Source organism: Trichosurus vulpecula, chromosome 2 (assembly GCF_011100635.1).
Source record: "Trichosurus vulpecula isolate mTriVul1 chromosome 2, mTriVul1.pri, whole genome shotgun sequence".
NCBI lineage: Eukaryota > Metazoa > Chordata > Mammalia > Diprotodontia > Phalangeridae > Trichosurus > Trichosurus vulpecula.
Window position 1 is genome coordinate 187,518,620 of NC_050574.1, and position 72,089 is coordinate 187,590,708.

Here is a 72,089-nt window from a genome sequence, read left to right on the forward strand (position 1 = left end):
AATATATAACTATGATTACCCCAAATGCCCCATATTGAACCTGGAGATAGGAAAGAATCCTGGAGCCATATAGGACCCTATGGTACATTATAAATACTTCAATGAAAAAATTAAATGTGGTTCATGTGAAATGTCTTCTAGATCAATGAACACTGGACTGAAAAAACATAATGAATAATGATGTCTTTGTAATTTCTGCTGGCTAATGGTGGCTTATGTAGTTTAAAAGAATTTTTTTGAGGGGGGAGTAAGGAATTCATAATTTAAGGTGATCAAAGACACTATTTAGAAAGTAAGCAAGACTCCAATGCGCTGCCACAAACCTCTTCAATGACTCCATGAAGAGAGTTTTTATCATAAGAAATCATCAGGCACATAAAACTTCCAGTACTGAAATGCTGTGCACATTCAAATCTCTGACCCTCTGAGTAATCAGGCAGCAATTAGTAAAAATCAGACGCTGCTCACTAGATGGATTCTGGCTCTTCAAGACTAAAATGGACTTAAAGTGGATATGAGGTGATTAAACACAGTCCTGCAGCTTTCCCCAGGGGAGGGATGGAACAACAGTAGGTAAAAATGTGATGATTCAATGAAGTGAGAAGGGCTAATTAGAGAAATGAAGTATAAACTGCTTGATGAGCTGACAACCAAGCAGGAAATGTACTATTTTAAAACAATGCAGGTTTTTTTCTCTAAGGGAGAGAGTGAGCCATACAGGTCAAATTCTGAATCTAAGAACACAGGAAAGAGAAAGAAGGTTTAGTATAAATATTATTGAACAAGCAATTTTAATTTTCAAAGATTTATTGATTACAAACCTTCATCTACCCTGACTCATAGGTATACGTATAAATATATACAAATACACATATAAACATGTACACATATATATTGGAACTATATATTTGATATTTAATAAACTATATATACATACATATGTATGTATGTGTATGTGTGTATGTGTGTATATATATATATATATATATATATTACGTACATATATATACACACACACCTTCATGCACACACAGTCACTGTGAATAATTGTTAGTGGAGACCAACCCTTGAGGAAGCAGAGATAGTCAGAAGACATCTGTGGCTTTATCCTTTGTTTCAATGCAAAGTTCCTCAAAGGATGGTCAAGTATATGCCACTGGCATCAGTAGTCAGATCAAGAAGTCAGTCCATTAGTAAATAAACACTTATTAAGAGCCTACTATGAGGCAAAAGACGGACCCTGCTGTCAAGGAGCTCACATTCTAATTGGGGAGATAACAACTATGTACAAACAAGAAACATACAGGATAAATTGGAAATAATCAACAGAAGGAAGGCGTTAGAACTAAGGGGAATTGGGAAAGGCTTCCTGTAGAAGATGGAACTTGAAGGAATTCAAGGAAGCCAGCAGGCAGAGATAAGGAGGGGGAATGGGGTCAGCCAGAGAAAATGACTCCCCAGGAGTTTGGGAGACACAGTAACTTGAAAGTCAGTGTCATTGGATGAAACGGTAGGGGAGGAGGGTGGTATAAGTTGTAAGAGGACTGGAAAGGTAGGAGTGGGGTGGGGAGCAGGTTATAAAGGGCTTTAAATGACAGATTATTTTAAAATTTATTTATTTTATTTTTAATTTATGAAATAAACATTTCCAGAATATAGTAGAACTTTAAAATAAAGATGATTGCACACGAAGCTACTAATCTATTATGTTTAATATTTAATATTATATAAGTATTTTATATTTAATCTGGGAGGTGATAGAGAGCAACTGGAGTTTATTGAGTAGTGGGTGAAGGAATGGACATGGTTAGATGTTGCCTGGGTGTATATTCCTTACTAACTGGTACCAGATTGAAACCTGAAGTAGGCAAGTGACCCTGATCTCTCTTGGTCTCAGTTTCTTCATTGCTAAAAATGAAGAATTTGGACTAGATCAGGGGTTCTTACCTTCTTGTGTTTATGTGTCACAGACCCCTTTGTTAGTCTGACAGAGCCTATAGACCCCTTCTCAGAATAACATTTATAAATCCATAAAGTACGTCAAATTCCAAAGGGCACCAATTATATCGAAATATGGTTATCGAAAAATTCATTTTTGAAGTTCAGAGATCTTAGGTTAAGAAACCCTGGTCTATGTAATATTTATTAGTTAGATGATTCCAACTAAAATCTATGAATTAATACATAAGCAAAGCCCATGAATTTTGTGTCATGTTCACTAGTGCTATTCCTTTCACTTGTTCAAGAATAAATTTTATAAACAGTATCCTGTTCACAGAATCACAGAATTTTAGAATTGGAAGGGACCTAGTTGAAACCATAACCCAAAAGAAAACCTCACTGTAACACACTTGGTGAGTGGTCATACAGAGTTTGATTAAAGACCTTCAGTGATAGGGAGCTCATTACCTTCAAGGTTGCTCATTCCACTTTTGGATGTCTTTCACTGTTAAGAGGCTTCTACTGACAGTGAGCCTAAATTTACTCTTTGCAACTTCCAGTAATTTCCACTGGTACTGCCTTCTGGAGTCAAACAAAACAAGTCCGATCTCTCTTCCACATACATGGCAGCCCTTTAAATACTTGACAACACTTATCATGTCTCCTCTGAATCTTTTCCTGTTGAAACATCCTCAGTTCCTTTAAACTATCCTCATGTGGCAGGCACTCAAGACCCTTCACCATACTGATTGCTCTCCTCTGCACATCCTCTAGCTTATCAATGTCCTTCCTGAACTATATTTCCCAATTGATCAATCAATCAACCAACCAACTTTTATTTAGTGCCTATTATGGCCAGGCATTGTGCTAAGAGCTGGGGACACAAAAAGAGGCAACAGACAATCCTTGCCCTCAAGAAGTTTACAATCTGAGAACTAACACAATACTCCAAACCAGTGCAGAAACATGAACTCCTTATTTCCAATCTTCAATGCAGCCTAACATAACGTTAAATTTTTTGATTCCCATATCACACTACTGATTCATGTTGAGTTTGCAATCCACTAAAACCCCCAGCATTTCATATTACTGTGTAACCATGCCTGCTCTGTCTTACATTTATGAAACTTACTTTTCAACCCGAGTGTAAGATTTTACATTAATCACCCCTGAGTTTCATCTAATTAGATTCCTAGCAATGTTCATTTGGATCCTGACTTTGCTATTCGGTATGTTAGCTCTCCCTCCCAGCTTGGTTTCATCCTCAAATTTGATGAGCATGCCATGCCATCTATACCTTTGCCGGTGTTGCTGATGAAAGCACAGATCTCTGGGGAGTCCCTCTGGAGGTATTGTGCCAAGTTAACATTGAACTATTTAGGGCTACTCTTTCAGGAATATTCTAATCCCCCCTTGTGGCATGGAAGTGACCCTGAGTTCCCCAGAGCTGTACTAATGAAGAGTAAGCTCGATCAGGCTCCGTACATCATGCTGGAAAAACTTTGAACATAGTCTTAGCAGACTATCTGCTTAGAAAACCTGGATAATCCTCAGAATACAAAGATCAGAATGAAAATCCACAGTGGCAAAGCAAATCTTTGTCTCTCCCGACTCCAACTCTGAATTCTTTCTGCTGTGCCACGCTGCTTCCTAAGTGAAACACATGATAGATGCTTTTAAACTATGATTATCTTCATTATAATGTAATATTGCTATTAGGTAGGGTGATTAAAATAGTCACAGGATAGTAATATTTAAACTGGTGATTGATACAATTGGGCTTAAAAAAAAAAGAGGAACAGAAGGCCAAAAAGACACATAATAAATGAGTACATAGTTAAGCAAATAGCTAGATAGTGTGGTGGATAGAACACTGGGCCTGAGTCAGGAAGACCCTGGGCAAGTCACTTAACCCTGTTTGCCTCAGTTTCCTCATCTGTAAAATGAGCTGCAGAAAGAAATGGCAAACCACTCCAGTATCTTTGCCAAGAAATCCCCAAATGGGATCATAAAGAATAATCATATATGACTGAAACAAATGAATAACAGTAGCAACACATAATTAAAAGGTAGATGAACATTGTTAATAATTATAGGTATAGTCATACGGTTTGTTTCTGGGTATATACTTGAAGCCTTTCCAAGTTGGTAGGACCTTTTAGAATTTACACAATAGTAGTATAACATATTGAAAAAGAGTACTGCATTTGGATTTAGAAAAGACTTAGGTGTGAATCTCACCTCTGACTTTATCTGTGTGATTTTAGGGAAGTCACTAAGCCTCAGGTTATTTAGCTATAAAATAAGGATAATAATACCCTCTTTCCAATAAGGACCATCGATTGAGATGATGCATGTAAAGTGCTTTGTAAAACTTGAAGCACTAAATGTCAACTATTATTATTGTGCATACCAGCGCTGATGTTGAGAGCCCAAGGTCACCTCAATGCCACAACAAAGAGTAAGACTTTGGTGGAGGACAGTACTTTTTGTTTAATCGTAATCATCAAGAAAGGTTCTCAACTTTGCTGAGATTTTTGTATTTTATCCCAAAAGCTATAGGAGCCACTGAAGAACTTTAAATGGGGGAAGAGATCTGGGTCTTAAAACTATTAATTTAGCAGTTGGGTAGAGAGAACAAAGAAAAACAAAACACCACAATTCTGATTAGGGAAAATGGAATTTGTCTGAAGAAACCAATATTGATGCACAGAGAACTCACCAACCAACTTAGATTTTTTTTAAAAGTTAAGTTTAAAAGCTGTATGCATGGGCAGATTACAGAGGATGGGTACAAAAAAAGTGGCAAGGTACTATAAGAATAATGTCCAGAATAAGCTGAGGCTAGTAAGGAAAGCTAAAGACAAAAAAAAAAATGGGGGAGGGGGGGTATATTCGTTTAGATTAAAATTGGAAAAAGAGGAAGCCCAAAGAAGGGGCAGTACAATAGCTCAGAGTGGTTGGAATGATGACAGAGGGGACAGAGAGAAGGAATTGCCACCCAAATTTTACTTTGTTTCTGTTTCTCTGTAAAGGAGCATGACAAGGAAGGACAGAACAAAAGTGATTCCTGAGATAAATAAGGAAATAGTAAGAAAACACTTAGCTGCCCCAGATGGATTCAAGTCACTCCAGATGAACTACATCCTTGAGCAGTTAAAGAAATGGTTGTTGTAACTGCTGAATCACTGTCAGTAATATTAGAAAGATCAGGGAGAATAGAAGAGGAATTATGTGACAGAAGAAGGGAAAATATCCTGATTAAAAAAAAGGGAGAGAATAAATTGAATAAATTCTGTAACTTGTAGGCCAATGCACTTGACTTTGATTTCTGGGAAAATCCTGGAATATATTATTAAAGACATCATTAGGGAACATCTTTGGCTTATGATGTAATTGCTTTTGGGAACTTTCACTGATCCCAAATTTCCCATGAAAGCAAGGACCTAGCTCTGCAATACTAACATTTTTAGCAGAATTGTTACAAAAATGAGCATTGTGAAGAGTGCAATGGAGAGGCACACGATGGGTATAAGTAGGCTGCAACAGATAACCAACAAGGAACTCTGAAGGGATAAAGGAATTATAAGAGAAGGTGGGCTGGTCAAGTGGCAAGAGAAAGGGAAGAAGAGGAAGGATTAGTGCTATGCTAGTAACTTCCTAATGTCACAAAAAAGTAAAGAATTCCAGTGTGTTGGGTGGACTCTCCTGTGAGAAATTTTGGAAGGAAGTTGAAAAATGTTTAATAAGATTGACAGGCATAGATTGATTTCAATCTATATCATTGAGAGGAACTCCTGAATTAATGAGATCACAGATCTCTTTGAATATTTAAGTAGTAAAATTCTAGAAAAGGAATATGCGGACAGCTAGGTGGTGCAGTGGATAAAGCAGCAGCCATGGAGGCCTCAGGAGGACCTGAGTTCAAAACTGACCTCAGACCCTAACTAGCTGTGTGACTCTGAGAAAGTCACTTAACCCTGGTTGCCTTAAAAAAAAAGGAATCATAAAGAGCCAACCTTAGCCTTAACAATAAGTAGTCACATCAGATTAAATATATTTCCTGGTCTGATGGAGACTACACTGGTGGGTCAGAAGGATGCTATTGATTTAATTAACCTACATGTTAACAAATCTTTTTTGATAAAATATATCATGTTATTGCTGTAGAAAAGATGTAGAGATATAGGTTAAATGATCCTATAATTGAGAACAAGGGAAAGGAGCACACATTTCTTAAGCACCTACTATGTGCTAGGCACTATGCTAAGTGCTTTAGTTATTATCCTTAAATAACACCTCAATATTATTTCAATTATTATCTTTAAATTTTTTTCATTTGATCTTCGCAACAACCCTGTGAAGTAGGTGCTACAATTATCACCATTTTTCGAAACTGAGACAAGCAGGGGAGAGACAGAATTTGGAACCCAGGAGGCGGAGCCAAGATGGCAGCTGGAAAGCAGGGACTTGCCTAGGGCTCTCCGCCAGGACCCTCCAAACACTGATAAAAATGGCTCTGAAAAAATTCTATAACTGCAGAATTCATGGAATAACAGAGGGAAGAAGGGCTCCAGCCCAGGATAGCCTGGATGGTCACTAGGTAAGGTCTATTGTACAGAGCTGGGAGCAGAGGGGAGCAGAGCCCAGCATGGGCTGCTCCTGGACCAACCAGACCAGGAGGTAGGCAGAACAGGCCCTAGCACCCTGAATCAGTGAGCTGTGGCAGTTACCAGACTTCTCAACCCACAAACACCAAAGACAACAGAGAAGGTTAGTGGGAAAAACTGCAGGGGACAGAGTGAAAGGAGTTGAAAGGAGTTTGAGATTCGGCCACCACCCTGGGGGCAGCAGAGGAGAACTACAGCTGCAGTTGCTTCCGGCCCCAGGCCCCTGTGGGAGGAATTAAGTGGCAGATCAGAGCAGGAGTTCAGAGCCTGCTTAGATCTGAGTCTAGTCCGGGTTGGCAGTTCTTGGGGGAGGAGGAGCGCTGGTGTGGCAGAGCTTGCTGTGTAGAAATAGCTCTGAAAACAACAGCACAACCCCTCAAGCTTGGGACAAAGTACTCTCTACTCTACAAGCAGTCATACCCCAATTAAAAACTCAAGGGTCAAGTAGTTGGCTGAGAACATGGCCAGGCAGCGAAAACAGACTCAGATTCAGACTCAGACTTTGGAATCTTTCTTTGGTGACAAAGAATACCAAAACATACAGCCAGAAGAAGTCAACAAAATCAAAGAACCTACATTAAAAGCCTCCAAGAAAAACATGAACTGGTCTCCGGCCATGGAAGGACTCAAAAAGGATTTGGAAAAGCAAGTTAGAGAAGTAGAGGAAAAATTGGGAAAAGAAATGAAAGTGATGAGAGAAAACCATGAAAAACAAGTCAATGACTTGATAAAGGAGACCCAAAAAAATACTCAAGAAAATAACACCTTAAAAAATAGACTAACTCAAATGGCAAAAGAGCTCCAAAAAGCCAATGAGAAGAAGAACGTCTTGAAAGGCAGAATTAGCCAAATGGAAAAGGAGGTCCAAAAGACCACTGAAGAAAATACTACCTTAAAAATTAGATTGGAGCAACTGGAAGCTAGTGACTTGATGAGAAATCAAGATATTATAAAACAGAACCAAAGGAATGAAAAAATGGAAGACAATGTGAAATATCTCATTGGAAAAACCGCTGACCTAGAAAATAAATTCAGGAGAGATAATTTAAAAATTATTGGACTACCTGAAAGCCATGATCAAAAAAAGAGCCTAGATATCATCTTTCAAGAAATTATCAAGGAGAACTGCCCTGAGATTCTAGAGTCAGAGGGTAAAATAGAAATGGAAAGAATCCACAGATCGCCTCCCCAAAGAGATCCCAAAAAGAAAACTCCTAGGAATATTGTCACCAAATTCCAGAGCTCCCAGTTCAAGGAGAAAATACTGCAAGCAGCCAGAAAGAAACAATTTGAGTATCGTGGAAACACAATCAGGGTAATACAAGATCTAGCAGCTTCTACATTAAGGCATCGAAGGGCTTGGAATACGATATTCCAGAGGTCAGTGAAGCTAGGATTAACACCAAGAATCACCTACCCAGCAAAACTGAGTATCATGCTCCAAGGTAAAATATGGATTTTCAATAAAATAGAGGACTTTCAAGCTCTCTCAGTGAAAAGACCAGAGCTGAATAGAAAATTTGACTTTCAAACATAAGAATCAAGAGAAGCATGTAAAGGTAAACAAGTGGGGGGGGGGGTTAGAAATGAGGAGAAAAATTGTAATTCAAATTCTTGTGAAAATCTATTCTGAAAACTAAAAATATTAAATAAATAAATAAATAAGTAAATAGGCAAATAAATAAATAAAAGAGAAAAAAAAGAAACTGAGACAAGCAGATGTCAAGTAAGTTACCCAGTGTCACACAGCTAGCAAGTATCTGAGGCCAAATTTGAACTCAGGTCTTCATTCATTACTTCAGACCCAGTGCTCTATCTACTGTACCACCTAACTCTTTTCAATTGGATGAATTAAGAACTGGATTTGCAGTTAGATTCAAAGAGTCAACTTACTTACTGAACATCACTGTGAAAAGTCTCCAGTGGAATGTCCCAGGAGTCTGTGCTTGGCATTATACTGTTTAGCATTGCCCCAGGTTCACAGTGCTGATTTCAAGAAAGGTGATCAGACTGTCTTGCCTATTCTTCAACATTTCGTAGTAAATGCTCTCTGAATGAATAGTTATGTGGAAAACATGCCGTATGTAAACTACCCATGCACGACTAAAAACATGACAGCAAAAAATCAACGTGCAACTCAGATATGTTCTGGAGAGTTTTATTGAAGGACATCAGTTATTACAGGAGATGAATTACAACCATCTGGATTTCAAAGGAATAACAAGTGCAGAGAACTTGAATGTAACCAAGACCCTCTCCAAAGGGACTTCCACATTGAAGGGCATATTCCTTTAGGCCTGTAGAGTTTCTGTTCCTCTGCCAGTTGTCTCCATGCCAGTGTCAGCAGCAGCAACCACATGAGGTTTGAAAAACAAATATTCAGCAGCAGTGCAATTGCAGATGGATTATTTTTGCCTATATAGAAAAAAAAACCTCCATTTCTAACATGAGTCCTTATTAGCAAGACCTCCCATTCTTCAGATACTCTTGAAGATTTATGAACACCAATTACCCAGGCAGCAAGAGCTGACCACATGGACAGTCTCTTTCCACATTGATGATTAGCTTTTCAGGCAATGTGGCCTTGACCCACATTCAAGCCCTTTGGCAGCCTTAGATATAGGGGTGTGTGTGCATATGTGTGTGTGTGTGTGTGTGTGTGTGTCTGTGTGTCTTGTGTTTAGGGTGGGGAGGGGGAAGGTCAGAGGGGAACCTGGGATGAGTTAGTGCTCATAATTAACTTAACGATGATACCTAGTTGGTGACATTGGGAGGTTCTCTCAGAATGAGGTCTTCTCAGCTTGGTTAATAATAAATAAATGTCCTTTACAAAATGATCTTGATAAAAACTATTATCTTGGGGAACAAAACCTTTTTCAGAAATTATAAGGAAAAAACATCTGCTGCACTTTTTTTTAATCAATTCTTTTTTTTCTTAATAGTACTTTATTTTTACCAATTACATATAAAGATAGTTTTCAACATTCATTTTTGTAAGATTTTGAGTTCCAAATTTTTCTTCCTTCCTCCCTCCCCTCCCTTCCCCCCTCAAGAAGATAGCAAGCAATCTGTTGTAGGTATACATGTATAATCACATTAAACATATTTCTATATTAGTTATGTTGTGAAAGAAGAACCAGAACCAAAGGAAGAAAGAAAAAAAGTCAAAAGAGTATGCTTCAATCTTTATTCAGACTCCATAGTTATTTCTCTGGATGTGGATAGCATTTTCCATCATGAGGCTTTTAGAATTATCTTAGATCATTGTGTTGCTGAGAAGAGCTAAGTCTAGCATAGTTGATCATCATACAATGTTGTGGTTACTGTATACAGTGTTCTCCTGGTTCTGCTCCCTTCACTCGGTATCAGTTCATGTAAGTCTTTCTAGATTTTTCTGAAATCTTCCTGCTCATCATTTCTTATAAAACAATAATATTCCCTTACATTCATATACCACAGCTTGTTCATCCATTCTCCAGCTAATGAGCATCCCCCCCAATTTCCAATTCTTTGCCACCACAAAAAGTCTGCTGCACTTTTAACAAACGAATCTGAGGTCACAAGTGGATATGCTTCAAAGAAAACTCTTAACTCTTAACATGCAAGCAAAATAGATTACAGTTAGCCATATTTAATGCCAAAGTTTCTTCCACTTGGGAAAGGAGTCCCTCAAAATGTGAGTTGCATTTTCAGTTTCCATATACAATATATAGCAATCATAATGATTAAAACAATAATATTAGTATCTTGATTCATCATGTAATCTCACTACTACAGGTAGAAATGCATGTCAGGAGCACCTTGAATCAGCAGCCAAAGGCAATGGATCATGAATAAAAGCCATTCAGGATAATTATTTATAACTTAGATAAGGGCACAGGTGGCACACTTGTCAAATTTGTAGATAACACAAGGGAGAGCTAGGTGGCACAATGGATAGTGCTAGGCCTGGAGCCAGAAAGACCTGGGTTTAAATATGGACTCAGACACTAACTAGCTGTGTGACCTGGGCAAGTCATGTAACTCTGCTAGCCTTAGTTTCCTCAGCTTTAAAATGAGGTGAAGGAAAAAAAATGGCAAACCACTCCAGGACCTTGGCCAAGAAAATCCCAAACAGGGTCATGAAGAGTAGGACGTGATTAAATGTCTAAACAACAAGATAACACAAAGTTGGGAGAGAGAATTAACTTTCTGGTTGAGAGTCAAGATCCAATAAGATCTTGAAAGGCTAGAACATTGTGTTGAATCTAATAGGATAAAATCCAGCAGTGATAAATGTGATGTCTTATATTTATGTTCAAAAAAATTAACTTTGTCAGTACAAGATGGAAAGGCATAGTTAGGTAGAAGCTCGCCTGCAAAAATCTGTGGGCATGAGTATACTGAAAGTTCAATACAAATCAACAGTGCAACAAATCAGACAAAAAAGCTGTGGTCTAGGAATACATAGATGATAGTTCCATATTATTCTGCCCTGTTCAAACCACACCTAGAGCACTGTGTTCAGTTTTGAGAACCAGAATTTAGGAAGGACATGGCAGTGGATAGAGTGCTGGTTCTGCAGTCAAAAAGACTCTTCTTTCTGAGTTCAAATCTTACTAGCTGTGTGACCCTAGGCAAGACACTTAACCCTGTTTGCCTCAGTTTCCTCATTTGTAAAATCAAAACAAAACTCCAATATATTTGCCAAGAAAACCCCAAATGGGGTTATAGAGAGTCAGACACAAGTGAACATAACAACAAATTGATAGTTTGAGCATCCAGAAGAGAACCACAAGAAAATGGAGGGCTTTGAGTCGATGCATTATGAATATTGGCAGAAGAAACTAGGGAGTCATGAGAGTGTAGTCTTTGAGTTTTCAAAGGGCCATCAAAAGGAAAAGGAAATACATTGGCTCCAGAGGACAGAACCAAGAGTAATAATGAGAGGTTGTAAAGAGGCAGATTTGGGCTTGAGGTCAGTAAAAACTCCCAAACAGAGTAAACCTAAAAAGATCTGGACTGCCTGAGGAGGTGGTGGGTTTGCCCTCATCGGAGGTGTTCAAGGAGAACCTGAATGGACACTTGCTGGGCAGAGACAGAACCAGGGCCAGGATAACAGGGTTTTGCCAGGAGGTGGCATTTCTGCCTCAACTCAGAAACCTTGTCTTTTCCCCATAATTTTGCCCTCTGACTTTACCAAAGCTTAGAGGCCCAGGACAATTGCCCCTAAGGGCAATACTTTACTGCTTATGAGATAAGGGAGGGCTGCTATGAAGAGGCACCCTGCTGCAAGAGCCATGGCTTGGGAGACAACTTTGTTTGAGTCACCCTGCTGGATCACTAACTCTGGTACTCTGTTTCCACCTTTAAAATGAGGGAGTTGTGCAAGGTGGTTTCTAACATCTTTTCTAGCCCTGGCAGTTTGAGTTTATGAGATTCAGGGTCCATCAACTCCATCTCAGCTCAGCCTAAACTTCATTAAGAGTTGAATGAATCATTGTGACCTTAGACAAGTCACTTCCTCAGATTAATTTGAAATGAATGATGTGTCCTGTGTGGAGGAAACCTAATCAATGTTCAGGGATCAAGAAATCTTTAGTTTCTTACTCTAGTGAGTGAGAAAGTGAGAGAACAAAGTGTGAAGACCTCACAGGGAATACTATACATATATATATCTATATCTAAAATGTTTGAGAATCAATATTCAGAGGAAGGGGAAATGGGATAAGTTTGAGTCTATGAGAACTTGATTACTCAGCCCTTAGGAATGTCTTTCTTCCCTGAAGTTCCTGTTCTTTCTTCTGGTTCAGGTCTAAGGATTTACTAAATGAGGATGGGGTCACTGTGACCTGCTTTCCTTTTACTGTAAGAGGAAGGAGAGGGTCTCCCCCTCCCCTTACTTTATTCTCTTTTTTTGGATTTATAGACAGCACCTCAGCAATAATCATTAACCAGGGAAGTGGGGGTTGGATTGTCTGTGCCTGATTTCCCAGTTCTTTGTTTAGCTTTTCCCGTTCAGATTGTAAGCCCGCCTCCCAGCCAATGGTGAGAAGGGAAAGGGATGGGAGGGATTTTCTCGAGTTAGGGTATATTTATTGGTGCTTTGCTTCTTGTGCCCTGCCTCCTCCTGCTAGTCCCATTCTGGCAGAGGATGCCCTTTTCTAGCGAGAACTGAATAAAATTTTATCTGTGTTCCTACTTTGAGTTGACCCTTCATTAAAAATTAATTTTTTTTCATAGTTGGTAAGAGTCATTCACCCCACACACTAGTGTTTTTTTTTTCAGATTTTTCCCCCTTTTCTTTTTCTGAGACACTGAGTCTCAAAATTATGTTGCCCAGGCTGGAAGTGCAGCAGACACTCACAGGCTGAACCCAATGCTAATAGGTGTGGAAGCCTTTATTTGCTTTGGTTTTCCAAGCTGGACTGGTTACACTGTCTTTGGGCAGCCAGGTGGCCTTCCATTCCTAGGGGCTCACCATATTAGTGCCAGACTTGGCCCTGCTATAGATCAGACTCCTGAACTCACGTGATCCAAGTCTTAACCTCCCTCGGTAATGAGACTACAGGTGTACACAACTGTGCCTGGCCACCTTCCTTCTAGACACAGTGACAGCAATCAGCACAACTAATGAAACTATGTTTATACACCTGGTCTGATCTATGGCAAATGGGGAAGTAAGGGATCTTTTGAGGAATGCTTTCATTTGATTGTTAGTTGACAACATGGCAGTGATTGAATAAGGTTGTCTTTTTCCTCATAGCTTTTGATGCCCCTCATCTTATTTACTTAAAACTAAACATTTACTTTAATTTTGAGAAAGATATCTAATTGTTCCTGTGGGTTCCCATATCTTTAAATCTTATTCTAAATGTGTAGCTGCTTTTAAAATAGGGCTGTCCTCTTCCTGGGCTTTCTCCACAATGCTTCATAATCCTCTTTACCCTGGAAACTCACTCTATCGCTGGACTTCACATGCTGGAAGAACCCTCCACCTCTTCAGTCTTATCCTCCAATTGGCTGGTTCTTTCCAGGACCTCCTTTTTTTTTTTTTTAGGACACTCAGGCCAGCCACGTCTAATCTCCCGTTATTTCTCGATAATGGTCCCATACCAGGTACCTTCCTCTCGTCCCTGTGTTGTCTTCCCCCATTAGAATGCAAGGACTGTCTTTTCTTTTTGCTTGTATTTGTTTTCCTTGTCTCCAGAGCTTAGGTTGGTGCCCAACACATAATAAGGCTTCATAAATATTTTACTTAACTTGCTTATTTACTTCGATTGTGATAAGAGTAAAAGAAAGGTCCAAAAGAAGCAGTAATTAAATCTGAGGGAGAGAGAACATTTTTAGCTGAGAAGAGTAAGAAATGTTTCCCTTAGGAACCAACACCCACGCTGAGCTTTGGAGGGGGATCCTGGAAGGGCTGAGAAGGAAGTTCATCCCAGGGAGTTCTAGGCATGGGAAATGTCAAGAAACAGCTAGAAATTCAGGTTGGCTGCAATGTAGGGTGCATGAAGAGCAGTAATGTGAAATGAGGCTGGAGAACAGGTTAGAGCCCAAGTTGTAAAAACCTTTAAATGCTAAGCTAATGAATTTGTAGTCTATCCTAATGCGGAAAAGAACCCACTGAGATTTTTTAGTGGAGGAAAGCAACAAGGTCAGACCTATACACTAGGGAGATGATTTTGGCCGCCACGTGAAGGATTAATTGGAAATGAATTGCAGGCAGAATGCCCAGAAGGAAATAAACAACCCTTACCTATGAGCCTTAGGAGCTCACATTATAAGGAGACCGAAAACATCACAGGTGTTTTAGGATTAATCTGGCATTGGCTTGCAGGATCTATGACTTTGGGTGAGGAGCAAGACTTATAAATCATCACTGTAGTTAAGAAGTGCTGCAGTAATGGCATGAAAGGATCCTGGACTAGAGTGGTAGCAGGGTAAGGCTGGGCAGAACATTGATGAAAACCATTAAAATCAACAGAACTTCAGTGCTAAAAGTTGTAGGGGGTGGGGGAGGGTTGGAAGGCGGGGAAGAAGGAGACAAAAAATAATCGTGAGGTTTTAAGGCTGGAGAACTGGAAGACTGGTAACATCTGTGACAGAAAAGGGAACATGAGAAAGTATACTTAGTTTGGAGAAGATAAGATGATTCTGTTTTATACATGTTGCTTTTGCCATGGTGGCAAATGGAAATGTTGACTAGCCAGCTGCAGATACAAAACCGGCCTTCACCAACAGCTGGAGGTAATACATCATTAATCACCTGCACAAGTGTGGCTGGACCAAGACGCTGGTTGAACTGGAGATACAAAATTGGACTTCACCAACAGGCAGAGGTGGAGTTAATGTATTAGTCATCTGCATAGGGATGGCTGAAGCAAGGAGGGTGGGAAGGATTCACTAAAGGAGAAAGCACGTTGGTAGGTGAATAGAAAGCTGAGAACTGAGCTGGAGGGGCCGCAGGTGAAGGGGGCTGATGGGCAGGAGTCAGAGATAGGAGTAAAACTAGGATGATAAAGTACCACGAACACCAAGGGAGTTTCATGGAAGCGGTTTGTTTGCCAAGAAAAATAGAAGTCTTTCCCTATAAGGCGAACTTAAGTAATAATAATACTTAACATTTATGCAGTACCAGTGCTAAGTGCTTTACAATTCTCATCTCATTTGCCCCTCACAACAATCCTGGGAGGTAAGTGCTATTGTTATCCGTATTTTACAGATGAGGAAACTGAGGCAAACAGAGGTTAAGTGATCTGTCCAGGGTGACACAGGTAGTAAGGTCTGAGGCTTCATTTGAACTCAGGTCTTCCTAAGTCCACCACCTAACTGCCTCTTCATTCACATTCCCTTTTATTCTGGCAAGGAAATGTAGACATGTGCTCTTCTCAGTGCAACCGCACCGATCATAAGGAGGTTTCCTGCTTTTTGCCTCCACAGCAGGGGATCTTCATCCAGGGCAGTGTCACGGACCCTTTCCAAGTCCAATGAAATCTACTGACCATTCCTCAGAATCACTTTTGTAAATGCATAAAATAAAATTCATAGGACTACAAAGAAAACTACTGGTAAGTGAAAATGAGTATGCAGTTTATTTCCCATCCAGTTCACGGACCCTCTGAAATCATCCACAGACTCCTTGGGGTTTGGTGAACTCAAGGCCAGGAAAAGACCAGACGTGGAAGCAAGTAGAGGCCCGATCTTCTCTGCGCCTGCGCACTTGGAAGGTGCCAGACGGTGGAATTAAAAACTCGCTTTCCCAGCATGCTCGGGCCACCTAACGCTGCCTACGTCAGGCTACATGTCAAGCGGCCATCCCGGAACTTTCTTGGGCTTGCTTTGCAAGTCCGGACTTGTGCTCGGGCGAGAAGCGCTAAGGTTCCGCTGGGAAGCATGGTAGGGGGCGAGGAGGCCGGCGGGCCCCCGGCTGCCCCAGCCTCAGCCTCGTCGTCCTCTCCGCCCATTGTCCGTAAGAAGTACTTCTGCTCGTTTCCTGACTGCAGCGCCACCTACAACAAGGCCTGGAAGCTGGACGCGCACCTGTGCAAGCACACGGGGGAGGTAAAGGCACCGCGGGACTGCTAACGGGGGCGCCCGGCCGGACTTGTCCCGCCCCCCCCCCCCGCGGGAGGCGGGCCGAGCGGAGTGGGCGTGACGAAGGTCGTCCGCCGCGCGGGGATTGGCGCCTTGAGGCTAGTCTTGTGACTTTAGCGCGCCGTGCCTCGCCGCCGCGGGCTGGAGTGGGCTGGCCCCACCTTTGGGACTTGGTTCAACTCGTGCTTTCGGTGCTTGGTGGAAAGTGCTTTCCAGAGTGGGTGGGGGCGCTTGCTCCGCAGGGGGAGGGAACGTGTGGACGACTAGAGGACCGGTTGTAGTATCGTTTGTACCCGGAGCTTTGTGTCTGTCATTTAGCATAGTGCTTGGTGCATGTTAAACACTGAATAAAAGCTTCACTATCTGTCAGTGCCTTCCAAGCTGGAAGTGAACACGGAGTGACTAAATGTCGGTTTAGCAGACTTTCAGGAGATGTCCAGGGAATTCTAGGCAGAGGCGAGGTGCTGTGGTGGATACACAGTGGGTCTAGGAGCCAGGACCTGAGTTCAGGTGCTACCTCTGGTACATAACTTAGCACTCAACCTTCCTGTTCCCCCCTCTCCCCACCTCCTCAGGAGCCCTATAGGACCCCAAGTTGAAATAGAGCTAGCGAGATGCGCTGGTAGTGTTTCCTGTCCTCCCAGAGCTCTCGGTCTAAGAAACCTGTCTCCACCTCTTCCTCCAGCATCTCCCCCTCCTTCAATAAAAGTGTCAGGCGCTAAGCCAGGACTTGACACACGTAATTATTTGTCCCTTCTGAAATTCAGACTGGCCCAGGAGAAGGATGTTGTGGCCGTGGGAGGCAGTAGCGTCCTGCAATGTTGCTTTCTTTGCCCCCCATTTTTGCTCTAATATATCTAAATTTTGCCCGGGGATTTTCAGAGGTGCATTGAAATCTCCGGGAAATTCTAGTTCCTAAGGGAGAGCTGTGTGTTATTATTGCTACCAGAATGCGGTCCAGGGCTCTGTTCCCTGACTTCGCTTCCACTTGCATCCTCTTCTCTCCTCTCCTCCCCAAAGCTCCCAAGGAATAGTCATAATTTCGGTGTCGGGTCATAGGAGCCCAGGTCCAGAGCGGGAGGAGACCGAGGTAGGCATCTCAATCCAACCCCCTTGTTTTTACCGGTTGAAGCAGTGTGGTAAAGTGATAGGTTTGGAGCCAAAGCACTAAATTGGCCATTTGGATCTTGGGCAAGTCACTCCCTGCTCAGGGCTTCATTTCCTCTTCCCTACTAGGGGGAAGTTGGGCTAAACTATCTCTGTGAGTCCTTCCAACTCTATGTCCAGGATCCTATAAAACCGAGGCCCAGAGGTGGCACGGTTAAATTTTCAGTGTGAGCATTTACACCTCAGAAATGGGCAAAAGCTGTCAATCAGGGCTTAATTTATTGTTTGGTTGATTGTCTAGACTTAAGTGATAGAGAATATATTAATAATGCAGATTAAGCCTAAAAGTGTATTGCCTGTACATTTATTTTTGGAGAACCATTTGTTAACCATATATACTATGCCTTACTTTGAACCCTGGTGTTTCTTTTGCCCCAGTTCTGAGCCCTAACCAGTTGGTGAAGTAAATTGGTAAGCATTTATTTTTTTTTTAATTTAAATTTATTTATTTAACATATTTAGTTTTCAGCATTGATTTTCACAACAGTTTGAATTACAAATTTTCTCCCCTTTTCTACCCTCCCCCCCACTCCAAGATGGCATATATTCTGGTTGCCCTGTTCCCCAGTCAGCCCTCCCCTCTATCACCCCCCCTCCCCTCTCATCCCCTTTTCCCTTCCTTTCTTGTAGGGCAAGATAAATTTCTACGCCCCATTGCCTGTGTATCTTATTTTTTAGTTGCATGCAAAAACTTTTTTTTTTGTTTTTGAACATCTGTTTTTAAAACTTTGAGTTCCAAATTCTCTCCCCTCTTCCCTTCCCACCCACCCTCCCTAAGAAGTCGAGCAATTCAACCTAGGCCACATGTGTATCATTATGTATAACCCTTCCACACTACTCATGTTGTGAAAGACTAACTTCATTTTGCTCCATCCCAACCCATCCCGCTTTATTGAATTTTCTCCCTTGACCCTGTCCCCCTTCCAAAGTGTTTGTTTTTGATTACCTCCACCCCCATCTGCCCTCCCCTCCATAATGCCCCCCCTTTTATTTTATTTTTTTTATCTTCCTCCCTCTTCTTTCCTGTGGGGTAAGATACCCAACAGAGTATGTATGGTATTCCCTCCTCAGGCCCAATCTGATGAGAGCAAGGTTCACTCATTCCCCCCTCACCTGCCCTCTCCCCTCCTCCCACAGAACTGCTTCCTCTTGCCACCTTTATGCGAGATAATCCATCCCATTCTGTCTCTCCCTATCTCCCTCTCTCAGTATGTTGCTCTCTCATCCCTTAATTTCATTTTATTTCTTTTAGATATCTTCCCTTCATCTTCAACTCACCCTGTGTCTGCTTTCTCTCTTTTACATATATATATACATACATACATACATATACACACATATATATACATACATACATATACACATAGATATATACATACATACACATTCACTTATATATATACATAAACATATATATATGCATATTCCCTTCAGCTACCCTAATACTGAGGTCTCATGAATCATACATGTCATCTTTCCATGTAGGAATGTAAACAAAACAGTTCAACTTTAGTAAGTCCCTTGCAATTTCTGTTTCTTGATTACCTTTTCATGCTTCTCTTGATTCTTGTGTTTGAAAGTCAAATTTTCTATTCAGTTCTGGTCTTTTCACTGAGAAAGCTTAAAAGTCCTCTATTTTATTGAAAGTCCATATTTTACCTCGGAGCATGATACTCAGTTTTGCTGGGTAGGTGATTCTAGGTTTTAATCCTAGCTCCATTGACCTCCGGAATATCGCATTCCAAGCCCTTCGATCTCTTAATGTAGAAGGTACCAGATCTTAGGTTATTCTCATTGGGTTTCCACAATACTCAAATTGTTTCTTTCTGGCTGCTTGCAGTATTTTCTCCTTGATCTGGGAGCTCTGGAATTTGGCGACAATATTCCTAGGAGATTTCTTTTTGGGATCTATTTGAGGAGGTGATCGATGGATTCTTTCAATTTCTATTTTGCCCTGTGGCTCTAGAATATCAGGGCAGTTCTCCTTGATAATTTCTTGAAAGATGGTATCTAGGTTCTTTTTTTGATCATGGCTTTCAGGTAGTCCAATAATTTTTAAATTATCTCTCCTGGATCTATTTTCCAGGTCAGTGGTTTTTCCAATGAGATATTTCACATTGTCTTCCATTTTTTCATTCCTTTGGTTCTGTTTTATAATATCCTGATTTCTCATAAAGTCACTAGCTTCCACTTGCTCCAGTCTAATTTTTAAAGTAGTATTTTCTTCAGTGGTCTTTTGGACCTCCTTTTCCATTTGGCTAATTCTTCCTTTCAAGGCATTCTTCTCCTCATTGGCTTTTTGGAGCTCTTTTGCCATTTGAGTTAGTCTATTTTTTAAGGTGTTGTTTTCTTCAGTGTATTTTTCAGTATTTTTTTGGGTCTCCTTTAGCAAGTCATTGACTTGTTTTTCATGGTTTTCTCGCATCCTTCTCATTTCTCTTCCCAATTTTTCCTCTACTTCTCTAACTTGCTTTTCCAAATCCTTTTTGAGCTCTTCCATGGCCTGGGACCAGTTCATGTTTTTCTTGGAGGCTTTTGGTGTAGGCTCTTTGACTTTGTTGTCTTCTTTAGGCTGTACGTTTTGGTCTTCTTTGTCACCAAAGAAAGAATCCAAAGTCTGAGACTGAATCTGAGTGTGCTTTTGCTGCCTGGCCATATTCCCAACCAACTAACTTGACCCTTGAGTTTTTCAGTGGGGTATGATTGCTTGTAGACTAACGAGTTCTACGTTCCACGTTTGGGGGGGAGGTGCCAGCTCTGCCATACCAGCACTACTCCTTCCCCAAGAACCCCCAGCCCGGGCAGGGCTTAGATCTTCAGCAGGCTGTGCACTCCTGCTCTGATTCGCCACTTAATTCCTCCCACCAGGTGGGCCTGGGGCCAGAAGCAGCAGCAACTGTAGCTGCCCCACCTCTGCTGCCCCTGGGGCTGGAAGCCTAACCTCGAACTCCTTCCACTTCCGCAGCTTTTCCCACTAACCTTCTCTGCAGTCTTTGGTGTTTGTGGGTTGAGGAGTCTGGTAACTGCCGCAGCTCCCATATTCAGGGCGCTAGGGGCCCCATCCGCCCGACTCCAAGTTTGGTTGTTCCACGCCGCTCAGGCTGGGCTCTGCTCCACTCCGTTCCCAGCTCCCAGCTCTGTGTGCGATAGACCTCACCCAGAGACCATCCAGGCTGTCCTGGGCTGGAGCCCTGCTTCCCTCTGCTGTTTTGTGGGTTCTACCATTCTAGAATTGGTTCAGAGCCATTTTTTATAGGTTTTTGGAGGGACTCGGTACAAAGCTCACACTAGTCCCTGCTTACCAGCCGCCATCTTCTTGGTAAGCATTTATTAAGCACCTGTAATGTGCCAGGCTCTGTGGAATTCCCTGGGAATATAAAAAAGGCAAAAGACAGCCGCTGCCCTCAAGGAGCTCACTATCTAATGGGGAAGACAGAATGCAAACAACTACGTTCAAACAAGCTATATACAGAATAAATAGGAAAATCAACAGTGGGATTGGCACTAGAACTAAGGGAGATTGGGAAAGGTTTCCTGAGATTTCAGCTGGGTTTTGAAGGAAGCCGGGTGGCAGAAGTGAAGGAGAGCTTTCCAAGGGTAGGGGACAGCCAGTGAAAATTCATGGAGGCAAGAGATAGTGTGTCTTGTTTGAGGATAGGTACACTTTATAAAAGTAACAGCTGGCATTTATGTAGCACTAATTTGCTTTTTCACTAGCTAGGTGGCCAATTGGATAGAGTGCTGGGCATTGAGTCAGGCAGACTCCTTTTCCTGAGTTCAAATTCAGCTTCAGACACTTAGCAGCTGTGTGACCCTGGGTGAGTCACTTAACCCTGTTTGCCTCAGTTTCCTCATCTGTAAAATGAGCTGGAGAAGGAAATGGCAAACTATTCCAGTATCTTTTTCAGGAAAACCCCCAAATTATGGGCAGGTAAAGATAGAGGGCTGGGCCTGGAGTCAGGAAGACTCATCTTTGTGAATTCAAATCTGGCCTCAGACACTAGCTGTATGACCCTGGGTAAGTCACTTAACCCTGTTTGCTTCAGGTTCCTCATCTATGAAATGAGCTGGAGAAGGAGATGGCAAACCACTCTAGTATCTTTGCCAAGAAAACCCTAATGGGGTCACAGAGAGTTAGATATGACTAAATAACTGAACAGCAACAAAAATTAGTTTTATATGTTACATCATTTAATACTTGTAACCACCCCATTTTACAGATGAGAAAGCTGAGACCAGGAGTAGATCAACGATATGCCAAAGGTCACACAAGCATTTGATCCCATATCTTCCTTACTCCAAGTCCAGGGCTCTTATCTCCTAGGCCAAGTTTACTACTCTAGTTATGATCTCCCATTCTACACCTGACTATTCACTGAAGATTCATTTAAGTTGTAACATTAAATCCTGTCTAGGGGAGTTGCCCACCCCTTCTGCCGTGATTTAGAGCTGGAAGGGGCATTAGAGGTAACTGGTCCAACCCCCTTCTTGAACTGGGGAGGAAACTTAGACCTAAAGAAATTGCATAACTTCTCCAAGGTCAGGAATAGACATGAAGTTCTTCCTTCTCCAAAGGTGCTCTAGTCTCATTTGTTGCTCGGGTCAATTAAACACACACCTTGGTTATGAACGCTCTTGGTACTTTCTAGGGGTAGTAGGTGGGTGCTGGTGCTGGACAGGACCCCAGGTTTCAGCTTTTACCCCTTTCATATACTAGGTGGTAATCAGTTAACTGCTCATACCCACAGTTTCCTCAGTGGTGATAATTATAATAATAGCTGACATTTATATAGTAGATTAAGGTTTGCAAAGTATTTTTATACACATTTATCTCATTTAAACACTCACCACTCATTTCTCAGGGTTGTTGTGGAGATAAGGCTTTGCAAGACTTAAAATACCAGATAAGTAGGCATTTTTAGTAGAAATAATAGATGGAAATTATGTTCCTCAACAGGGTTCAATAATATCAAATTGCTCAGTGGGTGAATGGTACAGAACAGTATTGGGACTTGTCAACCTAAGAAAGGATTGTGTTCCAAAAAGTTCATTTGTAAGTAAATTGGACTTAGAAAAAGATTCCTCGTATCCTAAGAATCTATTCTCTGATGCCAGGTAGTGTGCCACAGTGGATAGGGCAGTGGAAATAGAGTCAGGAAAACCCACGTTCAGATCACACCAGAGACCTTTAACTAGTCTTGTGCCTTTGGGCAGTTTATTTGACCTTTTGGACCTTTAGTTTTCTCATCTGTATAATGAGAATAATATTCATCTGCCTCAGAGAGTTGTTTTCAGGAACAAATGGGGTAATATATGTAAAATATTTTGCTCATATGTAGCTTTAAGGTATGCAGTTTTCAAAACAAGGTTAAATCCAAGATTAGCCCATAAAAGCCTTATGTTTTAGCCATAATGTCATTTAATTGTAGCATCATAGGGTCTATTGCATTTTCTTACACGTAATGGGTATTTAACAAACATTTGATTAGTGAGTAATAGAACCAGTCTTAGTTCTTACTGTTGGGAGTAGGAAGCCTTGCAGCATCTGAGAAAGAAGTGAGAGGAACTATTGTTCCCACGTCATTTGGGTGCAGAGATGCCGTAGGCAAAATTTGAAATAAGGGAAGTTTACTTTTTGGCACTTCTTTGCTTTCTGCATCAGATGAACTGGATCCCATTTGGGAACTCTCAAAGCATCCTTCTCCCCAGGTCCTTAGTGCCCTCTTCTGAACGTGAGAGAGCTATGACTCATCACTGTGGGCACTATGACGCCTTTCTGCTCATCTGCATGGGCATTCCTGCACTTACACGCATCACTACCTCTCCGTTCCTCCTTGCTGTCTGCGTGTCTTTCCTCTGTCTTTCCATTAGTCCTCCAAATGGGGACTTTTGTTTGGAGGTCTTCCTCTCATTTCGTTTCGTATCTAGGCAGTTCCAGTATGCCACTTAGAGTTTCTCCCTCTTGATAGAGCACACACCCTATGTTGTTCACACACATTCTTAATGCCTGTTGAGCTACTTCTCTGGTGCAAGGCATCATTGGTAGTGTGCTTATACATCCACCATGCATCTTTCCATTAACCTTTAAATTATTTATAATTTTGGTTCTTCTTAGCTCATGGTATTCTGATTCACAGGCATATAGCAACAGTTGTAAGACATTGGCATTGATAAACAGGCAGCAAGATAGGAATTCATGGTTTCTTGATTGCTTTTTTTTCCCCTTAATGAAAAAACTGTTATCTTCTTGCATCATTGTGGTATTTTCCCTTCATTGAAATAATAGAACTTCCAACTTACAAGGGCCTTGGAAATCGTATAGTTCTTTCTGTGGCTGATCCAGACTTTCCCACAGTTGCTGATCCAGACTTTCCCTCTCTCTTTTCATTCTCCGAAATACTGAAAAGCCTGTGCTCTACTGTTAGAGAGAAACAGTGTGGGAGAGTGGAAGGAATTCTCAATTTGGATTTGGGAGAGATGTGGATACTAAAATCATCTGTGTGATGGTGGGAAACTCATTTAACAGCTGAGCTTTAGTTTTCTCAGCAGCGAAATTGGGATAGTGATAGGTAGCATGTCTGACTTACAAAGTTCTTCTAAGTTCTTAGAATTTAGAGCTAGAAGACACCTTAAAGCTCATCTACTTACCCCTATGTTTATAGAAGAAGGTAGAATGACCAGATAACTTAGGAAGTCATGTTTTCTTGTTGCTGGTAGGTAAATGATAAACCAGCTCTCTCTCTCCAAGAAAAACTGTGAGTTGTCCTTCCATCTAGCTGTAATTTATTCATGTCTTTTAGTTTCATTGATCATGAGAGTGTCAGTGGGGATATGGTTCAATGCCTCTAGTAGTATCCTCATCTCCATTGCTCTTTGAACAGAGGTGAAAATTTAACAACTATCGACAAATGCCATTTTAGCCGTCTACACATTATATGGTTTTAGCACCATCTGCTTTCTCTGCGCTCTCCCACTCTCACTGGAAGGAGGCCGCTGCATAGGACTGAGGACTATTTTAGTTTGGGTATTTGTCCATTTCATAGCTTGCCATAGCCAAAATGCATTGGCCCTTTATGGTCAACTGTCTGGTGATAAACTTTTCAAAATGAATTTAAGCTGGCCTTCAGATAGTATACATACACCGTCCAGTGCCCTCAGACTTGTAAACCTATCACTACCACGTTCTATCCATGTCTGCCCGTTTATGAACGTTCCAAGTCTCACAATTTATTTTTCCGTCCTTTTCCTTCTAGTCCAAGCTGCTATTTCCTTTCTGCAAATGATCCCAGTGGAAGTCTTAGATGTCTGATGAAAACAATAAGATTCTAGGGTTCCACAGTAATATGTAAATGTCCATATCTTCTTAACTCTCCCACTCTTGGGTATTTATATATCTTTTTTTAAGTTGCTTGCCAACCCAATTGAACCTCCATTTGTTGTACTGTCACAAGGGTTATATGGGACCTCATCTTAAGCTCCTTCCAACTCTAGATCTGAATGTAACATTCTATCATTTAGTCCAACTCTCATTTTACAGATAAGAAAGCTGAATCCTGGAAAAGTAGATTTACTTCTCCAGAGTCACACAGGCCTATATAAGAAAGCACAGCCAGGATTTGAACCAGTTCTTCTGACTAAATCCAGTGCTTTCAGCAAAGTGAAGTAAACATTCAGATAGTGTTAGAGCATATTTTTGAATATGTGGATAATAATTCGCAGGTAAAGCACTTGCCAGGGGGTTGACCTCGAGATCATTTTCCAAGCAAATGGCTACTCAGAATGGAGCTTGTTGGGGGCCTAGAGGTGATGCACCAGGCAAGATTGGCAGTTTCTGTATGTGGAGGTTGTAGGCTGGATCAGTTGCTATGTTGGTGATAGTGTGCAGTGGTGACAGAGGGCATTCCTTTGCCGGTATAGAAAGAACTAGATGATTTCAAAGGCCCTTCCAACTTGAAAATTCTATGATCTCAATGAGGTGAAAATGACAAAAGAAAGGAAGAAAATACTGGAAGACTCTTATAGTAAGAAAAAAAAGGCAGCCAAGAAACCATCAACACATATTCTTGTTGCTTGTTTTATTAACACCAATATTCTCCAGGTGTTGCTGTATGACTATGAATCATGGAACACCATGAACTCAGAAGAACCAAAATTATAAATAATTGGTAGATTTATAGGTATATTACCAGTGATTTCTTACACCAAAGAAGTGGCCCAGAAGGCATTAACGAAAACATGTATGAACAGAATAGGAAGCATGCTCCTAAGTGGTCATGCACGAATGAGAGACAACCTGGTGAACCATGAAACCCCATAGATACGAAAAAAAATTAAAATGTTTGTAAATTCGGGACTGACTGTTCTATATAAGAGAAGTAGCAGAAGTGTTCATTCAACATGTAGTGGGAGTAAATGGGAAAGGGTTAACAATGGTTAGACCAGTAAATTACTTTTTGTCTCCTGAAACTACTTATTTATATCTATGTTGTTTACGTATGGCCAAAGAGAATAGTTGACAGCAAATATTTTTAAAAATATGCCTTGAGAAAACCAGCAGTCAAGAAACAGTTTATATTATGATGATGGTTGAGTTTAAATATACATTATTACCCATGGGTGTAGTACATTCCTAACCATTGTTGACTTCCTGATATCTGCATTATTAAATTTTCCATGGATGTCCACCCTGAGTAATAACTTATTTTATCTTGATCTGATGCCAGGGGTCTAATGAGTGTCTTTAGGGACCTAGTTGTAAATTATCATTCATACTATGTTGCCATTTTTCAAGTGGTGTTTTCCATGCTTTAGTAGTACTTCTGTGTGCATTCTCAGGTGTGGTATGTATGAGGTTTCATTTTAGTGTGGTCATTGGGCTTGTCTGGGATGAAGTAGGACTTGCATGTTTACCACAGGTTCTGTCATTACAGATTAAATCATGCCGTGGGGCGGAGATCTGGCACACCAAGAGCAGACAGGGAGACTCTCGATCGAGGAGGCTGCTATATTTGGTTGCAGTATAATCTTATGTTGAAAAAAATCTCAACATTTAATGTAACGTAACTCCATTATTAATGTGTCCTCATCTTTTGAATGTGAAGGACTGTGTTTTTACAAGTAAGCTTTCCTACAGATTAGTGCCAACACCCTGAAAGTCTGGCCAAAAGATGGCCTGCTTCCCACTAATATTTCACTTATTTCAAGCAGTATTTCATAGGACCACATTTCATTTCTGTAGGAGGTTTGTAGTAGTGCCTTGGAGCTTGTGATAAGATTTGACTGGCATATTTAAAGCGAAGAGAGCGGCGGCATTTATGTGATCTGTTATGGCTAATAATTAAGAATTGCACAGAATTCTAGGCTTGCACATAGTAGGTGTTCAATAAATGTTTGTTGATTGAATAAGAACTGTACATCTCTCAATATAAGAAAGCATTTACTAGCTTTCTTTCCTTAATTTGTATTAAGGCTCTTAAATGATGCCAAAGTTTACTGCATAAGTATCTTGATTACAACAGTCAACTAGGGCATGATTAAAATAATGATTTTTTTTCCTCCTTGTTAGAGACCATTTGTTTGTCATTATGAAGGCTGTGGCAAAGCATTTATCAGAGACTACCATCTGAGTCGCCATGTGCTGATACATACTGGAGAGAAGCCATTCATGTAAGTCTAAGACTGTTATCTCTCAGAGGCTTTGGAAGGAGGTTGGTGACTTGTGAGTGGCCAGGTAGAAGAAAATCTTGCCATTACTTCACATGTCCAAGAACACACATTTTCCCAATATTTTCATCTTCTGATATGAATTGATAATGACCACACACACACACACATACACACTCACACACACGTGTGTGTGTATGTGTGTGTGTGTGTGTTTAATGGATGGGGGAAGGGTTTCGTAGGTCAGTATTTTTGGGGGGGTAGATCACCATGTCCCCAGGCCTATATTTAAAGCCTTTCCTGCTTGATGAGACCTGTCAGACCTTGTACTTCATTGGTGCAGTCTTGATGGATATAGGGTTACCTCCATGCCGTGATGAGGCATATCAGGATCGCTTGACAGCCAAGAAGTGGTATAGGCTAAAAATGCTTATATGGATTTGTGATCTCATCAGTCGAGATATTTCCTCCAAAGATGCCAATCTCAGCTAGTCCATGTCTGCACATCCTGTCTGATTCTTGTCCGTACCCTTCTTTAAATTCACCCCCGGGAGTCTGCCTTCTGTTTGATAAACCTTCTTCACTTTCTTCTGATGTCACATGTCCCTATGCAATACTCGATCTGACTGCCTGTCATCCTTTACCATTATGACCAGCCCATCTTCTGTCTTCTCTTTCTATCATACATTGCCTGAATGGCATCTTTTACTTCTACTCTTTAAAATTCTCCATTGGTTATATATTAGAGCCTGCTCACAACCTCAGTGCCTTTTCTACCTCCTTACTGCCATCTTTGTGATACCCATTTTCATTTCTTTGGAGTCACTTGTGTTCTGTGTCTCAGAGCCATATGACACCAATAGAATATTGATGTTAAAAAGATGAGCCTTTATTTCTGCAAGAATCTTGGCATCATTAAAGGAGCTTTACAGTTTCTCAAAGGTGTTGTAGCCTCCATCTTTGTTTTTAAATCTGGGCCCACTGTGCTATGCATTTGAACTCTCTGTCCCAAATGCATATTCTGATAGTCTATAAACTGTCCATTCTATGTGTCATAATCTGGTTAATAGACATTCTTTATCCTTTTAGTCTTTCCTGTGTGAATGGTCAGACCAAACTCTTTTGAGTGGTTTAGATCTCTTGTGGAGGGTTCTGCAGTGTTTAGGAGCCCAATGTCATCTACAAACAGGAGCATCTGGTGTTTCTCACCATCTACAAGAAATCCCTCTTCAACTTCACATCTGTACTAGAAATCTTATATTACAGTGGCAAAAACTTTCCTTAAGTACCTGATGTTCACAATCAGAGGGTCATCAAACAGTTTTGTTTCTGTTCTGTTACCATATCTTTCAAGGCGTATTGAATGATTTTGATGTATGAGTGGGAAACACCTTTAAGGTGGTATTTTGCTCTACTGAATCAAATGCTTTGCCACAATCAGCAGATAAATAAGTATGTTCACTACATTTTTCAGTTAAATGTGAGGTGGTAAAGATGAGGTCTGCTGATTGAACAAATGAATAAATGAAAAAGCATTTATTAAACTCTTACTGCTAAGCATTGTCAAATATTGCTTACCTGACCCCTACTAATGTATTCTTTGAGGATATCCTCAATTTCTGTATAGCTTAGTTCAGTGCAGCTCTTGGCAGCGTCTTGATTTCAGGGATTATTCTGTTTTTATCTTTGTATCTCTGGCATCTGTTATAGTGCCTGGCACATAGTAACTGCATATTGATAGAATAGGTAGTTTTTTAAGGAAAATATGAGGGTGGACAGATGTAAAGTAAAACTGCTTTTTTTCCTTTTTGACTTTCTTTAATGATTTCTTACAGTTGTACAGCTAGTGGCTGTGATCAGAAATTCAACACAAAATCGAACTTGAAGAAACATGTTGATCGCAAACATGAAAATCAACAAAAACAATATGTAGTAAGTATTTGTTATGTACGACTGGCTTTGTAGAACTTTTAAAAATTCTTTAAAAGTTTCTGACCTCTTTAAAACCCAGAAACAAGAATTTAATACTTACTAAATGGAGAAAGTAGCAATTATGGCCTCAGTTATATATTACTCACTAGAGGGAATTACGTTGTAGGCTATGGTTTTGGGGTTTGGTTTTTTTTTTGTAATAGATATTCGCTCTAAAATTTTAACAAATCTTTCTTAACAGTGTGACTTTGAAGGTTGTAGCAAGTCTTTTAAGAAACATCAGCAGCTGAAAGTCCATCAGTGCCAACATACTAATGAACCACTATTCAAGTAGGTATTTTAAAGTACTTGTAATCCATTAAAGATTGTTTTATTCTCTCTCATCAGTTATATTTCAAAGGATTTTGAATGACCTAAGTTTGTCCAAATGAAAAATGAATTAGGGGATTAAATAGCTTATTGGAACATTAGTGGAACTGTGGTTTAGCCTGAAGAAGAAAAGAAGGCTTGACTGCTTCAAATTGGACCTTAAGTATACGAAGGAGAATGTGAAAAAGATGTTGGTGAATTGTCCTCCCTCTACACTCCGCATACTACCAGAACAAAAGGAAATTATTTTAAGGTGTCATCAAAGAAGAGTTGGTAGACCCATAGAATGATGATTGCACACTGGAATAGGCTTGCAAGGAAAGTTTCTTCCTTGGAGACGATGACACATAACATAGTTTAAAACTTTGTTGATGGTGATTCCCATCCATGAGCAGGTGTGGCTGGAAAGACTGACACTCTGCCAGCTCTCCTTTGCACACTGCACATGCAGAGAGGGTCCTTTGGCTTGTGGCTGCACCTCTTGTTACTGCACCTTGTCCCTGCTTGCCGAGCTGCCTCTTTGACTCATGTTTTTCTTGATGCCTTTGCTTAAGCAGCTCCACCCTGTTTTCTTTTTTTCTTATGGCTTCACCTCAGACTGAAGTGTCTGCTGACCTTGTTTCCCACAGAAATAACTCTGTGGTATCATTTTAAGTAGACTAGGGCTGTCCTAAGTGACATGTACATCTGGGAGAAGGAATAACCTCTGGGGGGCCTTACCAAGTCCTGTGGTTCCATGAATGCACTAAGCAGTCCACCTCTCCTTTAGCCATGTATGCTTTTCACTTATATGCAGGAAGCAGAAATACAGTAACATTTCAGGGTCATATGTAATCACAAAGTCAGCTGAGAATGGAACATAAGATAAATTATGTCCATCCCCCCCCCAATAATAGGCTTGCATTAGTCTGGTCAAGGTTGTTCAGCTTGGTAATTTGAATTTACCTGTGATTTGGACTTCACTATGTTTTGCAAATTCAGTTTTTCAAGTTCGGTATGTCTAGGGATTAGAGGGATGTACTGTTGGGGAGTCAAGTACAACAAGCATTTATTAAGCACTTACTGTGTGCCAGGTTCTGTGGTAAGTGCTGGGGATATAAACAAAGGCGAAGACAGCCCCTGGAGGCAACATCTACTAAATCAGTATATAAAAGATAAATGCGTAGTAGAAGATAATCTCAGAGGAACCAGGGAAGGCCTCCTGCAGAAGGTGAGATTTGAGCAGAGTTTTGAAGTCAGGGAAACTAAGGAGGGAGAGAGGAGGACAGCATTCCACGCATTGGAAAAATCAGTGCTAAGAAATGGAGAGAGGAGATGGAGTATTGAGTGAGGAACAGCAAGTGGGCCAATGTAACTAGATCATAGCCTCATATGATCTATGACATAGAGTGTGTAGGGGGAAGCAAAATGTAAGAAGACTGGGAAAGTAGGAAGGGGCCATGGCGTGAAAAGCCAAATGGAGGACTGGGTGTCTAGATGGTATTGTGGATGGAGTAGTGGACTTGAAGACTGGCTGTGTAACCCAGGGTAACCCAACCTCTCTCATCTTTGGTTTCCTCATCTACCTCCCAAGGTTACTGTGAGGAACAAATGAGATTACATGTAAAGTACTTAGCACACTTTAAAGTGCTATGTAAATTTGCTAGTTATTACTGTTATAATTGATGTTGGAGGTAATGAGCCTCTCAGCTCATGGAAGCAGTAGGAATATGGGCAGACCTGTTAGGAAAATTATTTTGGTAGGTGAGTAGAGGATAGATTGGAGTTGAGGCAGGAAGATCATTCAGAAGGCGATTACAGGAGAGAAGCAAACACAGAAGAGAGATGGGAAGGTAGAAGTGACAAGATTTCACAACCGTCTGGATATATGGAGACAGTAAAAATGAGGAGTTGAGGATGACATGAGGTTTCAAGCTTGGGGTAGATGGTGATAGCTGGGGCAGTAACAGGAAGTTCAGAAGAGGGTAAGGTTTGGGAGAAAGGGCACTAAACTCTGATTTGGACATGTTAAGTTTGAGGAAGATCAAGACAAACTAATCTGTGCGTCATCTTTAAATTTTGAGCTGTGTACTCAATGTGACTGGAGATTTGGCCTGGCTAATACCCAATATGTCGATTATATAGATGTAACAATGAAGGCTGTGGAAAACACTTTTCTTCCCCTGGCCATCTAAAACGACATGAGAAGATACATGAAGGTAATTTAAATTTTTCCCTGGCAGCAATCACATTATACTGTACAATAAATACTGTAGAGAATGTGCGTTTGTTTTCTAGAATGTTGAATGTTTTTCTCTAGTGTTTTGCATCTTCACCCTGAAAGATGCAAAAAAAGATTTGATATTTAATTCCGATGTGAAATAAGTGGCAGCATTTTCAGCTCTCATTCATATTATCAAATAGGCCTTCTGCACTAAGTATATCAAGTATCAAATCTTCCTGAACTGTTATCTGAGTGTGGTTATTCTGAATTTTAAGTATCTTTTTTCCAAATTTGTCTGTCAACACAACAGTGTCATATGTTGTTTTCCAATGTCTGTGGAATTTTGTATTCATAATAAGTAGGTCTTTGGAGGGAATACCATCTGTCTTTTTATGTAAGTTTACCATGCAAACTTTTTGCAATCTCCTTTGTTTTTAACTTTAAAAAACAATCTGTGTACTATTTGTTCTTTGAAATTTACATTAATGCAGTTTGAGTTTGAGGAAGAAGAAGTACTATATAAATTTCAAAAATATCTTAATGTCCGTATAGGTATGCTTTTTAATATACTAAGTGACTTCAGAGGAGACAGCGTGGAATGGTGGATAGTAGAATAAATCTTGGAATCAGGACAAGCTGGGTTCAAATACTGGTTCTGACATTCTGGTACTATGAACCCAAATAATTCACTTAACCTCTTGGGAATTATCTAAAATTAAGTTGCAAAATAATTGCTAATCTGCATTGACAGAGGAAATTTCCTCACTTCAAGCTGTGTACACCAGTGATATCACTGGTCTGGACTTCCTGCTTACCCCTCCCCCCAAATGAGCTGAAAGTGTTCATGCAAGTCTTCACAGGTTTCTCTGGAACCATCCCTTTCCTTATTTCTTATGGAACAATAATATTCTGTTACATTAATATACCATAATTTGTTCAGCCAGCCACCAGATGTTGGATACCCTCGTTTTCAGTTCTTTACTAAAGCAAAAAGACCTGCTACACATTTTGGATATTTTTCTTCTTTCTTTGAGCTCTTTGGTGAATAAAGCCCCAGACTTTTTTAAAGGGTATTTTAAATGATAAGGTAACAGAAGCTGAGAGGAGAGTACGGTCTTTTCTGTTTGTTTTTAAATAGCAACAACGTGTCTTCAGAATAATCCAATCCTCGTGCTTTAGGAAGTTCTATGTCCATATGTTGGAACCCAGCGCCATTGGGAAGTCCACTGTTACCCAAGTAATATCTCCCTTTGCTCATGCTGATGCATAGAATTTGAAACTTATGAGAGGGAGAAAATGGGAAAACCCACATGGGTAGGTCAGCAATTCTAAGCCAAAGGGCTTTTGTTTCTGTAGGGCCAATGAAATGACTACCAAAAGGGGGTAAGAATGAAGGTAAACAATCTACCAAACATACCTGACAAAGTGTATGTAAATACACCGACATAATACTCTTAAAAGAAATAATGACCTCATTAATTGGAAGGAAGTTCATTGTTTGTGGTTTGGCCATGACAGTATAATCGTAGTGTAGAGCTAAAAAAAAACATTGAAATCACAAAGTCCAGCTTCCTCATCTTACAGATGAGGAAACTGAGGCATAGAGGTTAGAGAGGCCAAGGGTCACATAGTTAATTGGTGTCTGAGACAAGATCTGGACTCAGGTCTTGTGCCACGCTCCAAGCCCTTTAGTGCTATACAGTTAAACTAATGAGGAAATACTTTATAGAGCTAAGCAAAATAACAACAGTGTATTTGGAGGGAAGTGATGAGGGAATGCAAGGGAAGTAATGAAGAAGGAATAGCACTTGCAGACCTCCAATTCTTTTACACAATAATCAGAATTATTTAGTTAAAAATAGAAAAGCACATGACTGAAACAGACTAGATAAGCAAGAATCAGAAAATGATCTAATTTCATCCAGCGTGAGAGAACAATAAAGTACTTGGGAGCAAAACCATTTTCCAAGAACTTTTGGGAAACTAGAAAGTAGTCTAGGAGAAAATAGGTTTGGATGTGATTTTATACTAGTGGTGTCCAACTCAATAGAAATTGATCCCTGTAGGCAAGAAAACCTGTGGCTTAGAAAACCACATATTAACATTATCTATGTTGTATTGTATTGTTATTTATTTTGTTAAACATTTCCCCATTACATTTTAAGTTTACACTATATCACAGTAAGTTGTAAAGGAACTCAACTTAAAAATTCATATCATTAAATAAAATTAAAGCAAAATAGGTGGAGCAACTTTGATAATTATAACCAAGAGGAGAACTCAACCCAGTAGGGTTAAGGAGACCGCAAAAGTTAAGAAAGTTAATTTTTCTTGTATTAAATTGAAAAGCTTTTGCATGAAAATATCGTTGCAGGTAGTTTAAGAAAGGAAACTGCTGCCTCAGGAAATGCTTTGCATTAAGTACCTGATAGGTTTCTGATATCCAAGGTATCTAAGGAGTTAATAAAATATACAAGGCCCATATACATTACTTCTAGTGGATAAGAGGTCAAAAGGTATAAACAACACTTGCTTATTAGCAATCATATGAAAGATTGCTCCTAATCATTAATAATGAGAGAAATGCAAATCAATAACTGAGGTTTTACATCACCCTCAGAAAATTGACAAAGGTAAAAACAGACAATGTTTAAAGGGGTTTTGGAAAGACTGGAACAGTGATATGCTAAAAACAGGTGGAGCTAAAGATAGATCTAATCATTCTGGAAAGCAATTTGTATAGTACTTTTAAAGGAACTAAATGTTCGTACCTTTTGATGCAAAGAATCTACTGCTAGGCCAGAGAGGGAAAGGTCGGTCTCACATATATTAAAATATTTAAAGCAGTGTTTTTTATACAACAAAAACTGGGTACCCACCTTTTGGGGAATAGCTAAAAGATGTGGTACATAATTGTAATGGAATATTAGTGTACCAAAAGAATTGATAAGTATAAAGAATTCAGAAAAGCATGGGAAGACTTAAAGATACAGATCAAAGGGAACAAAACCAGGAAAACAAAATACATGACTACAGCCATAAAAATGGAAATAATAAAATGAAAGTGAGAATGTATAAATGTAATGACCAAGTTTTCCCCTGGAGAAGAGTTGAGAAAATATATCTCACACCCTTCATTGCAAAGGTGAATGATTAAAGGTGTGAAATATCACATAAACTGTCAGATATAATTGGTATGTTAATTGTGTCTGCTAAGTTGCTTCTCTCCTGCCCTCCAATTTTTTTGGTTTAGATCTATGATTTCCAATTGAAGAGACTCCATCTTCCAATAAAGATTGGTAATTTCTTTGCAATTTAAAGTCTTAGAGAGTTGCTTGGGGGATTGAGTGGTTACGTGACTTTTGTTTTTTTAATGAAATACCCTTTTATTAAATGAAGCTCTTATTTAATAGCATTCGGACATATTAACATATAAAAGCGACATAGAGTCACATGTTAGGTGTATCATATCTTTCATACATAGCTATAGTCAATTTCCTAGAAGAGGGAGTTTTGCGCAAAATGGAGAATCCATGACCTAATGATGCAAGGTCCTGATTCACATTTAATTTGTATGAATAGCTTCATTCCTTGTCAAAAAACTAATCCTGGCTCCATGTTTTTCCTCTTGGACATCACTATGTTCCTTATCCAAGATTTTAGATTTTAATCTGTAATGCTGCAATCATACTCGTTTGTTCTATTCAAATATTACATTTTATAGGTGCAATTTTTAATGTTTGTATGCTGGGCCCATAATTGAGGGATGATAAAATAAAAGCTAATCATTTAGTGGATGGTTTCATTGGTAATTGGAGTTGCCTGGAATGTATCTGATGTAGCAATGAAATGTTGGATTTCAGGATAGAGGTGTTAAAGGTGTGACTCCAAGACCACCTTCTATCCTCCAAACCATGCTGTCTCTTGTGTGTGTGTGTGTGTGTGTATGCATGTATATGTCTATGTGTGTATATACATATATAGTGTGCTTGCACGTGCACATATTTGTCTGATATACGTGTGTATATTTGTATAGAGTGCATGTGCATGCACATATCTATGACGTGTGTATATACATATATAAATGCATGCACATATATATAGTATGTGTGTGCACGTACACACGTAGATATATATAGTTTAAGAATGTATGGTTATATAGTTAAATGAATCTGTGATTTTATTTATTTAATGTCTTCCAGTGATGCAGATCAGATATCACTTTGTCCATACCTGTCATCCTATTCAACTCTTGTCAGGATTCTTCCATAAGCTTACTGTGATAAGTTCACCCAAGATGCTAGGGACCCCTTTTTTTAAATTATAAAATTGGTATCATATAATCTCTGCATTTGTCTAGTAATTTAGTAAATCTGTTGATTGAAATCATCTATGCTAAACTAACAATATGCCATTTTTTAAAAATAGGTTATATGTGCCAAAAGGGTTGTTCCTTCGTGGCAAAGACATGGACAGAGCTATTGAAACACATGAAGGAAACTCATAAAGGTAAAAATAATATATCACATCATGTTAATGTCATGTCACTATTGATCCTTTTGACCAGCAAGATGGTGGACTACGTTTTTTTCTCCAGGTCCTACTAAATTCTCCCCTGCAAAAAAAGTCGACCCAAAATAGGAATTATGTGGCATAAGAAGAACAAATGTAGATAAATCCACAGCACAAGAAAGCAGGAACCCCAACAGGTAGCAACCTAACATTAACACTGGAGATCACTAATACTTAAGTGCTCATTCAGCACTCCTCCCCCATCAGCTTCCATCCCCCAGCAGAAGGTACAGATTAGCCAGTAGACTTGTACCTGAGACTCACAAAAGGATTCCCAACCTGTTGTAGAGATTGCCAGCACCCTCTCACCTACTGCCTATTCCCCTACACTGCTGCACAGAGCAGTAAGACTGCCTCTAGTAGGGAGGGGTAGATTAGAGGGGAAGAGGAGATTGAGCTTTCTTCTAGCTGTGATGGCCTCTCTGGTGGGGGACCTTGAAGCAAGCAGTTGCCCAGAAGATCTATCCTCTCCTCCCTAATGTTCTGCAAAAAGTTGTAGAAACTGATTCAGTTTATGCAGAGAAGGAAAGAATGAGAACTAGGGGTGGAACTAAGGCAGGGGGTCAGTTTGCTGCACTGAACCTGAAGGAAACTTAAATCTAATTGGGGCCAGTCCTGTCCTCCCAGAAGCTACTATGCTACTTACAGCAGAGACCAAGATCAGTGAAAAGCAAATTCCCCAATACTGGAGGAGGCTGAGGCAGTTCTACACTCCATCCCTAGGGGTATGTGTACTGTTAAAGAGAGAAGGATTCAGAAAGTGATTGATGGGAATATTATGAGGAAAGACTAAAACCAGTAAAATTTTCAAAAGGAAAAAAATTTTTAAGTAAAGATCATAAAAGAAAGGAAATTGAACCAACACCTGATAAACACAGAACCCTGTGGAATCCTAAGAAAGTATAGATAAACAACAAACTATTCCAGAACGGTTCACGAGTAATTAAAAGTACACAAAAAGGACAGTAGGAGAGAACTAATGTTCTAACTTAGAGGCTGCAAAGCTGAAATAATTAGCAGTATAGAAAAACTTGAATCCATGATATCAAGGCCCTTCAGAGAAAGAACAGATTAATGAATTGGGTGTGCAACTGAAAAAACCTAGAAAACAAACATTTTAAAAACCCAATTAGAGATCAAAATAAAAATTCTGAAAATCAGTGGAACAAATCAGGGAGAAAGGCAACTTAGAAGGTTGGCAGGAAAGGTCTCTCTTACTGGAGTAAGAGGAGAGTGTAGTCCAGCACATGCCACTTGCCAAGTTAGCAGTGAGGTCCCAAGCCCCACAAAAGCCAGCAGGAAGGTCCTGGACCCTGGGGGCAACTGAATCTGTATAGCAACTTCTGGAGCACTTAGCCCACAGACAGTAAGAAGGTTGGAACACTGGTCAGAAGGAGATTATAGGATTTTAAAAATAAAAGAGGTAAGGGAAAATTTTGGAAAAGAAATGAAAGAAAATGATGAAAAAGAGTCAAGTTTGGTTAAAGGAAGTACAACAAATAGTGAAGAAAATAACACCTTAAAAACCAGAATAAGCCAAATGACAAGAGGCAAAAAATAAATAAATAAATAAATAAAAATAAAAATCCACTGAAGAGAACTCTTAAAAAAAGCAGAATTGGTCAAATGAAAAAAAAAATACAAAAAGTAAAAATAAAGCAGGGATAGCAGTCATGATCTCAGGCAAAGCAAAAATAAATCTGATTAAAGGAGATAAGCAAGTAAACGACATCTTGCTAAGAGGTAAAATAGAAAATGAAGTAATATCAGTCCTAAAGATATATCCACTAAATGGTATAGCACCTAATTCTTAAAGGAAAACTTAATTGAGTTTACAGGAGGAAATAGAAAATAAAACTATACTAGCAGGGGACCTCAACTTTCCCCTCTCAGAACTATATAAATCTAACCAAAAAATAAACAAGAAAGAAGTGAAGGAGATAAGTAGAGTTTTAGAAAAGTTAGATATGATAGACCTCTGGAGAAAACTGAATGGGAATAGAAAGGAATATGCCTTTTTCTCAGCTATACATAGCACCTTCCCCCAAATTGACTATGTTAGGGCATAAAAACCTCACAGCCAAATGCAGAAAAGGAGAAATATGAAATGCATCCTTTTCAAATCATAATGCAGTTAATAGACCATGGAAACATAGGTTGCAATTAATTGGAAACAAAGTAATCTAATCTTAAAGAATGAGTGGGTCAAAGAACAAACCATAGAAACAATAAATAATGTCATTAAAAAGAATGACAAAAATGAGACAACATTTCAAAATTGCAGCCAAGGCAGTACGTAGGGGGAAATTTGTATTGCTAAACACTTGCATCAATAAAATAGATAAAGAACAGATCAACAAATTGGGTGTGCAACTAAAAACTAAAGAGAACAAATTAAAAATCCCCAATTAAACACCAAATTGGAAATGCTGAAAGGAGAGATTAATAAAACTCAAATTAAGAAATTGAGCTGATAAATAAAAGTAGGAGCTGGTTTTTATTTAAAAAAAAATAAACTATGGATTAGTTTGATTTAAAAAAGTCACCTTTATCATATTGCTTGCTTTCTCAATGAAGGGGGAGGGGCTGGAAGGCAGGAGAGATTTGGAACTCAGAATTGTAGAAAACAAAGGTTAAAAATTGGCTTTACTTGTAATTGGAAAAAAAAATAAAAAAGAACGAGGTGCCATCTTTCCATAGTCATCATATTGAGGTCTTCATAGCAGGGGAATGGGATGACTCTCTGGATTATATAGTGTAGAAACCTTGGCAAGATTTAAAAGAATAAGGTCGTTAATTGATACGGAAAACTGGATTAAGGTTCCCTCAAATGAGGTAATATTTGTAAAAGCACATAGTTGGCACTAATATAAACGTTTATCCCTTTCTCCCTTCTGAATTACCCTAATTACAAATGATAGTGATCTTAATTAACACTTTATAGTTCAAGATCTGAGTCACATTAACTCAGGGCTGACTTTTTCTATAAGATAGGGAAAAATAATTTGTAACTTAACTTAGTTTTGTGCTTTGTTCTCTTCCTTCCCCCTCCCCTGCTCCCAACCAGAGGAGATAACATGTGATCTATGTGGAAAAACCTTTAAACGCAAAGACTACCTTAAACAGCACAAGAAAATTCATGCTCCAGAACGGGATGTGTGCCGCTGCCCAAGAGAAGGCTGTGGCAGATCATATACAACTGTGTTCAATCTTCAAAGCCATATTCTTTCCTTTCATGAAGAGCAGCGCCCATTTACTTGTGAACATGCTGGCTGTGGAAAATCATTTGCCATGAAAGTAAGTTGTCATTTTTCCCTATGATCAGCTACTAAATATACAGCTAATACCACACCTGCCTAAGCAGTCCTCTTAACATTAATTGGAAAACTTGTATGAACTGATGCAAAGTGTAGGAGAACCAGAAGGACAACTTAAATAATGACTACGAGGTAAAATTACTTTTACCATGAAGGATACTGTTATTTATGTTCATTTTGACTCTGGGATACTTTATCTGGACATTTCTTGATATACGAGGATAGAAAAAACTGGCATTACAGAGCACATGGTATAAGGTGAAGGTTAGAGGAGATACGCAGATGTAGAGATTCATTTTTTGCTTAAGACTGGCCTTCCTAGACCTGACCAAGAGTGTGGGCTCATTAGTTTTCCAGTTTTGTTTTTCTGGCACTCTTCCTTTTAATGTTTTCATGGAAATAATTAATATTGGGGGGAGGGGGTGAGCTTGTATGAAGAAAAGAGATGAAATTGATAGCTACAGGAAATTGACCCTCTGGTACCTGAGAAGATGAGTATTTCCAGTAAGAGAGAGTATTTGGTGAGTGGGAGAGGAGACAGACGTTTAATGATAGTATAGCTAGCAGGAGATTTTTTGAGATTTTTAGCTCATGACATTTTTAATAGATTCAAAATTTGTACATAAAGAATATCTGGTTTGACCTTTCAACTTCCCTTCATTGCAGCAAAGTCTTACAAGACATGCCGTTATACACGATCCTGATAAGAGAAAATTAAAGATCAAAGTAAGTTGGAACTTGTGAAAAGTGTGATTTCACGTTAACATATAACTTAGGAAACAGGTTCATTTCTCTGTTGGACATCCAAAGCACCTTGCTTTTAATTTAATGATGCTGACTTTAGCTCTTAAAAGGAGACAGTAAAACGGTAAGTGCTTGAACTTGGGTTCAAGTTCTGTCTCTGATACCTACTGGTTGTGTGACCATGGGCACATGATTTAACTTCTCAGAGCCCCGGGCAGCTTTCTAAGACTCATAAGTTATGGATGAGCTGTCCACATAGCTGTACTGGTAGGGAATCTTTACACCAATGAAATCGCAGGTCCAGAACAAGAAGAAAAACTAAGGACATATTCAGATTTCAAAAAGTCGCTTAGATATGTAAAAATTACTCAAAGAAATACCTGTATGGATGTGTGATTGATTTTATTTTAAATTCCCAAAGGTGAAACGATCCTCTACAAAACGGAGCCTGGCCTCTCGCCTCAGTGGATACATTCCTCCCAAAATTAAAGAAACATTGCTTAAAAATGGCAAGTCATCTGGCTGTTTTGAAGAAAACATGCTCTCAACTGTTGCAACACTTACCCTTGGCTAAATATCACATATGTAGGATTATGTAAATAGCTTTTTTTTAATTAAAAAATAGCACTTTCCCACTCACTTTTGAAAGTTTTTCTTTATTAAAATATCACTGCTGCAGAATATTTGATTCCATATCATCACAATTTTCCTTATTCAAAGTGTGTCTATTTTTTTGAGTCTCTTCTTTGCTTTTCCTGTATTCAGCCAATTCCTTGTTGCTCAAGTGTCGAAAAACACAGGTTGCAGCTTTTCCACCTCTAATGATCTGGGGCTTGGATACGAAAGTAGCTAGTTCAGGCATAGTCTTGAGAATTTTATGAAAGAGCTCCTCCTAAAAAACAACCAAAATCAAGTTTATATGTAGTTATTTGTCTTGTACACTGCTGCATGTTAAAACATTTGTAAAAATTAGAATTGTCAAGTGTTTCCTGATCCTGTATTAGATGTGACCCTATGCTAGATACTATGGAGTTTGTGTAGTTTGGGTTGTGATGTGATTCCTTTCCTCACAGAGCTTAGATATTACAGAAAAGCTGAGGATGCATGAAATTATCCTGACCAACAGTGGCAGTAATGTGCCCAGAAGCCTTTATATACTGCTGCCAGTCACAGAATAATTGCTACACATTAGTAGCAGAAAATCATAAAGAGACATCACCTGGTAGAGAGAGATTCCTTTTAAGAAGTCTCTAACCTGTTTGGTAGGGGCCACTGGTGCCCAAAGATGGAACTAGGCTAATGGGTAAGTGCTATGAGTCATTTTGTTGTGGTGGCTGAGAATGATAGTGGTGTATGGTAGTGCAAGCGTATGGCAGGTATCTGGGAGGATGTGACAAGGTTTCAAGAAACCTGGTGTACTGACACATGATCTATTTATTTCTCCCATACCTTGTCGGGGATGACTCCCTTTTACCCCACCCACTAGTGAGGTGCTCCTGTCGATGAGAAAATAATGGGAAGATTTGACAAGAAAGAAAGGTGGTATTACCATTACAAAAATCACACAATATCCAGACTCTACAAATGTTTTATTTTAAGCTTTTGGAATATGAATTCTGACCTCCCATGGAAATACCTCCTGCTGAGGAAACTTCGTATGGAATAATTCCTCAAATGTTTTGCCCAACGTACTTTTAAACACCATTTAAAGATATTAAGCTGTTTCAACAGTCTGGCTAGCAGCTGTTGTGGGGGTGAAAGACCAACACAAGCCCAACAACAAGAATGCTGCAAAAGCCCAGGTTCTTTTGATCTGCTTTAGTAAGGAAAGCAACATTAAGGGGTTGACAAGCTTACTTTAATTCAGCATACAGACATCATTCACTTAGTTCAGGGGAAAAAGCCAGCACCCTGAACTTTGGAACAAATACAAATTACAAACATTGACAGACAGACCAAATATAGTTCATAGTTACCAACATCTAGGTTCAGCCCGGGAGCTCATGACAAGGGCTGGCCCAGAGTCACGTGCGCCACCATGGCTGTGGGTAAGAGCTCCAAAAAGAGAAAGCCAACCCCTGGTTTTATGTCTTTTTCAGAGTCAAGGGTGAGTCACACATGCAACTCACCCACGTGACCTAGAATCATCACAAAGAGGCGACTTAAACCCATGTGGTCTAAAAGCCTCTGATGTCCCAAACGTGTCACTCAAACTCATGTGTAAACTAGGCCCTCCCTTGAGGCAAGGAGGCCACCAAGGACTCCCAAATCTAATCAAGGAAACAAAGGCTGAACTCTTCAAGGGCACTTGGTTGAACTGAGTGCTAAAAGCCTATTTTGTTTACCAACACATAAGCAAGATAAACCATTATGTAAATAACATGCATTGACACAAAAGTGAAGATTAATTATAGATACGTGTAGCATAGTTAATTGAAAAGAGGCTCCCAGAGGGAATTTACCTATATAGATTTAATTTAGTTCAGTAAGTACTTACTATGTGCAAAGAATTGTGCCAGACAGTGGCTGACTAACATTAACTATGACTGGAAAAAGAAATTCAAGGAAGTACAAAAAAAATTAGTTATGAACCTTTTTTATATCACCCGTATGGATGTCAGAGAATCCTGAGCCAACAAGTCGAATGGCCAAATCAGGAAAAATGTATAAAGACAATGTTTACATGAGCTAGCAATATGGAATTGGATTATGGAATTGATTCTGGCTGTCTTCATACATCTAAGTTAATTTAAGGAAAGCTTAGTCATCAACCTAATAATAGAATTAATTGGCTCTTAGATCTTTTTACCTGAATATCCTTCTATAACATCAAAGTTAAGTTTCTATAACCAAGGTCATCTTTTTGCACAAATGATTTTCTATTCCATAATTCTCTATTCCTGTTAATGGTACCACAACCATTCAGTCTTGTATCCTTGGGTTCATCTTTTACTTTGTTCTCCTTCCCTCCCCTTCCCCCTCCCCCCCATCCCGTTCCCCAATCCAATCACTCTTTAAGGGTCTTTTTTCCTTTGTTTCCATTCCCACTGTGATTTAGGCCCTTATTTCCTCGAATGGATTACTAAAATTGCCTTTTAGTTGGTCTCAATATCCTCAATTCTTCAGGAACTCACAAGGTTACAAAGACCTCAAGTCTTTGCATTTGACCCTCTTCCTTAGGAATCTCATCCATTGCTATAGCACCTCCATACCAATGATCTGTACATAATCCTCTATCCTGTGCCTGTCCCTCCAAACACTCCAAACTGAAAGTCCTTGAAGAAACAGAAATGTGTACAGTTTTATCTTTGCATGTGTGCGCTAAGTTGGGCGGGGTTAAGAGGGTGGGAGAGGAAGGAGGCAGGCTTCAAGTATAGTAAGTCCCTCCACTGATAGAGATTGGCAACTCCTCTGTAACTTACAGCTACAGTTACCTGGAGCACTGAGAGACTGGGGCAGGACTCAACAGAGACCTTCCTCATTCTGTAAGAGGCACCCTATGCCTCTGTCTCACACAGCTTGCACACAGGAAGTGCTTAATTAACAGATTTTTTTTCCATTGATTCAATTTTGTCTGATGTCTGACCTGCTCTTTCTAAAATGTAAGCTTCTGGAAAGCAGATAAAATATCTTCAGTGACCATATTTCTGAACTAAAAAATTAGAGCATGTGGCCTCACAAAGGTTATCCCCTTTGTAAAGCCTTCTTAAAAGTAGACTTATTTTCTCAAAAGTACAACTGTCATGAAAATCCTAGACTAGCCTGACTTAAGTCTATCTGCCAGATCTCTGAATTCCTCTCCTTTCTTTAATGCCTACCAATAGCTTGCACAATAGTAGCTATCCATTAGATAACTATTGAATGTATAAATGGCCTTGTATTTGTATTACATTTTGATACTTTATCTTCACAATTTTTCTGTCACACAAGGCAGTTTTTCTATTTCTACTTTCTATGTGGAGAAACTAAAGGTCCAAGAGGCTGTCAAGTGACAAAACTAAACCCAGGCTTTGCCTATTAACCCATTTCCTTTTCTTAAGACCAGGGATTTCAAAGCCAGAATGCTTGTTGCTGCCCACCTAAGTCCTTTTTTTCAGATAAATATGTAGTTAGGATAACAAGCCTTTCTGAAAAGTGTTAGCTAATAGTAGTAATACAATTGTAATATGCAATTAAAGTATATCATTTTAATTCGAGAAGCACTCTACCAGACCACATTACTTTCCTCCTAGCTTAATCATAAATTAGTCTGTTATTGTCCTCTTTTAGGTGTTTAATTATTTAAGTCTTTTTGGAAATGAGCATGGTGTAAGTCTTGAGTAAATCCAATGAATCAGTTGTGCATGTCTAAAATAATATAATCACCTATACCAACTTATAATCAATGAAAACCTACAGAATAACCAAAGGGATTAAAAAGTGAAGGCTGGGGTATAAAATGCAGTGAGCTTGAAATGATAACCTCTGACTCTGTTTCAAGGGCAACACTGTATCTGTAGTCAGCATAACCAGTTTCTGGGACTGCATATTGGTCTGTAAACTTCATTTTGAAGCAGGGAAGGGAGGGTTGTGGGTAATGAAGAGGCAACTGCCAGGAATCAGAAGCAGCTATGCTTGGCAGGTGACATGCTTTACTTTCTACCTCCAAACCTGTTTAGTTATCACAGTGCCAGGTAGTATAGTGCCTAGAGTATGGGACTTGGAATAAGGAGGAATTGAGTTAAAATACTGGTCAATTTTAATACTAATATGCCCTCTCATTCTCTGCTGCCTTCTTATCACCTCCAGGATCAAATGTAAAATCCTGCTAGGCATTCAAAGCCCTTCACACCCTGGTCCCCTCCTATTTTTTTGCTCTTTTTAAAACTTGCTCTGATCCACCTCTGCAGTCCAATGACAAGTCTGTCTCCAGATTCCAGGTACTTTCTCTTTCCATCTTGAAGGCCTGGGATTCTCTCCCTCATCTCCTCATCCTTGCTTCTCTGGGTCCTTTCAATTTTTAGCTAAATCTTATTTTAGCTAATTGTAGCTAATTCTACCAGAAGCCTTTCATGATCTCTATTGCTTGTGCCTTCCTTCTATTGATTATTCCAATTTATCCCATCTCTATCCTTTTTCTACATAGTTTCTGCCCCATTAGACTGTGAGCTCCTTCAGAGCAGGCACTGGGTTTTGCCTTTTTTTTGTATAGATTAGTGCCTGGTACATACTATGGTTGTTGTCCTTCAACCAAAATAACATCACTATGTTAAAGTCAAGCTACGGTGTGCCCAACTGTGGCTGATCAGAGCAATACAAGCTCGGACTGCTCTACCAGAGATCTGGCACAAATACTCCATGGAAACATTTGGGGTGGAGTCTCTATATTTGTGCATCTCAAATTTCTTTTGAGCTACTTCAATTCTGCTTTGCTCACAGAGCATAGTACCTTCTCTGATAAGGGTATGCCATGCTGGGCAGTCCCATGCCAGTGTCTCCCATGTCATGCAATCAATTCCAAAGTTCTTAACCGAGACCTTAAGAGTTTCCTTGTATCACTTTTTCTGACCACAATGTGAGCACTTGTCCTGTGTGAGTTCTCCGTAAGGTAATCTTTCTGGCAAGTGTACATTTGGCATTTGAACAACATCACCAGCCCATCAGAGTTGTGCTCTCTACAGTAGAGTTTGAATGCCATGTTTGATATCTCATCCTGCCAGGTGATCTTCAGAATCTTCCTAAGACAATTCACATGGAAGGGATTCAGTTTCCTGGCACTGTGCTGGTATAATATCCAGGTTTCACAGGCATAGAACAATAAGGTCATCCCAACACCTCCGTAGACCTTCAGTTTGGTAGTCAGTCTAATACCTCTTCTTTCCTACACTTTCCTTCAGAGCTTCCTAAACACTGAGCTAGCTCTGGCAATATGTGTGTCAACCTCATTATCAATGTGTACTTCCTTGAAAAGTATGCTGCCAAGGTAAGTGAACTTAACCACAGTATTCAGAACTTCTCCATTTGCTGTAACCAATGGTTCCATGTATGGATGGTGTGGTGCTGGCTGATGGAGCACCTGTGTTTTCTTAGTGTTAATTGTTAGGCCAAAATTAGCACAAGCAGTGGAGAATTGATCCATACTTTGCTACACCTCAGCTTCAGAGGCTCATTGAGTGCACAAACATCTGCAAAAAAATCGTTCACCAAGACTCCCTCCACTTTGGTCTTGCCTTGTAGCCTTTTCAAGGTGAAGAATTTACCATCTGTGTGGTAGCTGACCTTGATGCCGTGTTTGTCCTCACTGAAGCTGTTTGACAACATGGCTGAAACCATATGCTAAATAGCATGGGAGCAAGCACACAGCTTTGTTTTACTCCACTGGTGACTGGGAAGGCATAAGAGAACTATCCATTATCCAGAACCGGAGCAAGCACGTCATCATGAAATTGACATACGATACTGATGAACTTCTCTGGGCAACCAAATTTTGACATAATTTTCCATAAGGCCTCACGAGTGACAGTATCAAAGGCCTTGGTCAGATCTACAAACTTTGTGTATAGGCCTCTGTTCTGCTCTTGGCATTTCTCCTGGAGTTGTCAGGCAGCAAACACCCTATCAACTGTTTCTCTGCCCTTTCTGAAGCCACACTGGCTCTCAGGTAAATGACCACCTTCCAAATGAAGGATCAGCCTATTAAGGAGGACTCTGGCAAGTCACTTAACTTTCCTTGTGTTCCAGTTCCCTCATTAGCTTTAAATATATGATCCTATGATACCATTTAGATAATGACCCAGCAGCTAACTTTTAAAATTAAATGTTTTGACATTTAATTGCATGTAATTTTATCTTAGTCTTAAAAAGTATGTTCAAATTTGGAACTCAAAAGCTTGTGGAACTGAATGTCATAAACTAAAAATAAATAAATTTAAAAGGAAAAAAAAGTATGTTGAGTAAAAAGTGTTTATACCGGATTTTACTTACCATATTATCTTCTGGGTTTGTGGTTTTCCCTTTCTTTACTGTAATTTGGACTTGATATTTTTTCTCAATCCACTGTTGAATCTGTTTAATTTTGGTGTCCAAATCATGTTGTGCAATATTTGAAGAAAAGATCAATTCCTTTAACTGGGGAGGTCCTAATTAAAGACAATGGTATTTGAAAGCATACTATTAATGAGATAGGGCTGACTGTCTATCTAGTTATCACTATAACGATACTTTAAAAGATCTGCAAGTTTAGCATTGTTAGTATTCCTTCCACTGATACGGAATTTCTCCATGCATTAACAGTTTTATAAAGTTGCTGTGCCTAAAAAAAAAAAAGTTAACTTTGTGATGAACCCTCTATTGATAGAACTTTCAAAACTTAGCTAGGCTAGTCTTGCAACCACAATGGGAGACCAGGACTGCACTCAAAAGCTCATACTCTCTTTGCATAGTCTTTGAGAATCCTGAGTCACCTCTAGAATTTTTGCCTATTAACCCACTTCATTTTTTTAGACCAGGGATCCAAATTGCTAGTTGCTACCTCCTTGGCCCTTTTGTTCAATGAATGTGTAACTGGATAAACAAAAAAGGAATTACAGTACTACTTTGGTAGAAGAAAATAATGATACTTTGTTTTTATTGAGATTTCTAGTTTTCATAATTTATAATAAATTACATAATTTCACCAGACATCATAATATAACAAGGACAAGTTATTCTTTTACAAATGAGGATACTAGCTCAGAAAGATTAAGCAGTTTATTCTAAAGTCATATGTCTAGGAAGAGGCAGAGCAAAAAGTAAAACCCAGATCTCCTAATTCTAGGTTCAGTGTACTTTCCTCTCCAAAATGCTTTACTATTATAAGCAATTAATAATTTAGTAAATATTTTCAAGTTAACAACACAAATAATACTAAGTACCTATCTGGTTGTGCATAATAGTTAACTGAGATCTATCCTTACTTTTAAAAAGAGTGTCTAACACCTAGGAATTTGTGAGAAAAGAAAATACCTAATAAGGACCTCTTTCCTTCCCCTAATGACAAGAAAGTACTAGTTTGGATACTTTTGCTTAATTTTTTTTTTTAAACAGAGATATTAAGAGATGGAAGAAATGGAGGCAATAGAAGTCTCATTAAGATGAGAAAAAACAGTAAAGTGAGAGATAAACAAGGAAATGAGAATGCCCAGATGATTTAAGACAATACTTAAGATCTTTACAATTTCCAAGAGCAGTATGATTGATGTTTGAATGAAACAGTACCTGTTTTTGATCGAGCCTTTTCTTTCTCTCTAAGTCGAAGCTGTTCTTCATGAATCTGGCTTCCTGACATTAACTGGTACACTGGAGGATCTGTATTAGCTTTCCGTAAAACAAGTCTCAGGTTTTGTTCCTCCATTAGACGAATCACTGCAACTCGATGCATTGTTCCCAAATCGTTCCCATTACTATCAAGTAGCTGAAGAATTCGGTGATGAATTTTTCTCCCAACATTGCCAAAAGCTGATTTTGACACTTTTTTCTTATCCGGTTCATCTTCTGTGTTTCCAACTGTACTAAATGCATTAGCATATGCAGGCAGTAGTAATCTTTTGGCAACAGTGATAGCCCCAAACTGTGTTAGTGCTGCCTTTTGCACAATCTGTGTACTAAAATATCTATCACTGCAATTAATTCCAGTTTTCACAGTCTGATGTATGAACTTCCTCATAAGAGCTGTCATTCTAGGAAAGCAGGGAGATGAAGTTATTAAAATTCAACTTTCTTCCCCCTTTAACCTGGCACTGTGGCACCTAGAAGGTACTATAGTATCCCAGTGAACATAATTTAGGGGAATGGTGGTTTCTGGAAAAGAAGATCCCACACATGGGAAATTCACATCAGGCCTTTACCAAAGACTAGAGGGTATCTGTGGCCATTAGCCTATCTGCACTCATAAGCCATCTGCCTGTTTTTCAATTCCTCGCTGTCTTTCAATTCCAGATGCATAAATTATCTTCAGTATATAAATGACATTTACCAAGATACTATGGTATCTAACACTAGATATAGGAACAGCATCTTACACATTTCATATCATTTTTTGATTAACAAAAGGCCAATGTATTTGGTTTTATACAGAACCCAGGAGTATCCTAAATGGGATGGGCTATAAAAGCTGGCCCACGGAGAAAATTAAATGAAAACTGATAATTAGGGGGGAAGGGACAAACCAAAATTTGCCAGTCACTATTTGACTTCTGGCAGCTAAAGCTGGATGTCTTTCTGATATCAATCACCCTCTAGTTGTTAAGAACATACTAAAATAGTAGACCCTGGGGAAGATGCTTATTGTTCCTCTAGCAAAGTTACTCAGAGCTCATGTCACACATTTAAAGTGTGGAGTGAATACGGATCTCTTCCTTTTAATAACATAAGAGAAACCCAGAAGTGACTTAGTAGGCCAAAGAATGGGAGAACCCTGAACGCATTCCTACCTAAATGTTTAAAAGACATTTAAAAATATGTGAGAAGATGTAGCTAGGCATAGCTGCGAGCCAGCGGGGTTACTTCTTGTCTGAGTTTGAATCTTATCCCTGCCTGACATTTAAGTTTTGTGTGACCATGGGCAAGTCAACCTTTCAGAGCTTCATTTCACAACGAAGTAGCTTCTACCTGACAAGGTCATTGTGAATATCAAATGAAATAATGTACACAAAACATCTGGCACAATATGTCACAACTGGTAGTTTCTGATGATAACTGAGAGGCTTGCTTGAGACATGGTGGGAGGCAAGGGGAAAAACTTGACATAGCATAAAGGTAGGTTCTGGAGAAGAAAATAAAGAGCAAAGTATCTCCACACGAGAAGTGTGGAATCAGGATAGAAGAATCAGGAAATTCCCCCTGCATCGAGATGGAGTTTTGGAATCAACAAAAGAAGCCTAATAATTTGAGAACAGCAAGTAATACCTATTTAAGTCACTTAAAGATGAAGAAAGTTCTCATATTTCTGGCTGAATCACTATAGATAAAAGGATGGCTGAACTATCCCTGTTACATTTGGAGTTTGAAGTTACCAAAGAAAGCCTTTCTCTCCTACACAACGTCCCCTGTGCCGATGCTTGAGCAGTGTACTGTGCAAAGATGTACCCATGCTATTACTTAGCATAGTAATTCTCAAGTTCCTCTGAATGAGAACCAATACTTACGACTGATAATCTCGTGTTCCAGCTTTGCAGCATCTGATTGTAGAGCAATGTGGGCCCCAGGAAAATATACCATTGATTCTCATATGTGAAGACAGAAGTACTGACAGTAGTTGAAAGAACTGATGCAGGACCAACAATCCTTTCCACACTGCACCAGACTGGCTTTTGGTTTAAAGCTATAGCTACTATTTACAAAGCCTGATTTAATTTGTTAGGACAGTTAAGCTGTATCTACCTGCCACCAGACTCCCTGAGGACTAGGACTTCTTTTGTATCTCCAATGCCCAGCATAGTGCTTTGAGCATTACAGGCCTTTAATGTTTGTTGAAGTGAAATAATCAATAGCCAATTGTTTGCTTAAAAACCACCTAGACAAGTGACCTTTTTGGTGCTGCAGCACCTAGGCCAGTGTCTTAAAAGTAGCTCAATAAATATTTATTGAATGAATAAAACAATCAACTTTATAGTTTATGTCTATCAAAGCCTTTTTTTTTTCCAGAACAGTGGTTCAACGCTTATTTGACTGGCATGTAAGTATTTAAGGAGTATCAAGAAATGAATATTTTTAACTTATTTGGGGACAAATATTCCTGAATTCAAAATAAAGCAAATTATTAAATGTTATTGGAAACCTGTTTTAAAAACCCAAATAATAAGTTTGCACCTGTGAGGAAAAACTACAGATATTTACATTTTCTTTATAATGACCAGATTTTTCTAGTTTATAGTTATGTTCATGGATTTTAAATATTGTATGCAGACCACCAAATAACTGTCATGGAGGTGGGGAATACTCATAGGAAATGTTACTGGTTTGTATTGTCATATTGCAAAATTAATTAGCTTCTATGTACTTAGAAGCAGATAGTAAGAGATAACACACAGTTTAGAGAAAGATCTGGAGATAAAAACGTTTTGCCATAACCTCTTCACTGTTTACTCAATGCTTTTCTTTTCATTTAGCTAATATTCATAATTAATGTCTTTCTTATCTTGACATAAAAGTTACACATAGAAGTTCTAGTGGAATAATGGTCTTATTATATGGACCAGCTACATGGATACGCTACTACAAAGTGCCTCACTTGCTCTGCATCAACAGAGCTTTGGAAGAACCTGATAAAAGCTGTCTTGGCTACACTGTTACTAAACTACTGAATCCTGCTTTCATTTGCATGCCTCTGGGTTTTGCCCACACACAAAGAAAGTAAAGTACTCTTAGTAATAATACATGCTAAGAGCTAAGCAGAGAAACAGTGTGAAGGAAAACCCAGGTTTTCTTTTCATTCCACACAACGATGGTCAACTTGCCTAACCTCTTTCGATTCTTTACTTGCAAAAGAGATAATTCACATTTCCATAGAGCTTGAAAGTTTATCAAGTGTTTTCCTCAGAACTGGATGACGTAGATACTAAAAATATTAACCCCCTCATTTGGCATATATGATACGCATTGAATGGCAACTCTGCAGCACAGTTCTATTTCCTTCAGAAAACTTGATGTCATGAGGGTATCCAAGAAAAACATAACTTCATTTCTCTTCTGGAAGGCTTTCCTTCCAAGATATATGAGAAAGCAAAAGGGCAAAATTAGGAGAAATGTGCTTGTTTCTTTTTGATCTTTTTAAACCCTGCCTCTCCCCCACTCAGAAATGATGTCTAACTCACGGTCAAAACTGTCAAGATTGTTCACACTCAAAGCCTTTCTACCCCGTTTCCCTCCTATGTGGTTTAGTGAAGCTAAAGACCAGGAAATGTCTCTTACGTGGCCTTCCCTCTCCCCTCCTACTGTTTGCACCATATTTCAGGTACTCTTTTCACCTAACTATTGTTAACTACCTAACTAGTCTTCCTGTCTTCAGACTACCAGTTCTATAAATCCCCTTCACTGCATTCACCTCAAAAAGCTGCAGTGGGTCCCGATTGCCTCGGAATGAAGTTTAAACTCAAGATCATGCATCCACTAGGCTCCAACCCACCTTTCCAGTACTTTCTCAACATGGGCCCCTCTTGTCTAGGACTAAGGCACTGGCCCCCATTCTTGCTTATTGGAAGCCACAGAGGCCGGAGCCAGAAGAGCTGGATTCAAATCCACCACTATTAGCCATGTGATCTTAAGGAAAACACTTTATCTAGCAGAAGAGATACCTAGGTAACAAGGTTGCTGTGAAATTCTAGTGGGGCGTGTTTAAGGGGCCTTTTGTCAACTGTTAAGGGACCTCGGGGGCCAGCAGCCCGACCTACGGGTTAAATCTGTATTCCTTGTATAACTCCGGTGTCCTTTCCTCTACGAAGCTCTTTCTGATTCACTCCCAAGTGATCTCTCCTTCTCCAAGCCCTTGGTCCGGGCTGCCCCACCCCCACCCCCGGCCCCAGGCTCCCGTTAAGCTGTAAAGTCCCGGCGAGCGGGGACAAGATCCTCCAGTGCCCAGCGCTGTGCCTATCACCTCCACAACCCGCTCCTCAATAACATTCCGTGGCTCCCCAGTGCCTAGGACTGCAATGGTGCGCTCTCGCTAAATGCTTGTGGATTGGCCCGGGAACGTCCCTCCCGCAGCAGGGATTGGCAGGGCCGCTCGGAGGAGTACAGGGGCGCAGGGCCCGAGACACGTGAGGAGGAAGGCTGGGCCCCTCAGGACGCTGGCCCACAGCCTTCCTCACCCCGGGGGGAGGAGGTGACCGTGACGCGGGTCTTCCCCACATTCGCCCACCCCGGAGCTGCAGACTTGGGCGCAAGTTACCTGATGTGGGATGAGAATAGACTGGATGGAAAACCCAGAGCAGCGCCGGAAGCGGAGGGGCCTGGCGACTCCCGTAGTGGGCGGAGCTTCCGCGAGTGAAGTTTAAAGGGAAAGCGGCGCTGCGGGCGGGGGGGGGGGGGGGGAATGGGCTGTGTAGGAAGAATTAAAGTCCTCCGACCGAGTATGCGGCCGTTAAAGTCCTTCGACTGAGAATGCGCTCTACGTCGCGCGACGACCGAGGGAAGAGGAGCTGGGACCCAATGTGTCCAGCCCCTCACCCGTAACGTCCAACTCCTCTAGAGTAGGGGTGAGGCCGTAGTGCAGGAGATCGCAGTGTGTTCGCAGGGGCCCAGAGTCTGGAGTCTGGATACTCTGGGTTCGAATATGCCCTTGTCCTCTATATAACCTTTGCCATATCCTTCAACCTCTCTGGACTTGGTTTCCAAATGTGAAAAAATAAAATAAAATTAGGGGTTTGGACTAGACCCTCAGCAGCCAGTCCAGTTCAGTGACCCAAGTCTTAATCACAAGCCCTGCACAAGTGAGGCAGTTATTGAGATAGGTTAAGGTGATGCTTTAAAACGGATCCATGATTGCGTCCCCCAAACCGTACCTAACAGCCCCGCCTTCCTGAGTGGCAGGAGCTGAAAAGGGTGGCCACCCTTCTGCTGATGAGCCCGGCTTTGCCTTACCTTACCCTGCCTTACCTTACCTTACCCTATCTTGCCTGGCTTTGCCTTGCCTTATTCCTTACCTTACCTCACCTCACATGATAGGAGCCTAGCTGTTCAGCTCCACCCTTACTGGGTCCCACAGTAAAGAACCTGCCTGCATTTGAACCTAGCTCCATCGAGTCCTCATTAATGGAGTCTTAAAAACGACATTGATAGGAACGAAAGAAGGACCTTATATGAATATAGATAGACCTCTATATCACATAAAGACTTTAAAACTTGTAGGCAAATTCAACAAATCCACAAAAACTTTTATTGATTACATACTGTCCACAAGATACTGCACTTGGTGCATGGGAAGGGGGCAGAATACAAATGAGGGTAAGAGATGGTCCTTGCCCACAAGGAGTTTGCAATCTCGGATTGGATGGAATGGGAGGAGGTGATTTTTACATAGACAAATACAATCCAAAATGTGTACCATGAGAGTTCAAAGGACGGGTCTCGCTTTGAGCTGTAGTAATAAAAAATGGCGGACCTTGAAAGCCGTCTAGGGTTTCAGCAGGTAAGTATGCTTCAGTTTTCTCAACTGTAAAATGAGGATAATAACATCTACCTCCCAGGATTGTTCTGTGGATCAAATGAGATAAAATTTACAAAGCCATAAGGACAGTGCCTGGCACTCGTGCTTGTTTCCTTCTCTTGTGGGGGGGAGGGGAGTGCTTAGTACAGTATCACACAAAACGGCACTTGACAAAAGAAATATTGAGTAATGGCTTAGTATCTGCATGTACACAATTTCAGAGTTGAATATGGAAAATAATTTTGGGTTAATGAAACCATGGCCCAGAGAAGTAAAAGATTTGCCCAAGGTCACATAGGTAGTGAGTGACAAATTCAAGATTCAAACCGAAGTCCTCTGGCTCCTTATCTTTATACTCCAGATCATAGATTTATAGTTTGGGAAGAACCTTTGAAATCATTTAGTCCAGCACCCTTGTTTTACAGATGAGGCACACACATGAAGTGAGCCAGGATTCAAACCCATGTTATTTGACTCCAAGTCCAGCATTCTTTCTACCACACCAGGCTGTCTCTCCTATTACCATCAACAAGAATGAACCCCTGAAAATAGGATTTAAATTAAAAAGCACTAGTTGTGATGTGAAAGGAGCTAAAATGTACAAAGAGAGTCTGTAGAGTTTCAATGCCTAAGTGGGTTCCTGAAATTCAGTCACATTACAAATAGATCCTTGAAAATAAATAATCCTCTGTCCGTCTGACCTACCTGTCAGCATTCTCTCTGTAGCCTTTTCTTCTTCCTTTGAATGTGTAAGTCTCCAGGAAAGATTTGGGGGGGTGGGCCTTCCAAACTGTTATTGGCAGACTTTCATTCTAAGATGTGCATGAAATGAGGATGACCAAACTTAGTGAAAGGTAGTGATAATGAGCGTGCAAAGAGGAGCAGCTATATTTTCTCTGCTTTTCCCCAGACATTGCTGTAGCCCCCTGCTGAAAAAGATCCATGACAGTTAAGAAGAGCCAGTGTAGACAACTTAGTATCACCTCTGTGGTGACAAACCTGAGGACTGTTAAAAATAGACCATCTCTCTCTTAAAGAGCTTACTTCACAGGATTAACTGTTTTCTACTTGCCAGATCATCCTTTGTAGGTGTCTGGGGTAATATTGTACAGTGAAATAATTAGCATGTTAGACCTGCTTTAGAAACAAAGCATTGTTCAATCTAAGTCATTTCCATGTGGATCTCCAAGAGATTTTCCACCAAAACGAGCTCTGTCAAATAAAGCACAATTTAAGGTTTTTCCTTGTCTAAAAGCTGGTGGAAGCTGACCTTTTCCTCTTTGGACCTGGTAATAGCTTTCAGTTATTTTCTTCTGATGGAAACTTGCAGCCTGCAAAAACATGTTAGGTTTTTCACTGGTTTGAAAGTTAATGGAGATTAATCTTGTCCTCTTCTAATCTCTGTTAACTGGAGCTTTCAGCTCTCACCCAATTTCAGGTTCAACCATGACACGGTTCTCCTTTGTTCCCAATCCCCCTACAAATTCTCATTCCCTTTTCTGCACCACTTGCTTCTTCAATTTCTGATTATTCCTGGAATCGATCATGACTTCCATGAGTAGTTGAAATGTTAATGCCCACCGTTGCTCACTAATATTCCAGTCCATGCCTGCAGCTCTCAGACAGCCAAGATGGCCACAGACGAAGTATAAGCCCTCTCTTTCTGCTCATTCTATACCCCACCAGGATCTGTAAGAGGATTTTTTTTCCTCCTTGAGGAATTTCTTTCTAGGAATATAGACAAGTAGTACCCTAAGATCCATCCATCCATCCAGATCCTTGGGTCCTTGTAGGGCTTCCCTAGGGTCCGAGAATGGTTTGCAACGAAACTTTCCCTAATCATATGGTACCTGACACAATAAGCACTTAATAAATAATCTTTAGTTGATTGCTTGCTTGGTTGATTGACATGCTCCCAAAGAAGGATCCCGACCTAAGCAATTCTTAGAGAATCATAAAGTCATGAAGCAAGAAGTGATCATGAGGTATCATTTCATCCGTTCATTTCAATTAATCAAACATTGATAAATGCCTATGCTGTTCAGAACACTGCTAAGGGCTAGGTGAGATAAAAAGATTAGATAAAACAGGGGACAAGGTCCTGCAGCTGCAGTTGTCTGGGGTTTCACAATCTATGACATTAGAATATCCAAGAGAACAGGGAAGAGTTCAGAACATTAAAGATGTAACATAAAGATATAGCTTCACTGACATTATTACTCAGAGTCATCGCTATCTAGTGTTTTGGTGTACTTTGTGTCTCAGGTCTTAGGTAGCTTGTTATATAGTCCAAGGTACAAGACTTTCCCAGGAACATACAATACAAGGGAACACAAAAGACCCATAGGGAAGACCACTTCAATATTCAGGCCACCAGAGCTGTGTATCTTTGCCAACTTTTCTTCCTCCCACTCCTATCCAAACACTTAGCTCTACTGCCACAGTGTAAGAGCCAATTTAAGAATACTAGCACAGAAGCCCGGGCTCTCCCTCTATTAACACAGTACCTCTGAGCAGCCTCAGAGTGGGAAAGACATCGACATTAGCCTTACCAAAAAGAAGATTCTATTCCTTTTCAGGGACACGTGCTTTCTTCCAGCTCCTATAGCTCGACCAATATGGTAGAAGTATCTCCCCTTTTAAGACTCCCCCCTTTCTACTTCCTCTCTCTGGGTATGTGACTTGACCTATTTACATAGGGGAAATCGACTCACTCTCACCAAGATCACAGGATTCCTTTGTCCATTGGCATAAGTGTCATTGATCAGGCCACCTTCTTCAGAGTCAGATGTCCAGCATACCTAAGCACACATGTACAAGGCATCTCAGCGCTCTGGTATCCAGAATTCTCTGTACCTTTGTCCTGCTGCAGAACTTCCTTCAGCTCTTCTCTTATAGAGCTGGTTTGTCCTTTTGTACCTTCGAGTTTGGCAAAGAGGTTCCTTTTCCTGTGTCTTCTTCCCTCTTTGGGTCTTCCTAATCCAGGGCAGAGCCCTACATTTTAATGTCTTGTTGACTGGAAGTCTCTCTTCACCCTTATAAATATTGTTCCCTAGACTGATCTCTTCACGGCAAGTATATCAGTTGGCCATTTTCTCTAGGTTGCCTTGACTCAAAGATCCAGCTGCTATACTGGTGTCTCAGGAGGGTTTGAGTACTTGCCCTTGTGAGTCAGGCCCAATAGATGCAGGACTTTTGCTACCTGATCCACTATAGCCTCAACCCTATCCTTTTCCAGGCTATGTTTATCATCTTACGACAAAGCTTGAATGAATTCATTCCTTGCTACGTGCAAAGTGCCACAACAATCTTCCTCCCAGTGATTCTCCCTCAGTCATGACTCAAACATGGTGTTCCTCATGAATGGCATGTCCTATCTCATTACCTATATATTTACTTATTAAAATTTTTCAGGGAAGAACATTGAACACAGTGCCCTACTACCACAAATTATGCGGTCAAGTTTCCCACATTTGGTGAAATCGCAGGGGTTGCCCCATCCAGAGTACAATGGATAAGCCTCACCTTGGGGAAACCACCTTTGTGATCATGGAATTACCCCTGCCAGGCAAGTATTCTCATTACCTATATTATCTACTCTGACCTCTGGCCATATACAACTTCCAGTGTGGGTCAAGCAAAGATACCTTCTACATGTCCCTGCTTTTGATGGCCCTCTTAATGCCTGGTTAATTGCTGTCTGCTCCAATGGATCAAGTGTCCTAGAGCCCCGACACTGAAAGCATTGGTTCTGCTGATCCTGGTATGTTCATTCCTCTGGGAGGCTGAGTTCTCCAGATAGCTTCTCCTTGCCCAATCTTGAGTCTTCCCCACCTTCCTAAAATTTTTCTTGTATTGTCCTGATCCCATTTTACTATGGGGCTAGGTGAGAGAAAGTGCCACACTAGAAGCACAGACCAAGATAAATTCAATATTATTATCCCAGCAATGCGCTATGCATAAAAGTACATAGTAAGTGCTAAATAAATATTTGTTTACTGACTATAATGTCTTATGAATCCCCCTGGTTTCATGAGCTCAGGGTTCTCCTGTACCTCTCCCTGTAGTTCTCTGTAAGATTTTCCCAGTCCTATTCCTACTTGCTTTTACCTGTTTTTTTTAATGGCCATTCAAGTTACTTGTCATCAGGAAAGGCATCCTTATCTCCAGGCATGGAATACTTTGTTAAGCAACTTAATTTTTCATTTAGTCCCTTTCTAAATTTGAAATCAGCACCACTTCCTCCCAGCCCCAAAATGTTCTCAGTTAATGGAAAGCATACATACATACATATACATATACATATACACATACGTATATATATGTATATATACATATATATACATATATATATATATTCAAAGATTGTCCTCACTTTCCTTTTAAACTCTCTGCATGATCCCCACTCTTAGTTTAGAGGGTTTTTGCTTATGACTAAATCTTCCTTGAATCTATCCTCCCTCTTATTCTCCCTTTTCCTCTCTCTTTTCCCTACTCTTTTCATGTTGAGATAGAAATTTTTACACCAAACTCTGTGTTCACATGCTCATGAGCACATTCTACCTTCTCTTTATCAGTAAGATAAATGTAAGGTTTGAGTGATGCCTGCCTCTCACCCACACCCACCAGCCCTTTCTCTTTGAATTGGCTTCTACTTTCATGACCTGATTATGTGACATAAATTCCCTCATTCTTCCTTCCCCTTCTTCCTCTGTTGTGTCTTCCCCCTCACTTTTTTTTCTTTTAAGATCACCAAAATATAACAAAACCATTATTAGGGCCTCTGTTTTATTTAATTTCTTCTATGATCACTGATGGCATTAGGGTTCTGAAGGGATGTGTGTATCGTCCACTAGAATGTAAACACTTCCTCTTTGTATAGTGCCTTTGTATTGCCCACTTGTATTTACCACTTTATGTTTCTCTTGGTTTCTGTATTTGTATTTCATAGTTTCTTCTTGGCTCTGCTTTTTTTGTCAGGAATACTTGAAAGGCCTCTATTTCACTAAAGATTTTTTCCCCCCTTGTAGGGTTATATTCAATTTAGCTGGGTAAATTATTATTGGTAGTAAGCCTCTAAATTTTATGTTTTGGAGTCTTGTACTCTACTGTGCTACTTTAGAGTGGTAACTTAAATTTTGTGCAATTATGTCTGTGATTTCCAGTATTTGAATTCTTTGCTTTCAGACATTTGCAGTTTTTTTTTTCCCAACCTAGAAGCTCTGGATTCTGGCTATGATATTCCTGGGAATTTTCATTTCGGGGTTCGTTTCTGGAGGTAATTAGTGGATGCTTTCTATTTTTACTTTGCTTTCTTTTTCTAATAGGTCTCGGGCAGTTTTATTTAAAGATTTCTTGAAATAATATCCAAGCTGTTTTTTTAGGTCTTGGTTTTTAACTTGTCCACTAATTCTTAATGATCTCTCCTTGATCTATTTTCAAGGTTATTTATTTTTGATAAGAGATACTTTACATTTTCTTCTTTTTTTTCAATTTTTTTGACTTTGGCTTAAGATTTCTTGTTGTTTCATAACTTTTGTTTGGTCTATTCTAATTTTCAAGGAGTCTGTTGCTTGAGTAGAGTTTTGTAATTCTTCTAGGTCTTTCCTCTGTTATCTCTCACTTCTTTTCCATTTCTGTCCTCTAATGTTCTCATTTCATTAAATAATTTTAAACTTTTTTTAAAACTTCTTACTTCATTTCTATAAGGAATTGTAATTGATTTTGTGGCCAAACTATATTTTTCTTTGAGACTTCACATGTATGTGTTTTGAAGTAATTCTTTAGTTCTAAGTTTGCGTCTTGGGAGTTCCTGGCACCATAATTACTCTTTACTATGGGGGGGAAATATTTTTTGTTTACTCATCCTTCCAGCTCTAATTCCTGAATTTGGAGCTTGCATTAGGACCAGGTCCCTGGTTTATATTTTCTGGGATCCTACTGCTTCTTTCTCTAAGTATTGAGTGCTGTGTTTTTCAAGGGTATTTGAGGTGGCTTGGATTAGGGAACTGCCAACTTCCAGCAGGCCCAAATAGTCTGATATAGTAGACAGTCTTATCACTGTCTCCCTGAACTTTCCAGTTTCCAGCCTCTGTTGGGTCTAGGCCACACAATTATAGACTTATTCCTAGGTGGAGATCCAGTAGATAGCTTCTAGATATAGCCCCTGTCACCTAGCTAAAATCCCTATAGGTTCAGAGTTGCAGAGTTGGAAAAGTCTAGCCCTGATCTGATCTAGGGTCTGAGTCCCTAATCCCACTCTGAAGTCTGAGTAAAAGCACTGAAGGCCTGCCTTTTCCCCACAGATCTTGCCTTGGTCACTTGCATGTGGACCAAATTAGTGATATTAGTCTGGAAAAAATGACCCACTGAAGTTTCTCCTTAGATTTCCTCATTCCTCACTATTCAGTCTGGCATTCTTCTTTGATCTTTTTTGGAGAAGGTTTGGAAGGGAGCTGGACTGTACTACTTCCTCTCACTGCTCCATCTTTGCTGATTCTCCAAAGACAGTCCTCCTTGTTGAAGTTCCATCATGGAACTCATGACTTACTTATAGCAGAAGCATTTAACAACTGCCAGAAATCCTACTTTAAATTGCTGACAGTTCTGTAGCACAGTGCTCCAATCCAAAATTAAAGGATACAATCAAAGGCGGTTTTGCCTGACCTATCCCTACAATCTGGCAATAGTAAAGTCCACTCCTGCTATGTATTTTAAGAGGTCCACAACTGTGTCTTTTTAAAAAATAAATTTTGTTGATATATTTTCTCTCTCTGTCTGTGTACTTCTCTTTTCCTTCATATGTGTGTGTGTGTGTATACACACATATACACATGCATACATACATAGATATGTATTTTTCTCCAGGATGACTGGATCAATTCAAATACTTATCCACAATAGTATATTATCATGCTTGGTCTCCCATATTCTCTCTTATAATTGTCATTTCCTTTTTTTTTAAATTTATTTAACATATTTAGTTTTCAGCATTGATTTTCACAAGAGTTTGAATTACAAATTTTCTCCCCATTTCTACCCTCCCACACACTCCAAGATGGCATATATTCTGGTTGCCCTGTTCCCCAGTCAGCACTCCCCTCTGTCACCCTACTCCCCTCCCATCCCTTTTCCCTTCCTTTCTTGTAGGGCAAGATAAATTTCTACACCCCATTGTCTGTGTATCTTATTTTCTAGTTGCATGCAAAAACATTTTTGTTTGTTTTTGAACATCTGTTTTTAAAACTTTGAGTTCCAAATTCTCTCCCCTCTTCCTTTCCCACCCACCCTCCCTAAGAAGTCAAGCAATTCAACATAGGCCGCATGTGTATCATTATGTGTAACCCTTCCACAATACTCATGTTGTGAAAGACTAACTATATTTTGCTCCTTCCCAACCCATCACCCTTTATTGAATTTTCTCCCTTGACCCTGTCCCCTTTCGAAAGTGTTTGTTTTTGACTACCTCCACCCCCATCAGCCCTCCCCTTCATCATCCCCCCGTTTATTTTTATCTTCTTCCCTCTTCTTTCCTGTGGGGTAAGATTCCCCATTGGGTATGTATGGTATTCCCTCCTTAGGCCAAATCTGAAGAGAGCAATGTTCACTCATTCCCCCCTCATCCGCCCTCTCCCCTCCTCCCACAGAACTGCTTGCTCTTGCCTCCTTTATGCGAGATAATCCACCCCATTCTGTCTCTCCTTATCTCCCTCTCTCGGTATGTTCCTCTCTCATCCCTTAATTTGATTTTATTTCTTTTAGATATCTTCCCTTCATCTTCAACTCACCCTGTGTCCTCTCTCTCTCTCTCTCTCTCTCTCTCTCTCTCTCTCTCCCTATCTATCTATCTATCTATATATATATATATATATATATACACACACATATATATATATATACACACACACACACATAGATATATACATACATACACATTCACCCATATATATACATAAACATATATGTATGCATATTCCCTTCAGCCACCCTAATACTAAGGTCTCATGAATCATACTCGTCATCTTTCCATGTAGGAATGTCAACAAAACAGTTCACCTTTAGTAAGTTCCTTGCAATTTCTTTTTCTTGTTCTTTTTCTTGATTACCTTTTCATGCTTCTCTTGATTCTTGTGTTTGAAAGTCAAATTTTCTATTCAGTTCTGGTCTTTTCACTAAGAAAGCTTGAAAGTCTTCTATTTTATTGAAAATCCATATTTTGCCTTGGAGCATGATACTCAGTTTTGCTGGGTAGGTGATTCTAGGTTTTAATCCTAGCTCCATTGACCTCCGGAATATCGTATTCCAAGCCCTTCGATCTCTTAATGTAGAGGCTGCCAGATCTTGGGTTATTCTGATTGGGTTTCCACAATACTCAAATTGTTTCTTTCTGGCTGCTTGCAGTATTTTCTCCTTGATCTGGGAGCTCTGGAATTTGGCGGCAATATTCCTGGGAGATTTCTTTTTGGGATCTATTTGAGGAGGCGATCGATGGATTCTTTCAATTTCTATTTTGCCCTGTGGCTCTAGAATATCAGGGCAGTTCTCCTTGATAATTTCTTGAAAGATGATATCTAGGCTCTTTTTTTGATCATGGCTTTCAGGTAGTCCAATAATTTTTAAATTATCTCTCCTGGATCTATTTTCCAGGTCAGTGGTTTTTCCAATGAGATAGTTGACATTGTCTTCCATTTTTTCATTCCTTTGGTTCTGTTTTATAATATCTTGATTTCTTATAAAGTCACTAGCTTCCACTTGCTCCAATCTAATTTTTAAAGTAGTATTTTCTTCAGTGGTCTTTTGGACCTTCTTTTCCATTTGGCTAATTCTGCCTTTCAAGGCATTCTTCTCCTCATTGGCTTTTTGGAGCTCTTTTGCCATTTGAGTTAGTCTGTTTTTTAAGGTGTTGTTTTCTTCAGTGTATTTTTCAGTATTTTTTTGGGTCTCCTTTAGCAAGTCATTGACTTGTTTTTCATGGTTTTCTCGCATCCTTCTCATTTCTCTTCCCAATTTTTCCTCTACTTCTCTAACTTGCTTTTCCAAATCCTTTTTGAGCTCTTCCATGGCCTGGGACCAGTTCATGTTTTTCTTGGAGGCTTTTGGTGTAGGCTCTTGCACTTTATTGACTTCTTTAGGCTGTATGTTTTGGTCTTCTTTGTCACCAAAGAAAGAATGCAAAGTCTGAGACTGAATCTGGGTGCGTTTTCGCTGCCTGGCCATATTCCCAACCAACTAACTTGACCTTTGAGTTTTTCAGAGGGGTATGACTGCTTGTAGACTACAGAGTTCTATGTTCCACGTTTGGGGGGGAGGTGCCAGCTCTGCCACACCAGCACTGCTCCTTCCCCAAGAACCCCCAACCCGAACTGGGCTTAGATCTTCGGCAGGCTGTGCACCCCTGCTCTGATCCGCCACTTAATTCCTCCCATCAGGTGGGCCTGCAGCCAGAAGCAGCGACAGCCATAGCTGCCCCACCTTCGCTGCCCCCGGGGCTGGAAGCCTAACCGCGAACTCCTTCCACTCCCGCAGCTTTTCCCACTAACCTGCTCAGCAGTCTTTGGTGTTTATGGGTTGAGAAGTCTCGTAACTGTCGCAACTCACTGATTCAGGGCGCTAGGGCATGCTCTGCCCGGTTGCTGGTGTTGTTGGTCCATGCCGCTTAGGCTGGGCTCTGCTCCACTCCGTTCCCAGCTCCCAGCTCCCAGCTCTGTGTGGGATAGACCTCACCCAGAGACCATCCAGGCTGTCCTGTGCTGGAGCCCTGCTTCCCTCTGCTGTTTTGTGGGTTCTACCATTCTAGAATTGGTTCAGAGCCATTTTTTATAAGTTTTTGGAGGGACTCGGTACAGAGCTCACTCTATTCCCTGCTTACCAGCTGCCATCTTGGCTCCGCCTTCGTCATTTCCTTTTTTTGCCCATCTTTCTATAACACATACAACACTTACCTAGTTTTTGTCCATTTTGCCAATTTGCTAAGTGTAAGGTCAAATCTCAGAGTTGTATTGACTTGTATTTTTATTATGAATAGTGATTTGAAGCATACTTTCATATAGTTGTTAATAGTTTGTGATTCTTCTTTTGAGAACTGCTTATTCATATCTTTTGACTAATTATTATGGGGAATAACTTTTGGATTTACATATTTCTATTATCTGTTAATGATTATTTATTTTGCCCTTATCAGAGATATTTTATACAAAGATTTTTTTCTCAGTAACTACTTCCTTTTTTATCTTAGTTGCATTAATTTTATTAATTGAGCTTTACAAATTAATCTAATCAAAATTATTTATTTTATTTTTATAATTACTTCTATTCAGAGTATGCTGGAGCCAGCTCATACCTACTCTCCAGAACCTACTATTAAGTTTTTTGTTTTATCATGAACATTTACACCTCACAAATCAGCAAATGCTACAATTTAGGGCTCGATTTATTTGTTTTTTTGCTAATTATCTAAACCTAGGAAAGTGATGGAGAAAATGTTAATAATGCAGATTACATTTAAAAACATGTAGTTGTACACTTTTTTGGGGGGAGGCAATTGTTAAACATTTGCTAGCACATTCCTGCCTCTATCCCTTGTTTACTCAATAGTTCATCCTCCTAGTCATATCTGTAAAAGGTACCTAATCTGGTTGTCTTCTAATTTTTAAAAAAATAATATAACAATTACCATACCAGGTAATATATCCATTTTAAATGTATCGTGGTGTATTGTTATCGCATTTTGGGATAATGTTTTGGTCTAATTTCTTAGCGATTTCCAGTTTCTGAGTAATTCTTGTCAAGTAATAATAACTAGCATTTAAGGTTTGTAAAAGTGCTTCACAAATATTATCTCATTTTATCATGACAACGACCTTGGAGATGGGTGCTATTATTATCCTCATTTTACAGATGAGGAAACTGAGACAAATAGGGTTAGGTGACTTGTCCAAGGTAACACAGCCAGTAAGCTGAATTTGAACTCAGGTCTTCCTGACTGGAGGTCCAGTGTTCTATCTACTGCACCTCCTAGCTATTTCTGTAAAATAGAGAGTTTTTCCCTAGGTAATTTATGTTTGGGGATTCACCCATGGGTGAATCTAGTTTTTTCCGATTCTTTTTTCCTGAACCTCTTCCATTGATTTATTTTTCTATTTATTAACTAGTACTACTAGTATAGCACAGTTCTTGGCACATGGTGCTTGATAAATACTTGTTGACTTGACTTGATAAAGGTTCAAATCTCATTTCTGACATTTACTAGCTTGTGCCCCTAGGCTAATCACTTAATCTTTCTCCAACCTCTACTTCCCCATCTGTAAAATGGGGATGAAAATACCACCTATCTCACAGGGTACCTGTGAGACTCAAATAAGATAATACATGAAATATGTGTTATACCGCACAAAGTCTTACATGTAAAGGTCAGTTATTGAGACTATCAACTTAAACTCCTTAGGCTTTGATTTCCTTATCTATAAAGTGAGGAAATTGGATTTCTTAGGTCCCTTCCCATTCTCAAATGATAATAGGTAAAGATGATCTATAGAATATTCTTGATATGGGTCTGAAGCTTAAGTGAAATTGGGGCTAGTGATAAAAATGACAATAATAATAATAAACAGCTCACATTTATATTGTGCTTTAAGATTTGATAATCATTGTCCAGAGGTGATAGTTGAAGCCATGAGAATATGTGAGATTGCCCAGTGAAAAAAAAAAAAGATAGTGAAGAGAGGTTTGGGAAACATCCACCTTAAGAAATTTAGAAGAGGATGAGGAATCAGCCCAATAAAGGGAGAAACAGTTAGGAAGATATAGGCAGAGAAGCAGGAGAGTGTGGCCTGAAGTACCCAAAAGGAGGGAGAGGTCAGTAATGTTAAGGACTCAAAACGATCAAAGAAGACAGAGACTGAAAAAAAGCCATTGGATCTGAAGTTAAGAGAGCATTGAGACCTTTGAGTGAACAGTGTCAGTAGAGTGTTGGGGACCGAAACCCGACTGCAACGTTCTGAGGAGAACAAATGGTAAGGAATTGGGAGTGTCAAACACAGATAACTTTTTCAAAGAGTATTTTGACAAAGACTAAGACCAAACTAACCAGGCTGGGTAAAAATGTATTCATTTTAAAAGAATAAAATATCACACCTCACAAAGTAATCTTTTTCAATATTTTAAAACACTTAGGAAATACTTTTTTTAAACTAGTCATAATCCATTCCCTCAGCAGAGTTGAGAAATATCTTCTGACTACATCTGTGACAGAGTTCCCCATATCCTCCAAAAGTATTACACTTAAAACAAATTTCTTTATCACGTTTAAGATCTATCAAGACTTAAGGTCCCAAATTCATCATTTCTAATGTCAGAAAAGGACAGCAGCAATCGTTAAAGCATTCTGAGCCAGGGAGTAAGCAAACTGAATTTGTCTAAAATGAGGGACATATATTATAATGAATGAGAGAGACTTTCAAGTCTGCTAAATAAAAGAGCATTTACAAATGGACATCCTATTTGTCTTCTTTGAACAGTCTCTTGTGAAGAATACAGTTCAGAAGTCTATTTACTCTGTGAAGACACAGAATGTATTTAAATCTTTTTAACATCCAACAAATGGATTCTAAAAATAATTCATTTATCTGTAAGTAATTTTGAAATAGTATTTTAAGATAAATAATTTCCCTCATACTCATGAGGAAAAAACAAAACAAAAACAGACCTGGCACATAAACCCTAAAAAATATTCACTTACAGAAAATCAACATGAAAACTCAAGTATAACAGAACCAAATTTGCTATTGTTATTAAATGTACAATATTAAATATGATTATAGAATATATAATTGCTATCATATAAAATTTTACATAATTAATTTTAAAATAATAAAAAGCACATTTAAATTAATCAGAATCTTTCAGTTACATCATTCTGGCTGTTTGATGAAACTATACTAACCAAGGGCTATTTTCCTTGGTGAAAAGTAAGAATGATTGAACATATTAAAATGTTAATGATAAATCAAGTTTGTTCCCCCCTCTTTCTCCCCTCTATGGTTATGTGAAATACAATTAAAAGCAAGCATCTTTCTCCCCTCTATGGTTATGTGAAATACAATTAAAAGCAAACATCCCAGTGGAGGAAGCTTCTCAGATATGGACTTTTACATGTCAACTGTATGGCAAAGACTTTCAACTGTATATTTCAGACATTGTTTTTCAGTCTTTTTTTTTTTTTGTAAGTTGCTGGTTTCAGCTGCAAAGATTTTAAAGGCTGCTTTGTTGGCAGCCTAGGACACATCCGTGACCTTATTAAAGTGGAAGTGAAAGCCCCCCCTTTTTTTGCAACAGTAAATCTACTAATTTTACAGTCAGTTGAACAGCAATAGATTAATTTGTTTAAAGTCTGCATTTACAAAGAAAACCTGAACTTCACTGGCTTGAATGCCTGAAACTGCAGTACGATATTTGAAGGATAGAAACTATTACAACTTGCTCTAGAATGATCCAGCCAGTTCACTGTCACCTGCTCTCAGCACAGGTGCTGACCCCTCAGTCTATTCTGTGTCTCCTGACAGAGTAGCAGTGAGGCTGGGCCTTTGTGTGTGACAGAGAACGCTTTTCCAATGACTGGGCCAGGCTTCTCCAGCAACCACAGGAAGCAGAATAAAGAAAAGGTTAAGGGCCACCACAAGGGTCAGAATGGGTTAAATTTAGTTAACATCAGAGGTTATAGCTTTTAACAAGAGCTTGAAGAAAACTTATTCGAAGATGCAATTTGTTTCTTCTTTGTCAACCATTATTTTTTTTGTACTCTATTGATAGTGACAGCTTAACAAAGTTTTTATATGCTGGGGGTTTTCATCCTTTGGAGAATAAAGAACTGTGTTCCTAAAAAGAAATGCAGGTGGAGGACTTTATAAAGCTTCCATGATTTTCAAATTGAGGGCTTAAAATAGGCTCCCTGCCTGGCCAAGTCAAAAATAATCTGTAAGGGATGTTAAAAAAAATACACATTAGAGATGTGTAGGAGTTCTTTATAAATAAGTTAGCAGTAGCCCAGACTTTTAGAAATAGCATAACAACAGAAGGTTCTTTGTGTGTTTTATTGCATATTGCCATAGTCCAGTTTTTTTCCATCACTATTAAAAATTGCCAGGGGGAATCCTCTTGAGCTTTTAAAGGTATGTGCCCTTTAAACGTAAAGGGTAATACCCAAAGCTAGTTTTCCATCTCGTCTCCATGTAAAAAAAAGGATGTTCACAAATGATTGACTATCACCCTTGAATGCCCACATTGTTTTTACTGCTCTATATTTGATGCTCAAGGATTGAACTATTTTGGAAAATATACCCTTCAACAGAGAGGCAGGAAAAAGTCCCAAACGCTACAGGTGGGCATTTAATATGCCCATAGAATATGTGCCAAGAAATCAGTTTTGTGATATCCTGTATTTATTTCCATTGAATGTTCCATGAGAGTTATGTAACATTTTAGATACATATTTAAATGCTTAATGGATCTATGATCCCATCTATCTCCTTCAGTGATACCTCTTAATTCTTCGACGATGGTGATTACTTTCTTTCCATCCTACACATACTTTGTACAGAGTATAGAATTGTATAGAATTTTGTCTCCTTCATTAGAGTGTGAGGTCCCTGAAGGCTGGGACTATCTTTTGCCTTTCTTTGTATCTCCAGCACTTAACACAATGCTTGGCACATAGTAAACACTTAATAAATGTTTATTGACTGATAGAGATTGCAACCAATTTTAGCCACATGGCTATAGAAAATGAAAGACCTGAATCATTCTGACTTTAGGTGTTTTGGAACACAGATTTATAGTTCTAACAGCTAGCTGTAGTTTACGCATCACAGTTGTTCAGTCATTTTGGTCATGTCTGACTCTCTGTGACCCCATTTGGGGTTTTCATGGCAAAGATAATGGTTTGCCATTTCCTTCTCCAGTTCGTTTTATAGATGAGGAACTGAGGAAAACAGGGTTAAGTGACCTTGCCCAGGGTCACACAGCTAGTAAGTGTCTGAGGCCAGATCAACTTGGGAAGATGAATCTTCCTGACTCAAGGCCCAGCACTCTGTCCATTGCACCACCTAGATGCCACTACACATCACATTACCATATGCTAAATAAGCTTTGACAATGGGTTAGTTCAAGTATAATACAGTGGGAACGATGACTTTCACAGAGTAAATTTCCAGATAACTAAAACTAACCTCTTTTACATGCTTAATCCGTTTAACAAAGGTTCTGTTCCAGTGGATTATCAAGAAGTTCTATGTCTCCTTGATGGAATCATGGCCATCATTAGGAAGAAGTACTTATTCTATGGGCAGCTAGGTGGCATGGTGGATATAGCGTCAAGTCTTGAGTCCAGAAGACTTACCCTTCCTGAGTTCAAATCCAGCCTCAGACACTTACTAGCTATGTGACCCTGGGCAAGTCACTTAACCCTGTTTGCATCAGTTTCCTCATCTGTAAAATGAGCTAGCGAATGAAATGGTAAACCGTTTCAGTATCCTTGTCAAGGAACAAACTCCAAATGAGGTCACAAAAAATCAGACACAACTGAGCAACAACAACTTGTCCTGTGCTCCATGTAGAATAGTGGTGCTTTCTTGGGCTCATTTAAGGTAGAAGGTACTGAATGCCTAGACACTGAATGATCTCAGGTAAGCTTTCTGAGCTTGTCTGTCTACTTTTTAGTTTATCATCTTCTCTCACTCCACTCTAATATTTGTTTGTTTTCTGGGGTAAAAGGAGATCCAGACTTGTGATTTCATTCATGTAGGGAGCACCTGTAACTTTTATTCTGAGAGAGCAGCTTGAGTGATTGAGAAGTTGAGTGATTTGCCCAGGGACACGCAGCTGGTATGTGTCAGATGTAGGACTTGAGACCAGGTCTTTTTACAAATTTTTGTATTTTGTTTGGTATTTTATTTTTCCTCAGTTACATGTAAAAACAATTTTTAACATTTGTTTTTAAAACTTTGAGTTCCAAATTCTCTCCCTTCCTCTCTCCCTACTCCCCCCTCATTGGGAAGGCAAGCAATTTGATATAGGTTGTATATGTGTAGTCATGCAAAACATATCCACAATAATCATGTTGTGAAAGAAACCATAGAAAAAGAAAACTCAAGAAAAATAAAGGAAGTAAAAACAGTACGCTTCAATCTATATTCAGACTGCATCGGTTCTTTCTCTGGGGGTGGATGGCATTTTTCATCATGTCCTCCACAGTTGTCTTGGATCCTTGTATTGCTGAGAATAGCTAAGTCATTCACAGCTGATCGTCCTACTATATTGCTGTTACTTTGTACACAGTACATTCCCCTTCGCATCAGCCCATACGAGTCTTTCCAGGTTTTCCTGAAAGCACCCTGTTCATCATATTTTATGGTACAATAGTATTCCGTCATACTCACATACCACAACTTGTTTAGCCATTCCCCAATCAATGGGCATCCCCTCAAATTCTAATTCTTTCCCCCCAGAAAAGAGCTGGTGTACATATTTTTGTACATATAGGTCCTTTTCCTTTTCCTTTTTTTATCTCTTTTGGGATACAGACCTAGTAGTAGTATTGCTAGGTCAAAGGGAGTTATGCAGGGTTTCATAGCCCTTTGGGCATAGTTCCAAATTGCTCTACAGAATGGTTGCAACAGTTCATAACTCCATCAACAATGCATTAATGAGACCAGGTCTTCTTAACTCCAGGTTCTTAATTTGTGCTACCATGCTATGCTTCCCCAGCCCTCTGAAACACAGCTCCTGATGTGCTATATCTGAGAAATCAGATAAAACTTATTTTAGTGGTATCTGGTATGAGTAAACAGGCTACACGAGTGCGTTAGAGGGCCTTCTTATAAGTCAAATGTGTGACTTCGTGGGAAATAATTTGGAGCTATAAAGCCTTTTTTTCTTTCTACTTCCTCGTTCTCAGTAACTCAGATCCTTTGATTTTGGAACCGGTACACATTCGACTAGACCACATCGTCATCATCATTATTTCCATTAAAGACTATCCAATAAGTTGTAATAATAATAATGAGATGGTACTGCATAATGCACAGTCAACTGAGAGCCAGAAAGAGCTGAGTTCAAGTACCATCTCTGACCTACGTCGTTTATGTGACTGTAGACAAGTCAATTAACTCTCATACCCCAGGAAGTTTTCTAGGACTATGGAGTCTCAGAATACATACAGACCTCTCTATAGGCAGAGGAAGTTTCTTCACTGGGAGTTTCCTAAACCAAAAAAATCACAGGTATAGGTAACAACAGTAACTCACATTTATATAATGCTTTAAAGTTTACAAAGCCCTTCCTTAACACAGTCCTTTAAGGTAGAAAATACAAGTGTTTCCAATTTATAAATTAAGAACCTGGAACTTAATGAGGTTAAGCGATGTGTCCAAGGTCATGCAGCTAGTAAAAGTTGAAGTTGGTGCTTGAACCCAGGCTCTCTGGTTCTAAGTCCTGACCTCTCTTTACTCATGTGCTTCCTTCCTAGGAAAATGTAAATAAAGATTAAAGAAGAAATGGGTAGGTATAGTTTCAATTAAAGCCTCATCAAATATTCTAGGCACCAAAATGAATTACGAGACACTATGGTGACCTGGTATTTGGGATTTGTCAAGCCTTGGTGTATTTTAGACTCAATGTTGACTTTGGCTCAGGCAAGACTATACATAATACCAAATAATTTTATTTAACACACATATATAATCTATATCAAATTGCTTGCCTTCCTAATGAGGGGGCTATGG

General features: G+C 39.6%; 2 protein-coding genes and 1 non-coding gene across 3 annotated transcripts; 1 reads left to right on the forward strand and 2 right to left on the reverse strand.

Annotated features, from left to right (window-relative positions):
* Positions 1–15,931: 15,931 nt before the first annotated feature.
* On the forward strand, positions 15,932–40,789 carry GTF3A (general transcription factor IIIA). Its single transcript, XM_036746822.1, has 9 exons — positions 15,932–16,154; positions 26,920–27,020; positions 28,853–28,949; positions 29,191–29,279; positions 31,443–31,516; positions 35,950–36,030; positions 39,161–39,390; positions 40,077–40,136; positions 40,576–40,789. Exons 1-9 carry the CDS (start codon positions 15,987–15,989, stop codon positions 40,726–40,728), a joined length of 1,053 nt encoding a protein of 350 aa, XP_036602717.1. The 5' UTR covers positions 15,932–15,986; the 3' UTR covers positions 40,729–40,789.
* A 5-nt stretch (positions 40,790–40,794) lies between these two features.
* On the reverse strand, positions 40,795–53,145 carry MTIF3 (mitochondrial translational initiation factor 3). Its single transcript, XM_036746823.1, has 4 exons — positions 53,059–53,145; positions 48,390–48,850; positions 47,118–47,272; positions 40,795–41,046 (listed from the first exon to the last, which is right to left on the reverse strand). Exons 2-4 carry the CDS (start codon positions 48,847–48,849, stop codon positions 40,822–40,824), a joined length of 840 nt encoding a protein of 279 aa, XP_036602718.1. The 5' UTR covers position 48,850; positions 53,059–53,145; the 3' UTR covers positions 40,795–40,821.
* A 4,581-nt stretch (positions 53,146–57,726) lies between these two features.
* LOC118840572 lies at positions 57,727–57,891 on the reverse strand. The gene has a single exon (XR_005009748.1). It is a non-coding gene; the product is annotated as a U1 spliceosomal RNA (small nuclear RNA).
* Between the last annotated feature and the right edge of the window lie 14,198 nt (positions 57,892–72,089).

Bases quoted from the DNA above. Each gene is read 5' to 3' on its own strand.
- GTF3A (XM_036746822.1), top strand. From the start codon at position 15,987: ATGGTAGGGGGCGAGGAGGCCGGCGGGCCCCCGGCTGCCCCAGCCTCA. The intron at 28,950-29,190 runs GTAAGTATTTGT...CTTTCTTAACAG, and splicing joins ATCAACAAAAACAATATGTA to TGTGACTTTGAAGGTTGTAG. The intron at 31,517-35,949 runs GTAATTTAAATT...TTTTAAAAATAG, and splicing joins ACATGAGAAGATACATGAAG to GTTATATGTGCCAAAAGGGT.
- MTIF3 (XM_036746823.1), bottom strand. From the start codon at position 48,849: ATGACAGCTCTTATGAGGAAGTTCATACATCAGACTGTGAAAACTGGA. The intron at 47,273-48,389 runs GTACTGTTTCAT...GTCTTTAATTAG, and splicing joins AAAGGCTCGATCAAAAACAG to GACCTCCCCAGTTAAAGGAA. The intron at 41,047-47,117 runs GTAAGTAAAATC...GTTGTTTTTTAG, and splicing joins CAAACCCAGAAGATAATATG to GAGGAGCTCTTTCATAAAAT.